The following is a 70,849-nucleotide window of genomic DNA, read 5'->3' as shown; positions in this document are numbered from 1 at the left end:
GCTGCATGGTAAGGCCAAAATAGAATAAAATAAAAGAGTACTAGAATCTGCCAGCCAGAAGGAAGAAGACACAGTCTGGGTAAAGCCCACGAAGGTGGGCTGAGTATCTGAGTGAAAGGGTAAGGGCATCAGAGCTGGAGATGAGGCAGCTCTCCAGAGTCCTGGGCTCTCTCAGTTGTGGGTGAAAAAGGAGGCAGCAAGGGGCTGCCCAGGACTCCCACCCTGGCATTCCCCTAAGCAGCCTGCTGCTGCTTCTCCTTCTTTTTCAGAAAAAAAAAGCTCATCTTGCTATAGTATGCGGCAGCCAGTAAAAGCACGTTAATCTTTAACGTGTTAGCAAAACAGCCTCCAATCTGAATACTGGCTCTTCCTTCCATCTGTGGCAGTTTGCACAGATTTTCTTTTTAGAGCAGCAGAATGCCTCATCTATGCACCAGCCGGTTGCAGGCCCTCTCCACTGCCACAGAGTAACCCCTACCCTGAGGATGAGGACCAGACCTCTTACCCCAGCCCCAGTCCTGTCCACCCTCTCTGCCGAGGGGCTCAGTACCCATCTCAGCTTTGCACATGTGGTCAGATTTGTGGATTCCAGAGACCAGTAAAGCCTTCCCTGGTAGCTCAGCTGGTAAAGAATCCACTTGCAATGCAAGAGACCCGGGTCGATTCCTGGGTTGGGAAGAGCCCCTGGAGAAGGGAACGGCTATGCATTTCAGTATTCTGGCCTGGAGAATTCCATGAACTGTATAGTCCATGTGTTGCAAAGAGCTGGACATGACTGAATGACTTTCACAGACCAGTAAAACTACCCCCCAAACCAACTGAAAAATGCAGGATTTTGCCAAGGAAGGCTACTTGAGAGAGAGAGAAAAGAAAACTATAATCCAAAGTCTCCTTCAATTTATCAAAGAAAGGAAAATTTGACATCAAAAGGAGAGGACAGAATTAAGACTAAAAGGTTTTTGAACAGATTGAGCTTTATGGAGGCCCACCATATTGCCTTTATTTTTCTCCTCTGGGATTATAAATAACCCTGGAGAATCTGCACCAGTGAACCCACTGGGGGTCGGTGAGTCCACACCCTAGGGGTGCCCAGTGGCTTGAACCTGAGCCACTCGGACTGGCCCCTCCCAGTCCACTGTCCCCTCCAGAGAGAGAACCACAATCGCAACTCAGTCCTTGGGAAATGTAAGTTGCTCCAGAGCTTGTCAAGTGGCACAGAATCCAAGAAGGAATAAATAGCAATATTTTATAAGTTTTAAAATGCTATTTTAACACAAATACCAGAGCAATTCTAGCATAAATCAACAGAGACACCCAAAAGTATGTTTGTACAAGAAATGTAATAAGCTGGTATGAAAAACAGTGTCAACTGGTACAGATGGCAGAAAAAGCCAATATTCAAATGTATGCTGTTTTACTAACACATTAAAGATCAACATTTTGCTACCTGCTGCTCACGATAGCAGGATTAAAAAAACACACAACACACACATATACTCATGCGTGATATTCTAACCCAGAGAATGAAATATTCTTAAAGAAATTGTCAAGCATTTTCTATACTTCATCTGGTGGTTTTAAAGCTTCCATGGTTCAGGGAAAAATTTGCATCTGAAAATGCAGCTTTCTGTATATCGGCCTGATGTTTGAGAAAATTAGACAAGGAGGATAAGAAAATATCAGTGCTGCCACTGTCGACGCCCTCCTGGATTAGTAATAGGAACAGCGGGGACAGAACCACCCTAACGGTGCACTGACTCTGCCTTTCTCTCTGTGCACAGCACAGGCTATTTTCAAGGTGTTTTCTCAGGCACTGTAGCTCTGGGAGCTCCCAAAGGATTCTGTGAAGTGGGCAGGGTTGGGGACATCAGCCCCTCACTGTAACTCGGCAAACTAAGGCTCAGAGATGGTGAATCGATGGACAAGGGATCACAGAGCCTAAAGGAAGCAGATTAGGGATGCAGGCAGAGAACGTCATCCAGCAAGGATGCTGCCAAGGAATTCTCAGCTGTCTTGTGGTGTTTTGCTCTTACACTGAAGGGTCTGAGAATCAGGCAGCCTGAGTTCAAAGCGCAGCTCCACCTGACCCGCCCTTGGCCAGGTGACCTCACCTTTGAGCATCCATTGCTTACCCTGAGGAATGAAAATAACAAAATTGTCCCAGTTAGGGGTGGTGTCAGTTCAGCAGGGGCTGGATAGGTGTGAGCAGGGCCTGGCTCTACCTAGAAGAGAAAGAGCAAAGAGCAGGTCCACAGACGGTTTGTTTGGTGTTTTTAAAAATTTTGAAACATGTAAAAAAAAAATCTAGGGTTTTCACTTAAAGATCTTGACAAATCCCCACCTGGCGACTAGCAGCCTGTACTGAGGGAGGTGGCTGACCTCGACAGGAAGCTCTGAGGGTAAGGGCTGGGCCAGGGCTCTCAACCCCACTGCCGGGCACAGGCAGGGCGGGATGTGCACCACGGTGGGCTTCGCAGACCCAGGAGGCACCGCTCCCCCAGGGGACAGCAAGCCTGTGACCACAACCTTGTTTGTTAAAGGGTCTTTGCAGATGTAATTAAGTGAAGGCTCCCCAGATGAGGAGATAGATTTACTCCCCAGAGATTAAGCTGACGGGTCCTATATCCAATGAATGGTGTCCTCATAAGAGACAGGAGAGGGGATAACATGGGGAGAAGACGACGTGAAGACAGAGGCAGGGACTGGAAGGATTCTGCCCACCCCCTGGCACCGTCAGAGGGAATGCAGCCCTGCTGACACCTGGCTTTCTGACTTCCAGCCTCCAGAACTGAGAAAGGACGTTTCTGTGATTTTGAGCTACCAAATGTGTGATAATCTGTTAAACAGCCCCAGGAAACTCACATGGGCGTGGCCAGCAGCTCAGATGCTGGGTGGTGGGTGGCCCTCACATGTGCTCCTCTGGCTTCACGAGAGCCTGACCCCCTTGGCTCAGACTCTTAAGAGGCTCCCGTGGCCCCCAGCACAGTCTGCAAATCTCTCGCTGCTCACATCAGCCTGTGCTTCCTGCCCTAATCGCGGGTCGCATCACTTCCAGGGCACCAGGCTCCACCGCCTCCCAGCCCTGGCCTGCGACACCCTCCTCTCCACACCCCCACCTCAGGGAAGTGGATCCTGACCTCTTTGCTGGCCCCTCTCGGGCAAGAACTGCTTCTGCTTTTCAGCTGTCAGAGCCCCAGTACCCAGGAGAGAGCCTAAAATGTATGAGGAAGAAACTACTGTGGGAGTCCTAGCTGAGCAGAAAGGGAGAGGGGAATGAGGTGATACAATGTTTTACCCATTAAATTGAAGGAAATGTAAAGTATGATAGTATCAAGTCTTGCAAAGGATATGGGAAAACACTCAGGTATCAATGTGGGAGTATAAATTGGTATCTCTGAGGCAGCTTGTGGCATCTTTAAAGACACATGCTCAAGAACCCAGCAGTTTCACTCTTCATAGCTACCCTAGAGAAATTCTAAACAGAGAGCGGGGCAATGACCTCACTGCAGCCCATCGTGAAAGTGAAGGATTAGAAGGTGCCTAGATGTTGATAGAGGGCCCTGCTAAACAGCCAGGGTGAGGTCCCTGTGAGCGAACAGGATGCAGCTGTGAAGAAGTACAACTTACGATCTTCCCTGGTGGTCCAGGGGTTAAGAATCCATCTGCCAGTGCAGGGGACACAGGTTCGATCCCTGGTCTGGGAAGATCCCACATCCCACCGGGCAGTTAAGCCCGTGCACCACGGCTACGGAAGCCTGCTCGCCCTAGAGCTGGTGCTTTGCAACAAGGGAAGCCATGGCGATGAGTAGCTAGCGTACTTCAACTAGAGAGTAGCCCCTGCTCGCCACAACTAGAGAAAGCTGGTACACTGGTGAAGACCCAGGGCAGCCCCTTCGCCGCCTCCCACCCCCACCAAGAAAATAGAAGAAGCATGAGGTACACCTGTCTGTGCTGATACACCACTGGGCTGGAAACAGTTGAAGAATTGCATGCATAAGACTGTATGTTTGTTTTTATTAACTTTTTAAAAATAAAACCAACCCCACAAAGTAATTCTACCAATCCTCTGGGCACTGATTCTATGACACTATGATTTGTAATAAGAAATAAATATTTGATTTTTCCCCTTGTTTGACACTTCGGGCTTCCCTGGTGGCTCAGATGGTAAAGAATCCACCTGCAACGCGGGAGACCTGAGTTCAATCCCTGGGTTGGGAAGGTCCCCTGGAGGAGGTCATGGCAACCCACTCCAGTATTCTTGCCTGGACAGTCTCCATGGACAGAGGAGCCTGGCAGGCTACAGTCCATGGGGTCACAAAGAGTCAGACATGACTAAGTGGCTAAGCACACTTGTCTGACACAGAACTCCTAAAATTTCCTAAGTGTGGAGAGCTATAAAGCTGTCTTTTGCTGTGTTAATGAATGACTTTTGGAAGGCCCCTAGGTCACCTGAGGGTGGGAGCTGATGGCCAAGGGAACCAGCCAAGTGATTAGAGGGTGAGAACTTTAGGTCCCACTCTCTGACCTCCAGGAAGGGGAGAGGGGCTAGAGGTTGAATCAGTCACCAATGGTCAATGATTTAATCAATCTTACCTTTATAAATAAAACCTCCAAAAAAACCCTGATAGGATGGGTTCCGGTTCAGAGAGCTTCCAGGTTGGTGAACACATGGAGACACAGGGCGAGTGGCACCCTCAGAGAGCGTGGGAATTCCGTGCCCTTTCCCCAGACCTTGCTCTGCCATCTTTTCCATCTGGCTGTTTCTGAGTTATATTGTTTTATAATAAACTGGTCATCTAGAAAGCAAAATGTTTCTCTGAGTTCTGTGAGCCGCTCGAGCAAATTAATCAAACCTGAGGAGGAGGTCGTGGGAACCTCATTCTATAGCCAATCAGTCAGAAGCACAGGTTACAGCCTGGACTTGGCGCCCTAAGTGGTGGGGGCAGGGGGCAGGGGGAGGAGGGAGGGGAGGGTTGTGGGAGTGAACCCTTAACCTGTGGGCCCTGACGCTGTCTCAGAGTAATCGTGTTCAATTGGAGGGCGCCAGCTGGTGTCAGGGTGTTGCTCGTGTCCCCTGCCCCCCACTTTTACAGAGGTTGGAAACCGCACAAAGAACCTTTTAGGTTCACAGTGGGGAGGGACTTTGCCCCCGAGGGCACATATGCCAGTGTCTGAAGGTAGTTTGGGTTGTCACACTAGGCAGGAACTGTTACTGTTACTGGCACCAAACTAGTGGAGGCCAGGGTTGCTACTGAACATCCTACGAGGCACAAGATGCCCCTCCAAACACAGAATCATTGGCCCCAAAGGCCAATCGTGCCAGGTTGAGAAAGCTGGCTCTAAATGTAGGGAAGTCTCTGCAAAGGCACAAAGCGAGCTGATGACAGAGGCAGCCCGGGGAGTTTGGGTGCCGATCAAAGACAACTGCAATTCCTCTGGGTAATATTTTCACTTTATTTCCTCAGTTCAGTTCAGTCGCTCAGTCATCTCCCACTCTTTGTAACTCCATGGACTGCAGCACGCTGGGCTTCCCCGTCCATCACCAACTCCCAGAGCTTGCTCACACTCATGTCTATCGACTCGGTGGCGCCATCTAACCATCTCATCCTCTGTTGTCCCCTTCTCCTCCCACCTTCAATCTTTCCCAGCATCAGGGTCTTTTCAAATGAGTCAGTTCTTCGCATCATGTGGCCAAAGTATTGGAGTTTCAGCTTCAGCCTCAGTCTTTCCAATGAACACCCAGGACTGATCTCCTTTAGGATGGACTGGTTGGATCTCCTTGCAGTCCAAGGGACTCTCAAGAGTCCTCTCCAATACCACAGTTCAAAAGCATCAATTCTTCAGCACTCAACTTTCTTTATAGTCCAACTCTTACATTTATACATGACTACTGGAAGAGAACTCATTGGAAAAGACTCTGACGCTGGGAGGGATTGGGGGCAGGAGGAGAAGGGGATGACAGAGGATGAGATGGCTGGATGGCATCACTGACTCGATGGACGTGAGTCTGAGTGGACTCCAGGAATTGGTGATGGACAGGGAGGCCTGGTGCGCTGCAATTCATGGAGTTGCAAATAGTCAGACATGACTGAGCGACTGAACTGAACTGAACTGGAAAAACCATAGTTTTGACTAGACGGACTTTTGTTGGCAAAGTAATGTCTCTGCTTTTTAATATGCTGTCTAGGTTTGTCATAGCTTTTCTTCCAAGGAGCAAGCGTCTTTTAATTTCATGGCTGCAATCAACATCTGCAGTGACTTTGGAGCCCCCCAAAATAAAGTCTGTCACTGTTTCCATTGTTTCCGTTCTATTTGCCATGAAGTGATGGGACAGGATGCCATGATCTTAGTTTTCTGAATGTTGAGTTTTAAGCTAACTTTTTCACTCTCCTCTTTCACTTTCATCAAGGGGCTCTTTAGTTCTTCTTCGCTTTCTGCCATAAGGGTGGTATCATCTGCATATCTGAGGTTATTGATATTTCTCCCGGCAATCTTGATTCCAGCTTGTGCTTCTTCCAGCCCAGTGTTTCGCATGATGAACTCTGCATATAACTTAAATAAGCGGGATGACAATATACAGCCTTGACGTACTCCTTTCCCTATTTGGAACCAGTCTGTTGTTCCATGTCCAGTTCGAACTGTTTCTTCCTAGAAGAATACATTCATGTACTGTCATGTAAATGAAAAGACAGACAGAGAGGAAGAACGGAAGGTCAGTGGTTCTGGGCCTGTCCTGTCTCCCCTTGCCCCTCCATGTTTTCAGGGCAGCAGTGAGGTCGTGGGTGGGAAGAGTGCCAGGGGCTTATTTTTGCCCCCAGCGTCTCACACTCCTGTCCACAGGGCCTTGGGCTGGGCAGGCTGGAAGCACCCACCTGCCCCATGCAGTCATCCCAGGGAGCGCCAGCACTGCAGTAACACCAGCCACATATTAGGTTCTCACTTTCCCATAATGAATGTGACTTTCAGCAACTTTGCTGATATTTTTAAAAACAGCCTCTTTCACCAAAGCATCATTACCAGCAAATTTCTAACAGCTTCCAAACAAACTTCATAAAACCACCTACAGCTCCTGGTAACAAAGCTCCTCCACCTTCACAGGCAGCTACAGAATTCTCCTGAAAATTAGCTGAGAAGGAGTAACATTTGTGGTGCCATTTTAATGCTCAGCACAGACTTCTGATTCCAGCAGCTACTAAGACCTGGGACTGGGGAAGCCCATGGTATTTTATTATATTATTGTAAAGCCCCTGGTTGATACTTGAAATTGTCAGTAAAGCTAAGATCCCTTCAGCCTCATTGTACTTCAGACCTTTCTGTTATTACCCAGTTTGGGGTGTCACTACCAGATCTTTATCCTATGCATCTACATAGATGATAGGTGGATAGATGGGTAGGTAGATAGATGAATGGATGAATGGATAAGTAGATAGATTTCCAGACACAGAAATTGTTTTCTGCAGCTTTTTTCCAGCACCATGGCACCATATTGTTCCTCAATTTGCCTTTACCCTCTTTTGTGCCTTGAAGGTCCTTCTTTGGCTATCATGTATTATTATCACATTGTGTCTTGAAGCAAGGGGTGAGTGGGAGCTGGAATCAGTCTTGCTCACTGGCCAGACCTGCTGTGTCAGTCCAGAGGCAGGGATTCGCCTTTATAGGCTCACACAGGTACCACAGGGGTTGGCTGGCCTCTGAATGCTGTTCAATGCCCTACAACATGCAGAGATCGCACTTTGAGCAGCTGAATATTTAAGGAGTTTCCATCTGTTGGTCGTGCATGAATCTACCACGTGCATCCTTGTTTTTGCCTCCCTGGGCATATGTGTCTCCAGGCAGACACTCTGAGCTTGCCAGAGCTGCCACAGAGTGGGTCTTTTTTGAGTCTCCACCATCCTGTGAGGAAGGCAGCTTGGGGAATTGTAACTCATGGGCAACAAAGAGGACCCTGGGACTTTTCTGAAGTCAGCTGGTGAGTGAGCAACAGGACTGGGGCCAAGCCCGAGGCACTAAGCTCAGGGCTGGCTCCTCTGCTTTAGAAAAGCAGCCCCAGGCTGGAGCACAGCTTCTGAGATACGGTCCCTGTTATTCATCACAGTCCCAAGCCTGGGGACTCATGCCTGCTGTGGCCATTCTCTCAACCTAGCTCATCCCACAACCTTATCCATCTGTCTGACTCTCCCTCTCTCTCTGCCATGTACTCATTCATATTCTATGAAACCATTGGTCCATCTACCCATCCATCCATCCACCCACCTGTCATTCATCCATTTATCCATTTTGAATAATTCACTGAACAAACAATTATCGAGTACCTACAATGTACAAGGTATTATATGAGGCACTGGAGACAGAGCAGGGAACAGACCCCTGAATTCATGGAGTCGGCCTTCTGGGGGTAGGGAGGCCACGGTAAACGAGATGCTTCTGTAAAACACGAAGTCCTATGAAAATGACACAAGTGATGTAACTGTTCCGGAGGAGAGAGAGGTTAGGAAAGGACTTGCTGGGAGTGACACCTCCCAAATGTGGAGAAAGGGCCGGTTGTGTAACAGTCTGGAGGGAGGGTGTTCCAGGCAGGGGAACTGGGCTTGGAAGATGCTCAGCATAGGCTGGGAATGGCATGAAGGCCCAGTGGCTGAGGCGGGGTGTGGAGAGAGGACACAGAGAGGCCAGTGGGTCTGCTGGCTCAGGAGGAGCCATGCCTGGAGCTAAACTGGGTGCCAGTGACCTCAGACATCAGCTCTTCAGGGCCATCCTGCAGCGCCCCTACTCTGGAGTCCTAGATCTGTGATCGTGCTTTACCCCCGCCCCCAAGTCGTGCAGCAGATGGGCGAGTATAATGTGTCCCAGGCCCCGGGGGCTCCACTTGGCCCAGAAAAGGCAGAACCTACCCTTCACCCCAACAACCCTCTTTCCCATCCACTGGGACCTCTCCCCACACCACACCTCAGCCACCGGGCCTTCATGCCTGCTCCCAGTGGACAGCAGGAGGTCTGTGATCAGGGCCCCAAAGGCCTCCTTGTCTTTACCATTTGCACATCGATTCCTAATGAAGCAGGGGACTGTGCGGGTGCCAGGTAACGCTGAGTCCCAGCCCTGCCATCCACTCCTGGTGTGTCCTTGAGCCAGACACCTCGCTCTCCAGCCTTAACTTCCTCCTGGGTATGGGGAGGGGAAAGTTCCTTAAGGTGAGGCCTGGGTCTCAACCCCATATTCATAAAACCTTTCTGAAGTAGGGTGGAGCCTTCCGCCCCAACCAAAAGTCCCCTTGAGTTCCGAGGCCCTGGACTTGAATTCTTCCCTCAGTGAGAAAAACTGGGTCAAGCCTTCATCTGCTTGGTGCATGTTTGTTTGTTTTAAAAGAATTTGAAATAGTTGGCAATGTTTAAAAATTGGGAGAAATTACATTAAAAAATAAAGATTCCCTGCTTATCAGAAACAAAAAGATGTGGTGACGCTGGGCTGTGCCAGCTCCACAGCCACCTCTGGACATGCACGCGTGTACCCCCTGCAGTCTGCCGCAGTCCCCACCACTCCCTACTGCCCCCCACGTAGGGAGCCGCCCTGCAAAACCACTTAATCCCCTGGTCCACATGCACAAAGGCGGGTGAGTGAACTTGGGGTGCTCAGGTTCCAGATCCATGGACCTCAGTGAGACGGGGGTGTGCTGGGCCTCTGCCCTGATGCTCTGAGCCCGCAAAAAGGCCCATGCCCAAGAGAGTGGCCAGGAGGAGGCATCTCAGCATAACTAGAGGGGACCCTCGAATGTTCGTGTAAGACACCAGACACTTTGCATGATACTGGAGCATGGGGAGCCCCCAAGGATAGAAAATTTCTCACAGGCAGGTGGGCTGGGTACCCAGAATCATACACACAAAATTAAATTAAACTCAAAAAAAATAAAGCTGGGACATCCCAGATGGGACAAAAGGGTCCTCTCTGTGATAATCAAGGCCTTTGCCTTTAGAGCAGCTACTGTGCCTCGAGGTGGCAGGGGTGGAGTGTGGGGCTGGAGGAGTGAAGCCCACACTCTGGCCCCACACATCCAGCCAACACTCTGTTAGCTGAACGGTCCCCTTAGAATTCAGGTCGGAGCCCTCACCCCGGTACTTCAGAATGCGACTGTATTTGGAGATAGGGCCTTAAATAAAGATGTGATTCAGTCAAATTAAGGTGTGTATGGGGGCAGGGGTTGCTGATCCAGACTGACGGGTCTCCTCATAAAAAGAGGTCAGGACACCAAGAGACACCAGGGGCGCATGTGCACGGAGAAGGTGGCATCTTTAAGACTGAGGCCTCAGGAGAAGCCCTGTCAAAGCCTTGACCTTCCACCTCCAGCCTCTAGAACTGTGAGGAATCAATGGGTGTTGTTTAAGCCCTGTAGTCTGTGGCATTTTGTCATGGCAGCCTAGCAGACTATTACAACTACCATATATGTACACGCACCCACCCCCCAAAAAACTGGCCCCATGTACATACCCGCACATACATCCCCAGGCTCTCACCAGCCCTTTCACACCAATAGATGTACTGGAGCACACATGATCTCCGCTGTTGGTTATTTTATATGCAGCTGTGTGTATATATTAATCCCATACAATACTCTTGATTCTTATTGTAGTTCGATCTAATTGACTCCTCATGACCCAGTACTGGAGTGGGTTGCCACGCCCTCCTCCAGGGGATCTTCCTAACCCAGGGATCGAAACCTACTCTCTTGTATCTCTTGCATTGGCAGGCGGGTTCTTTACCACTAGGGCTTCCCCCTTAGCCCAGTTGGTAAAAAATCTGCCTGCAATGCGGGAGACCCCAGTTTGCTTCCTGGGTTGGGAAGATGCCCTGGAGAAGGGAAAGGCTACCCACTCCAGTTTTCTGGCCTGGAGAATTCCATGGACTGTATAGTCCATGGGTTCACAAAGAGTCAGACAGGACTGAGCGACTTTCACTTCTTTACCACTAGTGCCACCTGGGAAGCCCACAGCCCTAATCAATGTATGTTTCCATTTGTCAAAGAGGAACCTAAGGCCCCTTCCAGGAACCAGCCATGATCACACTCTTGGAGAACAGGCAACACCAGGAGTGCCCTTCTCTTCCCAGCTTGCTGCCCACGTCTGCCTGAACAGCCAGGGGCTCTGAGGCACAGCACAGCCACTGGATTACATGCCCACTTTCAAAAACACTAATCCTGTAAGTAATAGATTCCTGAATGTATGTGGAACTCTTCAGATGTTTTGTCAATTACAGAAGATGCACCACAAACCTGCAGATTCCTGGGGTCACAAGGCTATTGACGTGGTACTGTGGACATGCACACGTGCTGGTGAATTTTGAGGCGTGGAGTGTCAGAGAAGCTGCCTTTTCCTGCACTTTATAAACTAGACGGAACTACCTACTAGCTGGGGGATGAATACCTCTGGAGGTGAGGTATTCTTGATTCCAATATCAATACCAGGAGGACTTCTCTGGTGGTCCAGTGGTTAAGAATCCATCTGCCAATCCATCTGCCAGAGTTCGATCCCTGGTCCAGGAAGATTCCACATCCCATGGGGTAACTCAGCCCATGCGCCACGCTACTGAGCCCATGCACCCTAGAAGCCTGTGCTCCTCTACAAGAGAAGGCACTGCGATGAGAAGCCCATGGACCACGACCAGAGAGTAGCCCCCACTCGCTGCAGCTACAAAGACCCACAACAAAGATGCAGCACAACAAAAAATAAGTAAATGTGCTTAAAAAATCTTTAAATATCAATATCATACCTTCCAGGCTGGCCATCCCCACAGATGACAACCAGAATATTCTGGAGCAGCAGACTGTAAGGCTATTAACCAGACTGTGAGCACTCAGAAGCCAAGAGGGGTGTGGGCCCCCTTCTCACAGTAGATCTTGCACTTCCTGCCCCTCCAGTGGCCTCTGCTCAGGGCCAGCAAGACAAGACCTGCAAGATCAAGTTCAGCCTTGTTGAGAAAAATGGAGACTGACCCCTAGGGCACATTGCATGTGCCATGGCTGCCTGGGCCTGCCCCCCACCCCCTTTCAAACCCCTCCTTCATGCATCTGGGGCCCAAGACCCCATGGAGGGGTGATCTGGACCTCACAGCTGTTTCTGGAGCCCTTGGATAAGAGAAGGGAGAGCCTGAACTGCCGTCGCTGTGGCTAGTGGAGATTATGGTTTTCAAAATTATTTTTAAAGACATTCTTCAGGTAGATCAATAAAGATACCATAGGTGAGGCTAAGGGCCCTGCTCTCCCTTCCCCTCGCTCTAATGCTGGTGTCTCTGGGGCTGAGCGTCCCAGCACTGCTCCCATGTACATAGGTACACGTGTCTAGGGAGGCAGAATCCCGCTTGCACTCAGTCCCAGGCCAGGAGGGGAGAGCCCGCTCCTTATTCCCCAGCAAGGGCTGTGTGTCCACCTGCCCTGCTTCTGCTGCCCATGTGTGCGGGCCTGCCACATGAGCACCCTTGGCACCTCCTGGCACGCGTGGGAGGGTTCCCCTCCCTCGGACACTGACAGGTGAAAATGCTGCCTCACTGGTACACTCTTTTTCAGTTTTAGTGGATTCTGCTGAATTAGGTTTCAATAGTAAACAAAAAAAAAAGAAAAAGCTTCACTTAATAAATATTGAGACTGACCCCACCTCCTTCTCAGACCACATGGAAGATTTCTGGATGGGGAATGTGGTGGGACTTGGGGGAACCCCCAGAAGCCAGTGGGACGCAAGAAAGGATCCTCTTCCAGAGCCTTCAGGGGGAGCATGGCCTTGTTGACACCTTGACTTTGGACTGATAGCCTCCAGAAGGGTGATGGAATAAGTGTCTGCTGTTCTATAGCGGTCTGTTAAGGCAGCTCTAGGAGACTCATACAGGGGATGTGTCCGAAGTCAACCGCACCTCTCACTCCACTGCTGGAGCAAGGCTGAAGCCTTTCTTCTCTTTCCCCAGATGAAATACTTTTGCAGCCAGAGGGCCTTGCAGTCCTTAGCACCAGGATTACAGCCAGCGATGGTTTGGGTACGGGGGTCACATGACCCTGGTTAAGTAACTTGTTCTGTGTCCCACACAAGGGGGAGCCTCTCTGCTCAGGCTTCCAGAGGAGCCCCACAGAGATAACTCTCTGTGCAGACCCTCTGGTTGTGTGTTCCCCTGCGCCATCTGCCCACCTACTGGCTCTCCTCCTTGGGGCAGATCAGGCTTCCCCCCAGGCCAATACAATCTCAGCTCCACTCTTCTCTTTCATTTCCTCTCCCCATCCTCCTCTTCTAGTTTAGAAAAATTTTAAATTCACCTACACATACATTTCAGCCCTGTGATTTCCCCTGGGATACTGAGGCCTGAGTAAGGATGCTGCAGTGAGTTTAGGAAACTACAGCCCTGGGAGTGGGTGGTGGGGTGAAGTGGTGGAGTGTGTCATGCCTTCTATGGAAGGAGGAAGTGCTGTCTCAGCTCTGCCAAGGGCCCCTCCTCCTGGACCCCTCGTGGGGAACCCAGCTCTCCATGATTCTGGTGACCTTAAGAGGAGAGGTGGCTGAGAGCAGAAAAGATGGGGCAGGTCAAAGAAGATAGGAGAAGGAAACTTTTGGTCCATTTCCTGAACAACTGGGCTCCCAGAACAACACTCAGGGCCATAGCAGTCTTGGTTCATCTCCTTGAAGGCTGAAGCTCAGAGGAGTCTTCACTTAGCAGCCATGGACAGAGAGCAGCCAGAAAGACAAATCGTGTCCTCCACCCAACAAAATCCTCACACACTTTAAACCTTTAGGGGCTTCCCAGAGAACTTTCATGAGTATACAAGGCTCTGTGGGATCTAGATCACCCACCTCTGTCTTTCTTTGTTTCCATCTCCATGTTCCACACCCCAGGCATACCAGTCTTTATGTGTTCATACTGGCCACAGGGCCTTTGCACATGCTGCTCTCTTTGTTGTCTGGAATCCTCCTCACTCCCTCTTCTGGGTAATTCCTGAACATTCTTCAAGCCTCGGCTCAAACCTCACTCCACAGGAAGGCTTCCCTGACATGTCCCCTTTTCCCCAGAGCAGCTCAGATTTCCCCTGAAGGGAAATCACACCCTACCTTTCTCCATAGCAACACTTATCAGGACTGTGATTACACACAGTGCTAATAAAAGCTCTTGCTGGTCTTCGTTTGCATCACATGACCATCGCAGTACAGGTTCATCTTGAAACTGGGGAGGGTGATGGGGACAGCCCCAGCTGAATCGCTTGGTTTGGAAGAAGTATATTTCTCAGATGGGAATTACCCCAGGAAGAGGCCACTGCTACCAGCAGGGGAAGAACAACTTCCACCCCTAGTGAAGGCAGCCTGTCTGTGCACCCACCTCTCTTCAGGCCTGTCCAGTTGGCAGAAGAGGCGGGGAGAGCTCAGTTGTTGCTTAGGTTGGAGCAGCTAGATAATCATGGGCTCCATCAGGAGACAGTGAGCAAGTAGAAAGAAGGAAGGAAACAACGGAAGCTCCAGGCTGCCCCCAAAGAGGTGCCAGAGCCGCATCCCGGCCTAGGGGTGGGGGCAGCATGCACGCAGTTCTCTCCATGCAGTGGACAATCGCTGGCCTGGGGGTCTGAGGATGCACCCACCTCCGCTGTCACAGAGGCCATGTCTGGCTGCAAGGTGCAATGGCCAGGACCCAAATAAAGCTTGGAGAGCAAGTAGAAAAAAGTGATCTTATGAGAGTAAAGCAGAGTGAGTAACAGAGTGCCTTGGGGATGGGGTAGGAAGGGCTCTTATGAGGAGACAGTCAGGCATGTCAATATCTGGAGGATGAGCTCTTCCGATAGGAAACAGCAAATGCAGAGGGCCTTTGGTAGAAATGAATGTGGCATGTTCTAGAAGACAGAAGGTTCTTGTGTATGGGGCATGGGAGTCTGAGCGATCAGAGGGAGGGGGCCACAGGGGCCCTGAAAAGGAGCTGCCTATTACCCCAAGAGCTGTGAGAAGCTATAGGAAGACATTCCGTGTGAGAGAAAGCCCTTAAGGCTCTGAGATTCCAGGACTCGGTGGTGGGAGGGGGGGTGTCTTCCGGGAAGCCCCCCGGAGTCTGCAGCCTTTATGAACACACACTGCTCCCCCCAGGCTCCTGCCGCCATAGAGCAGAGTTCTGACACTACTTCTGTGTGAGGCAAAGGAGACATCTGCTGCATTGTAGACACAATTGGACACTTTTCAACATATTGCTCAGCCTGTAATTTCCAACAGCTCCATCCAACTCAGCCCGCACCAGGCAGGGCAGGCGGCCCCAGGGCAGCTTCTGTGGCAGAAGCAGGCACGCGGGAGGTGCTGCCAGACCTCCTGGGGCTCCCAGGTCGGGGAGAGCTGTCAGGGGGAGGCTTTTCCCCAAGGGGCTGTCTGGCCGGTGACTTAGGCCTCTTTGGCTTGGGGCATTTCAAGGGTAACGTGGAGGGCTCATCAGGATGTGAACTGGTGAAAGTTTTAAGCCAAGAACTTGCTTCCTGAAGGAAGGGACAGGTGCATGTGAGAGGCTGGCATTTCCCCACATCCTGATGAAACCCTGCCCCTGCTGCCGTGCTGGGGACCTTGAGGCTGGAGAGGGAAGGGCTTGCATGAGCTCACACTGAGCTGTAAGTGGCAGAGTCATCACTTGAGACTGTGTTGGCTGGGCATAGAGGGTCTGACCCCTCAGCACCCCACGCTTTGAGATCGTTCCCTGGGCACCTACTGCAAGGACATCACCAATGTTCACAGGACCTTGCTCCTGCCATTCCCTCTCCAGAAACGGATCGGAGGACAGGGAAGCTGAGGCCCCACGGCCCCAAATGTCCCTGTGTCACAGCCCCCACACCCACTGTGGGCAAACCTCACAGTCCAGCTGGCCCTGCCCACACGCCGTACTCCAGCCTGACACCTGAATGGGTGGCCTGAGAATTTTCAAAGAGATTCCGTGGGCTCTTTCCAGTGGTTGGTTTTGGCCCATGCCCATATGAAGGGGCAGGAGGGGAAGCTGAGGGCTGCAGTGGGCAGACAAGGGGCTGTGTTTTGAGGCCACCCTCTTCTATGTCTTTTGACCCACTTTTCCTCTAGACCCTCTCAGGATCCTGGGCTGCTCACAGTCCTCAGGTAAGTACAACCCTCTGAACCATGAGAGGGCATTGCTTAGCCCCTTCCACGTCAGGGCCCAGCCCGAGGGACAAGGACTGCCTCGTCTTTCCATTTCCATAAGTTTCTGAGGCCAGCCTTCTCAGCAAGGGAAGGAAGCAAGGCCCCTGCCATCCCTCATATCCTTCTCTCTCACAAAAGGACCAAATCCCTTGTTCCAGCTGCAGTTTCAAGACAGCTCAGGGAATAGCTCTGAGTGACCTGGCTTGGGTGGTGTGGCCACCTGGGACCAGTCAACTGCTGCAGGGGAGGGGTGGGAGCAGGGATGATGACTGCGGGGCTGGAGAGAGGAAGGAGCAATTCCCCCCAAAACAGCATGCATGTGTGTGTGTTGTGGTGCGGGGATACTGTTTCCAGAAGGAAGGAAGGGCCAACGGGCAAAGCACAACAGGAAGAGCTTAGAGGAAATGGTGGCATCTGCATGGGCTTCGAAGGGTGGGGACAGCTTGGATGCACAGGGAGAGGACAGGAGAGCCACAGCTGGAAAAATGGTATAGACAGGCCAAGGGGTATGTCTGGGGCATGGGATCTTGGGTGAGTATGCCACGTGGAGTCTACAGTCAGGGGAAAGGGAAAGTCATTCAGTCATGTCTGACTCTTTGTGACCCCATGGACTATACATTCCATGGAATTCTTCAGGCCAGAATACTGGAGTGGGTAGCCTATCTCTTCTCCAGGGGATCTTCCCGACCCAGGAATCAAACCTGGGTCTCCTGTATTGCAGGCAGATTTTTTAACAGCTGAGCTCTCAGGGAAGTCAAGGGACCAGACACCAGAACCAGGTCTCTGCTAGCTAGCTCAGTGCTGTTGGGAAAAGGTGCCCTCCTGGGCTGGTACAGTCCAGGGGCAGATGATGTGGTGAATGAATGCAGAACAAGTTCTGGCCAGGTGGTGGTGTGTACAACATGCACAGCTGTGTGTGACAGCCCTGCCCAGGATGTCAGGTCTGGACTGGGCTGACCCTTGGGGGTCGGTTCGCTTGGGGGCCCTTCTCTCTGGAGTTCTCTGTCCCACCGTGCCTGACCAGGACGCAGCCTCTTGCAGCAACACCATCAATACGGGAACAAGGATGGCAGCCCCCCAGCTGATGGGTGAGAAGCTGAGAGCCTGGTAGGCAGCTCTATGCATCTGCTGCACACTCCTTGAAGCGGCCTGGGGCGGAACACAGGAAGCAATTCATCAGCCACGTGGGCCTGCGTGGACGCCCACCCTTTTCCAGGGCTTTAGGTCTTCTGCTGCCCAGCAGACAGGCCTCTGATCCCTCCCAGCCCACCAAGAGGCTGGGGGAAGCAACACACACCAATTACAGGAGCCAATTAATTCACACTTAACAGGGATATTTTCTTTTACTGCACAAAACCGAGGGGCATAAAATCCTGATTCCTCTTCTGCGGCTCCATCCTGCTCTCCGTGTGCTCATAGCATTTAATAACTCCTGCCACAGACCGAGGGCCAAATCTGTGTGGGGCGCGGGGAAGCCGAGAGGGCAATTCCCCATCAACAATCTGGTGAGGAGGCCACTGCCGTCTGCGCTGTTTATACTTCCGTTTCCCCTCCGCAGCTCCCAGAAGTTTCCATAAAAACAGATGTAAGTAATCAAAGACTTCCCAGCCCCCGAACAGCTCTGCTCCTGAAAGTTTCCACGGAGCCTGCTCCCGCTGCTGGGGTTTGTGGCTCCAAAAGACTCTTAAACCAGCCCTCGAATCTCTCCCAGGAAGGAGGAGGAGTCCTCGCCTGCAGATCTAATATCATTTGTCGAGTATTTTATGGTCAATAATAACAGTAATAGCACTTCGGCTGGGCTGGTGTCTTTTCCAATCACACTCAGAGCATGCTGTGTGGGACCTCCATGGCATCACTGTGGCCTGTAAGCAAGGTGTCTCACTCCCACTTTGGGGGTGGAAAGAAGGAGGGACACTGAAGGGGCGAGCCTCAGCGCCATCCCCCCTAGAGTCTCAGTGCTCCAGGACGAAGGTGGGAGTAGTCCTCTTCCTTGGAAGGCCTGTTGCTGGCCTTTTCCCACATTCCTTGTGCAGCGTAGCTTACCAAGTGCCGGGAGCCTGGAGCTCAGCAGTGGGGGGCATGGAGCCAGGACACCGAGTGTGATGCTGATTAAACATCACGACTTCAGGCGATCTTACTGCTCTAAAGGTCTGGCCCAATCCACACATTTTACAGGGGGAACTCTCAGGGCCAACGCCTGGACACCCAGCCAGGATCCAAGCCCCAGGCTTCTCCACCCATGCTCCCTGCATTTCACCACATCAGTGCCAGCATGAGCTGAGTGGTGAGTGAAAAAGTGACTTTTAAATCAAACAGCTCAGACTGCACCTGTGTGGGGCTGGTTCTCTGAGACCCAGAGGGCAGGGGCCTTGAGCTTGACTCACAGACCACATGCCTGTTCCTAGGGCTGTGAGTCTTGAGTTAAAGATACAACGAGGAAGGAAATGTCCACCTGGGAAGTCAAATTTCCCTTTTAGGTTTGAGATGGCTGGAATCAGTTCCTGCAATCAAAGCCCAGACCACCATGGCCCCGTGATCAGTCGTACCTGATGGCGATCATAGCTAATGCGTGTGGAGCACCTGCTGTGTGCCAGGTGTCGTTACTTTAGCTCGTCTTCACAGGGCCCTAGTAATACTATCCCCACTTCACTAATGAGGATCCTGAGGCTCAGAGAGGTTAAGTAACCTATTCAAAGTCACACAGCTAACAACTCAGGCCATCTGTGCCCAGATTCTGCACTCTTGACGAGCACACAGGTCTGACTTGACAAACCACAGTGGTTTCTTGGCATCTTAGTGGCAGAAATAGGCTGCAGGCTCTGGGTGTATGCTTTGACGAGGAGTGGATGAAGTGAACTTCCCCATAATAAACCTCCTCTACTATGTGAGTGTGAGGGCCCTGGTGGGGTAGGAGCATGCCAAGTTTCCAGGTCATCCCCCGCCCCGGTGGGCTGTGTGCGGAATGTCCAGAGGCTGCTCTGGCCCAGGTCCCCACCTCGGGTGAGGGGCCTCAGGAGGATCTTCAGGTCATCAGCAGAGGGAGCCAGAACAGACAGGTGGAATGCCCGGGGAGACGCGGACTGCAGGTGTGGTCTCCGGAGCCTGGAGTCCAAGGCGACGAGGACAAGGAGCAGAAGGGGCGCCTCCGACTCCAGCCAAAGCAGCGCTTCTTGTTCTCCTTCACTTCCTGGACTCCCAAAAGGAATCTCATTTGAAGAAAGGCCTCTCCTCAGCCGACAGGAGGTTAAGTCCGGAGCTGTCAACAGCTCTTCTCCCACCACTTGGGGACCACTTGCCCGAGAATAATGCCAACGCAGAGAAAGGCAGCGACGAAGAGAGTCCTGTCAGCAGAATTCAAGCCCCTGGAGCCAGCCACACCTGAAGTCTGTAGATGTTCTGACAGCAAGAGCCAATAATTTGTTGGTGTTACTTCAGTTTTCACTTGAGCCTGTTGACTCAGGGTTCTGTCACTTTTACCTGAATGAATCCTGACGAGTATGGGTCTATCTACACTAGAATAAGCACCAAGCTTTCCCCTGCCTTGAAGACTTTTCCTGCCATCACAACAAAGAGAGAAACTCTAATACCCTGGAAGGACTGTCTTTCCTTGAGTTCCATCAAGAGAGAGGAGCAGCTAGCATGAAGCCACTCACACCCTCACTCTCCTCCCGAGGGTGCCTTGGAGGCTAAGAACCAGAGGTCTGGTGAGGGGCCTGTGGCTCTCCTGGCCAGAGGGACCCTCACCCACCACAACACCCTCTACTGTCCATTTCCCACCCAGCAGTCTGATGGAGCTTGTAACAGAAACGGGCCCTGTCTCTCCTCTGCTCAAAACCATCCAGTTCTCCTTGCACCTAGTTTCCAACCAGCCTGGTGCTGTGCTTCAGCCTGGTCTCTCCACTCCTCCCCTCCCTGGGCTCCAGCCCCTCTGGCCTGTTCTCTCATCTAGAATCAGACCGCCTGTTCCGCCTCCAGGCCTCACTCCCACGGTGGGAAAGCAGCTCACCCCACAAGGCTGTCACCTCCCCGGGTGTCTTCCCTGACCAGCCCCTTCCAGTCTCCCTGTGATTGCCTTTCTCTCCCACCACCCCTTGTGAATCTGCTGCCCCCCAGAAGATAATTAGCACTACGGTGACCACAGGGCCTGCATGAGAGCCCTTACACATTGGGCGCGCAATAAACACTTGTGGGAGAAGAAGGAATGGAAGGAGGGAAGGAAGAGAAGGAGGGAGGGAGGGAAAGAGAGAGGGAAGGAAGGAAGGAAGAAAGACCATAGGGTGAACCCAGCCTCGAAGCCTTGCCAACAACACTCACGGCTCCTGCTCACCCACCCTCATCTTTCATCTTCACTTGCACATCAGAGCAACCCACCCTCATTCTCCACCTTTCTTCCAGAGAAGGTTCAGCACCCGTGATGAGGGGTCTTTCTTCTATCCCCAAAGTCCTCTCACCAACCCATGGCTGCCCCTCCAACGAACCTGGGAATAAATGCCTCCTGAGATGCTGCTGGCCACAGCTGCTCCAGGGGACCCCCCGTCAGCCCTCTGGGACTGCCCAGATGGGCTGGAGGCGGGGGCTCCAGCAGGCCCTGTTCCAGGGAGCAGTGGCCCAGGATAGTGGTGGGTTTTTTTTTTTTTTCCATATGAGGAAAAAATTAGCTTTCCTTACCAGACAAGAATGACAATTTACAGAAAATTATGCTCTGAATTCATAATCTGGAGTGAGCGGAAATGGTATTCTATAGTAATCCATCCCAACTGACTCGCTATTGTATACGCACCTGCTAACATTTTTTAAGCCGGGACTTTATGGAAAGGACATTTTGATCGCTTCTGAAGTTTGCTGAGCAATTCCCCGCTCTCTCAGGCATACGGTCTTTGTGCTGGAAATTTCCCTCGTGGCTTCCTGCAAGCACCGGCAGACGGGCACGTGGGCTTGCAGGCGGGCAGGCGTACATACAGCCGCAGCCCCCTCTCGTTGGCATGGCTCTAATGGGGGGCTTTGCAGGTGCCGAGCTGTGGAAGTGGAAGCTGGGAGAGTGAAATAACAGTTGGCACCTGTGCCGAGCTTGCCCGAGGAGCTGCAAACTGTGGTGCCCACCGGAATTAGAGCTGCTTTCCAGCTTGGGCCGAAAGGAGAGCGGAGGACAGGGGAGGGCTGGAGGGCTCGGACTGGGCTGCCCCTGGGCCATCCAGGGTCAGGGGTGTGAGAGTGGGGCCTCAGGCTGCGGAGACGCTGGGAAGGAGGGGGCCGGGTGACCATCAAGCCGTGGAGCACCCAGCCTCTGTGGTCCCAGAGAAATCACTCACTCCAGGCCCACTGGTCCTTGCCTCAGCCTCCAGCCCAGCACTGACCCAAGGCATAGTGGACTGGGAGCCCCATGTGCACAATGAGGCTGCAACATGCCTCGGTGCCCTGCCTGGGCTTGGCACATAACAGGTACTAGAAAAGTACCTCCAAACCTTAGTCAAGACCTGGTCAGAGGACCAATCCTCTGGAGATGGACCCTTCACACTGATGTTCAGACCCTGCAGCTCCTGGATCTCCAAGTCCTGTTCTTTCGGGGGCTCACTGACACCAAAGCTCAGAGAACAGGTGGGTTGTGGGCGGGGACAGCAGGGAGGGGCCTTGTTTCCATTGGGATCATCAGGAGATTGATAGTCACGCCAACCTATGACCCAGGCATGAAGCTCACTGAAGCTCTCTCCGCAAGAGCTAGTATTTAGGAACCTTCTGAACTGACAGCAGGAGGGGAGCAACAGACAAGCCGTGGAAATGGGCTACAGCAGCAGCGGGCGAGAATCTGAGATGCACCCTCCTGCAGCGGAAACTGCTGGAGATGCCGTTCCTGACAAAGAAAGTACGTTTAAGACAAAGTAAGATGCAAACAACATGCAATGTGATTTCATTTTATTTTTGTCCTTTTTACTTTTTTTTCCCATTTTTTAAAAAAGTCTTACAAAATGATGCCATACACTGTGATCAGGTGTGTGCATGCATACACACACCCACATACACAAATATGTCAAATGTGTAGAGAGCAGGGAAGGAGGTCACCAGCTATCGACCATATCTCCCTCTGGGGTGAAGGAGTTTCTGGAGTTGGTGAGAAAGGGGTGCTTGGGCCTTATCTGTAGTGTCTAGATCATTCTTACTATGGGAATATATTCATGCCTGTCTCTGTAATTAAAAGTTAGTGATTATTTTAAAAGAATCGTCTGAAACAGGACAGTCCCACCAACCCGAACCATTATGAAGCCCTCCTTATTTATTCCTTTGTTTCATTCATACATATATTAGTTCACTCATTCAATAGGTACCCTTCTCCTGTCATTTGCTTATTTAAGAAGCATTAAGTGTTACTCTAGGTTCTAAGCTGCATCATTGAACAAACACACAAGGTCCCTGCCCCAAAACTACATATTTGAGTGTGTGTGTGTGTGTGTGTGTGTAAACGCACACTCATGCATGTGCGTCTCCTCCACAGCCCCACTGGGTGCCTGGAGAGGGAGAGGAACAACAGACAGCTGTTTTCCTTCATCCTCTGAGTTGATGGAGGTGGACAGGGACAGTAAAATGGCTTGCCTTGAGCACATGAAAATAACACATTGGCCAGGAAATGAGCTGACAGGAGGCCACTGTCTCTTCCCGCAAAGCCCCTGTCGTGGGCTTGTGGCCTCTGCTCACCCTTCAGGCCCAATTCAAATGCCCCCTTTTATTGAAAGTCCTGCTGAGTGTCCCCACTCCTCCCCAAACCACGTGGGCTCTGCCTTGCAGCAGAGCATCTCGCCAGTAGCTCCCGGTCAGAGTCACAGACTGGCAGCCAGCTGACGATTAGAAAGCTGAGGGGTATTTTGTGACGTCAGCCCAGTGGGCTGAGAGGCTCCATACCTGTGCGGGCAGCGGGCCCGCCTGTCCTGCATCTAGCCTACTCCATGTCCTGTGGCGCCGGAGTTTGTAATCCTCTCTTCACAGAACATCTGGGTGTACGTTTGTCTTGTTCCTCCACCTACCACCCGACCTGATGCATCACATTAATCCCAGGCCAGGCCAGTCCATGCCCAGTGGAGTGCTGGATGGTTAGACAGATGGCTGGATGGGTAGACAAGTGGATAAACAGAAAAATGAAACAGAAGGGGCAGACTGACACCTAGGTGTCAAGCTACTCTGCATAAGGAATCTTGGAGACAAGGAAGATGTTGGGGAAGGATGGAGGGGCATCTCCTTCTCTTTTCCAATAAAAGGAAAATGTTGTCAATGAAATCAGCCAGCAGATAGCTGCTGCACTACCCTGTACCACTTGCTGCTTGGTAGGTGGGGAGAAGTAAGAAAAAAAGAAGGAGAAAAGAGAGAAGACAGAGAGAGCTAGGCAGGGAAGCGGGGATGGGGTGGAGAGAAAGAGAAATTGGGCTCAAGGCTGTATAGACAGGATGGTGAGGTTGGGGGAGCCTGTGTGCAGCCTAGGTCAGCTAGAGGGAGGGCAGAGCCCTGGAAAGCTCAGCCCTTCCCCCTGCCACCTGCAGGTGCTTCTGCTCTGGTGTTATAGGTGGTTTTGCTGAGAATTAGGTCCTGAGATGCCCAACCTGGAACGAGCCAGTTCTTGTCTCTGCCACCTAAAGGCTTGGGCTCTGGAGTAGACAGGGGGTCCCAGATTGAGGGTTGGGGGTAGGGATCACCAACCTTATTGGAACTTCCCTCAGTTTGGTTTCAGCTCTCTGAACCTGAAAATCATGACAATTTCCCCCAAAGGTATGTCTAATGCCCCACTTGGAGTCACCACCCACAGTTTGTTCATTTAATGAATATTTATTGGGGCCCTTTGGTGTGGGAGGCTGTGCAAGTATTGCATAGGACAGGTACTGAAATCTGCTCTCATGGAAGCTGGCAAAATCTTGGACGTGGGGGTTTGGGAGAGAGATAATAAGAAAACAGGGAAAACAACAGCTGGGTTGAATGCTAGGGAGAAAAGAAAACCAGCGCTATGATAAGGTGACTGAAGGGCAACAGGTCAGAGGGTGGGCAGGGAAGGCCATGTGGAGGAGTTGGCATCTAAGCTGAGAGCTGACAGGGCTGAGGAAGGAAGCTTGTAAGTCTGTTTTCCCAAGGTAGGCAAGGCAAACCCAGGTTCCTCATTCTCTTCAGTTCTCAGATCTGTCAACAGACACTGCCCAGGTGCCATCACTGGGCCTGGCACCAGGCTAGGCACTGGGGAGGTGGCCGAGAAGAAGCACCTTCAGGGCGTGCAGGGGCCAAAGAGTGTGCCACCAGAGTCAGCCTAGTTCAGAGGGGTGAATGGCTTTGGGAACCCAACAGAGGGTGCTCTTAACTGCTCAGTAAAGTCCTGGAGGCCTTCCTGGAGGAGATGATGGCTGAGCTAGGTATTGAAGAAGAATTTGCCAGTCAGACAAGCTGGGAAAGGGCATCCCAAGCAGTGGCTTGGGGCAACTTGAGGTTTGAAGAGCCTATTGCGCAAGTCTCAGAGGGAGGAAAGAGCAAAGAGAGATGGGGCTGGAGGGGCACAGGATCAGATTACCAAGAGCTGGACATGCTTTTTAAAGAATAGTGGGCTTCATCCAGGGGACAATGAGGAGCCATCTAGGGTTTTAAGCAGGATACGATCTTCTTATGTCTTAGAAAAACCTAAATTTTCTAAAACTTATGTTTTAGAAAAACCACTTGGCTGTCCCTTTAAGGAGAAGGAACAATTGTAGACCAGGGAAGGGATGGGAAAGGGACACGTTCTTGGTGAGAATAAGACACAAGGGTAAGAAATAGCCTGGAGGGAAGTAAATAAGACTTGCCCGCCCCGAATGGGTCCCTGAGAGGAAAGAAGTCAGGAAAGATTACCTCCAGGGTGCTCCTGTTGTTTTGCCTGCCAGTAGCTAGGATTTCCCTTGGGAAGCACCCCTCCTCTCACTCTTGGTCCATGGCAACACCCCCAGGCCCAAAATGAGCACATAATGTGAGCCAGACCAGTGGACATCAAGTCGGAGGGCGTCTGCTTGGATAGCTAAGCTAGCCATTTTGCCACCACCCACGGAGAGCCTCCACACATCAGGATGGAGAAGTGGACACAACCCTGATGAGTGGGGCCCTGAACCCAGCTATACCTGAAGTACCATACTTAAAGTAACATGAATCGGAAAATCCTTTTCCTAAGGCAAATTTGCACTAAGATTCTGCTGCTGCTGCTGCTGCTGCTGCTGCTGCTAAGTCACATCAGTCATGTCCGACTCTGTGTGACCCCATAGATGGCAGCCCACCAGGCTCCCCTGTGATACTGGCAATCAAAACAATTCTGACCAAATCAATACAGAAGGCAGAGGTAAGTGGGACCAGGTTCCTGTCCTTAAGGAGAGCCATGGTATCTGATGGGACCGGAAGTTACAGGCCACCTAGATTTCACTTTTCACTTTGATGCACTGGAGAAAGAAATGGCAACCCACTCCAGTGTTCTTGCCTGGAGAATCCCAGGGATGGGGGAGCCTGGTGGGCTGCCGTCTATGGAGTCGTACAGAGTCGGACACGACTGAAGCGACTTAGCAGCAGCAGCAGCAGAGCACAGAGTGCTAGGCAACAAAATGAGGTGCAAACATACGCCTCCACAGGACATTCAGGGAGAGCAAAGACAGGATAGCTCCCTGGAGGAGGTGGCATTTGACCGGGCCTTAAATCATGTTGACAGCTGAAGATGGACAGATGCACAGATCAGGAAAGAAAGCAGTGAAGGAAAAGAAGAGGTTAGACTCTCAGATGCATCTGGCTCCCAAGTGGCAGAGCTGGTGCAGGGGTGCACTGGGAGATTGGGCACTAGGAGGGTCTGACCCTGCCAGGGCAAACATATGCCCGTTGTAGCCTCCCCCGTTAGGGGAGCAAACCTCTGAACACTACGTACCACGAGGAAAAGCCACCTCAAGTAGGCAGCCTAGTCTGACGCAGTGCCATCTTGAGGAGAGGGGCCAGACTGCAATCTGGACAAGACATCAGAGGCTGCCATCCACATGTGGACCCAGCTTCCTTGCCAGCTGAGCCCTCGGCCTTCGAGACCAGGCTCATGGGCTGCATCATCCTGGCCTGGCCACTTCCAGAGAGGCCAGGCCCTCGCAGCACGAGCAACCTCCTTGGTGAGCAGCAGTGGGAACATCAGTAGGCATTCTGTGGAAGGAGCTCCAGGGCGCTGTTTGGAAGGTGGGCTCATTTCTATGGGTCATCTGCTCTCAGCAGACTCCTCTTTCCTGCCACCTTCCCAGTGCCACCCACTATAGCTCGCAGAGCGACAGCCTCAGCACCCAGTGGGCAGGCCCAGAGCCCTAGCCTGCTCTCCTGCACTGGATCCCGTGGGCAACCTTCACCTGAGGCCTCAGTTCCCCCAACGGAAGAACTTCTGCCCTGGCTGCTTCCTGGGGATCTTCTGGGGGCATGGAATGAAGCTGTGGTAGGGAAGTGCAGCATCTGGCAAAGTACACAAGTAAGACAGCAATGCCATCCAGTCCAGTGCACCAATTACATCCTCCATGGTCTGGGGTGAGGTGAGGCTACGGGAGGGGATGGTCAGATGGGCCTACAGAAAATCCTCCATTGTGGAACACTGAACATAACTACATCCAAAAGTCAGATAATAACAAGTGTTGGTCAGGATACAGAGAAATCATAACCCTCACATACTGCTGATGGGAGTATAAAATAGAGCAACTGCTTTGGGAAACGCCTGGTAGGTCCTTATGTGATTAAGCATGGAGTTACCATGCATGCATGTCCTCAGTCATGTCTGACTCCTTGAGACCCCATGAGCTGTAGCCTGCCAGGCTGTCCATAGGATTTTCTAGGCAAGAATGTTGGAGTGGGTTGCCATTTCCTACTCCAGGGGAGTAGGGGATCTTCCTGACCCAGAAACCGAACCTACGTCTCTTGTGTTTCCTGCCTTGGCAGGTGGATTCTTTACCACTGCACCACCTGTGAAGCTCATATAGAGTTACCATATGGCCCAGCAATTCTACTCCTGGGTATATACCAAAGAGAAATGAATACAAAATCATGTACCCAGATGTTTATAGTAGGATTATTCTTATTAGCCAAATACAAACAATCCAAAACAAAATGTGGCATTTCCACACAATGGAATATTCAGTGAGTCAGTTCAGTGGCTCAGTCGTATCGATTCTTTGTGACCCCATGAGCTGCAGCACGCCAGGCCTCCCTGACCATCACCAAACCCATGTCCATTGAGTCAGTGATGCCATCTAACCATCTTATCTTCTGTCGTCCCCTTCTCCTCCTGCCCTCAATCTTTCCCAGCACCAGGGTCTTTTCAAATGAGTCAGCTCTTTGCATCAAGTGGCCAAAGTATTGGAGTTTCAGCTTCATCATCAGTCCTTCCAGTGAACACCCAGGACTGATCTCCTTTAGAATGGACTGGTTCAATCTCCTTGCAGTCCAAGGGACTCTCAAGAGTCTTCTCCAACACCACAGTTCAAAAGCATCAATTCTTCGATGCTCAGCTTTCTTTATAGTCCAACTCTCACATCCATACATGACCAATGGAAAAACCATGGCCTTGACTAGATGGACCTTTGTTGACAAAGTAATGCCTCTGTTGTCTAGGTTGGTTATAACTTTCCTTCCAAGGAGTAAGTGTCTTTTAATTTCATGGCTACAGTCACCATCTGCAGTGATTTTGGAGCCCAGAAAAATAAAGTCAGCCACTGTTTCCACTCTTTCCCCATCTATTTGCCATGAAGTGATGGGACCAGATGCCATGATCTTAGTTTTCTGAATGTTGAGTTTTAAGCCAACTTTTTCACTCTCCTCTTTCACTTTCATCAAGAGGCTCTTTAGTTCTTCTTCATTTTCTGCCACAAGGGTGGTGTCATCTGCATATCTGAGGTTATTGATATTTCTCCTGACAATCTTGATTCCAGCTTGTGCTTCCTCCAGCCCAGCGTTTCTCATGATGTACTCTGCATAGAAGTTAAATAGGCAGGGTGACAATATACAGCCTTGTTGTACTCCTTTTCCCATTTGGAATCAGTCTGTTGTTCCATGTCCAGTTCTAACTGTTGCTTCTTGACCTGCATATAGGTTTCTCAAGAGGCAGGTCAGGTGGTCTGGTATTCCCATCTCTTTCAGAATTTTCCACAGTTTATTGTGATCCACACAGTCAAAGGCTTTGGCATAGTCAATAAAGCAGAAATAGATGTTTTTCTGGAACTCTCTTGCTTTTTCAATGATCCAGCGGATGTTGACAATTTGATCTCTGGTTCCTCTGCCTTTTCTAAAACCAGCTTGAACATCTGGAAGTTCACGGTTCACGTATTGCTAAAGCCTGGCTTGGAGAATTTTAAGTATCACTTTACTAGCATGTGAGATGAGTGCAATTGTGCGGTAGTTTGAGCATTCTTTGGCATTGCCTTTCTTTGGGATTGGAATGAACACTGACGTTTTCCAGGCCTGTGGCCACTGCTGAGTTTTCCAAACTTGCTGGCATATTGAGTGCAGCACTTTCACAGCATCATCTTTCAGGATTTGAAATAGCTCAACTGGGATTCCATCACCTCCACTAGCTTTGTTCGTAGTGATGCTTCCTAAGGCCCACTTGACTTCACATTCCAGGATGTCTGGCTCTAGGTGAGTGATCACACCATCGTGATTATCTGAGTCGTGGAGATGTATTTTGTACAGTTTCTCTGTGTATTCTTGCCACCTCTTCTTAATATCTTCTGCTTCTGTTAAGTCCCTACCATTTCTGTCCTTTATTGAGCCCATCTTTGCATGAATTGTTCCCTTGATATCTCTAATTTTCTTGAAGAGATCTCTAGTCTTTCCCATTCATTGTTTTCCTCTATTTCTTTGCATTGATCAGTGAGAAAGGCTTTCTTATCTCTTCTTGCTATTCTTTGGAACTCTGCATTCAAATGGGTATATCTTTCCTTTTATCCTTTGCTTTTTGCTTCCCTTCTTTTCACAGCTATTTGTAAGGCCTCCTCAGATAGCCATTTTGCTTTTTTGCATTTCTTTTTCTATTTCAATGGAATATTATTTGGTCATAAAAAGGAACATGGATGAACTTTGAAAACATTATGCTAAGTGAAAGAAGGCAGACACAAATACCATATACTATTAATATGATGATTCCAGTCTATTAAAAGCCAGGTTAGGAGAAATCTAGAGACAGGAAATAAATTAGTGGTTGTTTAGGGCTGAGGAGAGGGCCTTAGAAGGGTAACTGGTAATGAGTTTCTTTTTGAGGTGATATAAATTTATAAAATTGACTGTGGTGATGGTTTCATATATCTGTGAATAAACTAAAGCCATTTAATTGTCCACTTTAAATGGGTGAACTATGTGCTATGTGAATTATATCACAGTAAAGCTCTTTTAAAAAAGAGAAAGCAAAAAATTGCAACTATCAGACAAATTCAGAATGGACAATGTCCTATAAGACAGCTGGCCCAGACTTGTCAAAGAGCCGAAGTCATGGGAAGAAAGGGGGTGGGCACGGGGTAGGGGCTACTCTGCATTGAACGAGAACAAAGAGCAGATCCAACAACCAAAAGCAGTGTAGGGACTTTGACTGGATCTTGGCTAAAAGCAAAACCTGGGGACAACTGGGGCTTTTCGACATGGATTAGGTATCAAGTGGTATCATGAGATAATTGTTAGTGTTCTTATATTTGAAAGTGCTATGGGTTTTATTGAGGAGAATGTCCTTATTCTTAGAGGGTACAAATATTTAGGGGTGAAGTGTCAGGATGTCTACAATTGTATAGCAGAAAAGGTGTATGTGTGTGTGTGTGTGTGTGTGTGTGTGTGTGTGTGTGTGTGTGTGTGTAGAAAGAATGAGAACAAGCAAATATAGCAAAATATTAACAACTGGGAAGTCTAAGTGGGAGTTAGGTATTCATTACACTATTCCTTCAATGTTGTAATATATTTAATATGAAAAAGTCAGAGGGAAAAATGTCATTTTTGCCTTTGTGTTACTTCCCAGGACTTTGAATCCTGGGTTCTCCACCCCAGTGAAGGGTGTCATTAGAGGCCAGCTCTGCAGGCCAGAAACTCTGCATCTCTGGACTCCTGCTCCCCACCACAGATCAACCCAAGCCGAGTTGATCTTACTCCAAACAGCACTGAATCCACCCTCTTCCTGCCTGGCCCTGCCATACCCAGGCTCCAACAGCCACCATCTCTCTGATGGTCACTGTAGTCTCCAGCATCTAGCTCCCCCAGAAGCCTGTTCTCCACAGGGCAGCCCAAGGAGTCTTTCCAGGACACGTCTCTGATTTCCTCCTATGGCTGATTTCCTCTCAGTATGAAGAAGGGAGAATTCACCATGGCCTGAACCCCAGCTTGAGCTCCCAGGGCCCCTGCCACCTTCCAGCTCCTGGTTTCGCCTGTGCCAGGGCCTTTTCCATGCCCTCGCCTTCACTAGGAGTGCCTCCTTTCTCTGTCAATTCCTTCCAATCCTGTACTTCTCAGCTGAAGCATCAACTAATTTCAACTCCTTAAAGAAGCCATCCTGGACCTCTACCTTCCTCCTGCCTCCACAGTCCAGGTGGTGATGGTAGTTTAGTTGCTAAGTTGTGTCCAACTCTTGTGACCCCATGGACTGTAGCCCACCAGGCTCCTCTGTCCATGGGATTCTCCAGACAAGAATACTGGAGGGGGTTGCCATTTCCTTCTCCAGGGGATCTTCCCGACCCAGGAATTGAACCCGGCTCTCCTGCAGTGCAGGCAGATTCTTTACCATCTGAACTATAAGATCGGGTTCCAGATAACTCCATTCCTGCTTTCAGTACAGGTACCTGTGCTGGGAAAGACTGAAGGCAAAAGGAGAAGAGGGTGGCAGAGGATGAGACGGTTGGATGGCATCACCCGTTCAATGGACGTGAATTTGGGAGAACTGCAGGAAATGGTGAGGGACAGGGAGGCCTGGTGTACAAAGAGTCAGACATGACGTAGCGACTGAACAACCAGTACCTGTGCTCTGCTGTCTCCTAGCCGGTGACCTTGAGGGCTGCTGTGACCTCATCTGTAGAGAGGCTGACGCTAACACCAGCATCAGGTCGTTGAAGGTGCTGGTGTCATGTCTTGTACTTACTGAGACAATGCAGCTAGTGCACTGGAGCAGCAATGTTTGCTCTTATCAGGCTTCATGATGTGGTCCTTGGTGTGGTCATCTGATTGATGTCTCCCTGCCTCATGAGCCTGTGGACCCCGTGAGGGCAGGACAGCCCTGAGCATACCGGGAACACACACAGTGCATGGTTCTAAAGAACTGAATTATTAATAGATTGACCGGGGCTGTCTAATAGGGCTTGGCTCAATGCCTCCATTGAAGGGGCGTTTGTCTTTGCTCCTCTAGCTGCTGGCATGTATTATAAATGGGGCTCCCACTGAGTCTGCTGCTCATGGCCTTGGACCTTTGGCTGGTCCTGCTTAAGGAAAAGGAAGATGACCCTTGAGCACTGCTGGTTTACAAATCAGTCACGTCTGAGTTAGTGAAGTGTGATGAACACACAGCACGCCGCCCAAGACCCCTCTGAAGAAGGTCCAGTTGTCCTTGCTGTTAGCAGTGCTGCGGGCCCTCACCTCTGGCCGCCAGTCCGGTCACGGATGGAGCAGAGATAGCAAGGTCCAGCAGCTTTGGCCCAGCGCCACACAGCTCCAAAGCTCAGAGACCCCTGCCTACTTCTGCTTGTCCTCCTTCCTTCACTAGGTGTTGGTCCCTGGGGCACTCCCTGACACACCTCTGGACGTGTGCTTCCACAGAACCCAGACTGCCTCTGTTACGTGGTGCACGCTTAGTCGCTTCAGTTGCGTCTGATTCTTCATCATTCTGTGGAGCGTCGCCTGAAAGGCTCCTCTGTCCAGAAGATTCTCCAGGCAAGAATACTTGCCATTCTCTTCTCCAGGGGATCTTTCCAACCCAGGGATCGAACCTGGGTGTCCTGCATTCAGATTCTTTTACTGCTGAGTCACCAGGGAAGCCTTTGCCTCCCTTCTAGGATAAGGCAAAGGGGCACTCACATGACTAAGACTCAGAAGCCTGCGGCTGTGGCTGTACAGGAACACGAGGCCTTGCTGGTGTGAAAGGGCCAGGCTTTCTTCACCAGCTGGTGTACAGTACAGACAGGTGGCCCTGGGAAGGGCAGTCTGATAGCCGGGCTAGCTGCAGTCTCTGGAGAAGGCCCTGTCACTGTGTAGTTTCACGCAGTCACCTCTCCTCTTTCCAGAAGAATCACAGTGGCCTGTCACTATGCTTATGACCACAGAGGTGAGGAGACAGGAAAGAAAGCCAGGTTTTCCACAAAGAATGACACAGATGGGGTACCTTGCTGCAGAGATTTATGTTTTCACAGCTAACCTGTCTGGCTCTTATCAGCCTCTCGGGACCCAAGGCCATAGGTCCCCATTCTCAGCCAGCCCTCAATCTATCTGCAAACATATCTGATCCCCCTGTCCACTCCATCTTGCCCAGACTCTGGCCAAGCTGCCATCTTGCCTGGGTTGCACCTCTGGTCCCTAGGTTCCAGATACGCCCGTTTTCCATGTCCACAGTCCCCTCAGCAGCAGAGCGACCTTTCAACATGTAAAGCAGATGAACCACTCTCCTACTTAAAACCCTTCAAGGGTTTCTAATAGCTTTAGAGTAGAACCCAAATTCCCACCTACGTGCAGCTGATGACACCTCGGCTCCTCTCCCTCTACTCCCCCACACCCCTCACTCTACTCCAGCCTTCTTGCTGCTCCACTACAACACTGAATTTGTGCCCACTTCTAGGCCTTTGTACACACTGTTCCCTCTGCCGGGGACACTGTTCCCACAGCTCTACTTGCTGCATTGTACTTATGCCCCAGGTCCTAGCTCATATGTCTCCTCTTGAGAAAGACCTTCCTGAAGCCACATGGCTGAAGCGATTTGCCTCTGCTCAGCTCACTCAACCACTTCTTCAAGAGCTCTTATAACAGCTGGGAAACATCTTATCTTTTTCACATGTTGGTTTACTTGCTTACGTCCTGATCTTCTCTCCCCTCTGATCTCTGCTGTCATGGTTCTTCCATTGCTAGTAAAGGAGCAGTACTTGGCATATGATGGGATTGCAGTGAAGCTTTGATACACGGATGGATGGTGGGTGGATGGATAGATGGATGCAGGCTGACCGGCCTCAGAGAGGACAGGCAGGGCACTTGCTGAGAGAGCTCTTCAGACGAAGGCCGGGTGGCGTGCTTCTGTTGTCTTCCTTTTCAAGTTTTCACCATATGGCTTGCTGCATACTTGGCTGAATTGCAGATGCTCTAACTTGGATCTTTCTTGCTTTTGTGTGTTAATAACATAAAGATGGAACACAGCTTACCACACATTTTGTGTTTGCTATCTATATGTACATAAAACAGACTTCAGTGTTACTAGCCAACCCACTTGTGAAGTGGAAGGAAAACAGCAATTAGAGAGAAGAGCAAGGCAAGTGCTTATGTAGAGCACAGCCGAATCACCATACTGGGTGCACTCCCCGAGAAGCAGGCTCCATCCAGGAGGCCGTGAGGCAGGTGTTGGGGGGTGGCCACAGAGATTCTAGGGCCCCATGTCCCCAGGATAGAGTCCAACTTGGGTGCTCCTCTGGCTCCTGTCCCTGGGCCCCCCTTAGCCTCAGCAATTCCCCTTTCCCACCTCGCCCTTGGCCCCAGACACACTCAACACCTGTCCTCCCAGAATGTGTTGTGCTGTCTTTATCCTCTGGGTCTTCTCCCCAAACACTTGCCTCTGCCACCCCACCTCTAACACTGCCAGCTCACCCCTCCCAGCCTTCATCTATGAATCTTTCACTCAAATGTGTGAAGATCGAGTGCCTCCCACAAGCTTTCATGCAGATTCCTCCTGAAGGATGAAGGGCCCCGAACAAGTAAACAAATGCACAATTATGAAATATCTCAAGTGCTATGAAGAATGAAAATATGGGGCCTAATTAAAAGGAGAGAATTCAGAATTCAGCATTTATTTTACCATATGAGCTGTATTTCAGGGCAACCAAGAGGCCATAATTGATAGGGAAAATTTTTTTTACAGAAGACTCCAGTGAATAAATTCTGAACAGCAGTTATGTCATGGGGCACTGGGCAGGTGCACTCTGCCCCTGCCAGGAGCAGTGGTCCATCACTGATGTTGTTTAGGATGTAAGGCCATGGTGATGATAAAATAACAACTAAAATTATTTGTTAAGTTCTTTATAGAAAATGCACCCCCAATTGCCTGCCTCGGGGGGACTGCTCCCACATACCATCCCCTCCTCTAGTTTGGAAGAAATGAAGGAAATAGGAAAATCACCATTTGGCAAACCCTCATCAAATAACTGATTCAGGAAACACTTATCAATGGATGAAAACAACAGGAGACGGACTGATAGGAAGCTGTAAGATGGGAGAAAGAGGCTGTCACCACCTGACCCCAATGGTCAATCTCAGCGTCACGAGAAGGGATCGCAGGGCACTATGGGCCTCCAGGGTGATGGCACAGGAAGCCCATGGCATCACCTACAGATGTGAATTTCAGCGGGTTACTTCCACCCTCAGGAAGCACAGGGAAGAGAGGAACATGAAAGATGGCTCCGTGGAGAAGCAAACAGACAAAACCAGAACATGGAATGATCCTGCAGGAGGCTGACCTGGCTTCTGAGGCAAACGTGGAAAAGGAGGAGCTAGCTGCTCTGGAGTAAAGAGAGCAAAGGGCACCGCAACCAGACTCGGTGTGCGGATCCTGTTTAGGTTGCGATCGACACCAATGGTTCAAAGACATATTTGAGATAACTGGGAAACTTGATTTTAGACTGAGTACTGAATGACACCAAGAATCATTCATTTTGCTATGTCTGAAACTGGCATTTTGGTTATGTAAGAAAATATCCATATTTTTTAAAGATGCATACTCCAGCATGTAAAACAGAAATGACATAATGTTTCAAATATGCCTTAAAAGACTTGAGAAAAAAAAAAAGAATAAAAGCTGCAGGCTTAAAGAAGCAAATATGACAAAGTCTTTTTTTTTTTTGGTGGGGGCTGTGTTGGCTCTTCTCGGCAGCACGCAGGCTTCTCTTGTTTGGCAGTGCCCTGGCTCTCGAGCACGTGAGCTCAGCAGCTGCAGTGTGTAGCTTCCGTGGTTGTGGCACTTGGGCTCTGGAGTTGTGGTACACAGGCTTAGCTGGTCTGTGGCTTGTAGGATATTAGTTCCCTGACCAGGGATCAAACCTGAATCGCCTGCACTGGAAGGTGGATTCTTAACCATTGGACCACCAGGGAAGTCCCAACAAAATCTTGTTAAATCTATAGACCAAGCTTATGAGAGTTCATTGTACTATTATCTCTCTACTTGTGTGTACGTGTGAAATTTTTGTAATTAAAAAAAAAACAAAAAAAGGTGCTGAGAGGAAACTGGAGACATTGAGAAAGAAAATACGTGTACTAGGAATTTCCTGACAGTCTAGTGGTTAGGACTGGGCACTTTCACTGCAGGGGCCAGGGATCAATCCCTGGTTGGGGAACTAAGATCCCACAAGCCACAGAGCATGGCCAAAGGTTTTTTTTAATTAAAAAAATTGAAAATATCTGTCCTGCAATGAAGACAACTGAATTTCGGTGGTGTTAACTAAGCAAGGCCTCCTTGATGAGGGGATATTGAAGGAGAAGGAGATTGCCACTGACAGACAGTGGGGAGTGGGTGGAGAACAGGGGCAAACACGCCAAAGGAATTGAGCTCTTGGCATAGCAGAGAAAGAGGCTGTGAGCCGGCCAGGCTGGGGCAGAGGCAGAGCTGGGAAGAGGGCCCAGGGTCCCAGGACGAGAGGGCAGAGGCAGGAGGTGAGTCAGGCAGGTCCCCGTGCTGCTGCAATCAGTGGGAAGCTGACAAATGGTTTTCAAAAGAGTCATGTTTGATCAAGTTTATGGAAGTGAATTTGAGAAGACTAGCCATTCTATGCAAGAGGCAGTGATGATGGGAACGTAGTTCAGGAGACATTGCACCTGCCCAGTAAGCAGACAGCGGCCTCCCTCCAGCATGGGGTAGAGAAGTAGATGAATTGGAGATATTTGGGGGGCAGAGAGCTATTGGGCTTGGCTGATGCATGCATTACAGAGGATGAGAGAAAAGGAAAAAATCGAGGATGAATACCAGGTCTGTGGCTTAAGCAACTGAATGAATGGTGGCACCAGTGGAGGGCCTTTGAGGCAGGAAGGAGATAAGCAGAGTTCACTTCTGGGCACCTTACACTGAGAGGCTGGGAGACTGACGCGTGCAGTGGTCCAGGGGGCTGGGCAGAGGAGTGAGCTGGATGTGTTAAGACAGCCCAGGGAGAGAGGGCAACCACATCGCCTGAGAAAAGGAGGAGCAAAGGCCGTGAGGAAGAGCACCAGGGAAAGGGGAGGGACACCAGGAGGGGGCAGTGGAGTTCTCAGGGGAGGGCAGTGAGCTATCACAGCGACACTCACAAGAGGGCTGAGCAACGGAGCCTGGAAAGTGCCCTCTGGAGTTGGCAAGAGGGAGGGTGTTGGAGACCTTGACAAAGCCGGTTTTGGTGACTCCACTTTGTGCCCCCTCCCCTCCCTGAGCTGGAGCAGGCCCCCCCTGCTGCCAGATGTGTCCCTCCCTGCATTTTTCTTACTGCTCTGTGGTGGCGGGTGGGCTGCTTTTCTGCTCCACTGGGCGTGAGCATCTTGAGAACAGGACGCTTGTTCAACCTTCATGCTCCTAGGACAGAATTCATCCCTGAAATCAGTCAGTGGACACTTAAAGAGACAATGGCAAGATCACGGATTCCTCCATTGGCCAGCATCATGAAGGACGTGAAAGCAGGGAGTTTGATCAACTAACTGTCCCAGACACTGGAACCAAGTTCATAGATCTCCCCACCAAAACTGACCAGAGAGAACCCAATGGGGCTCCTTGTGGAAGCCAGGGGACAGAGCCTGCGGAATGCTCACCCACATAGCGCCCCACTACTACCTCATGTCCACCCTTTCTTCTCCTCTTGGCCAGAGGAGGAAGTTGAGGCAGCAGGAAGTGAAGTGCTTTCCCAAGATCATGCTGAGCTAGGAACCCTGCAGCTGGGTGGGACCCATGTCTCCTCAGCACAGGTTCACAACAGCCCGCAGCAGCTCAGGGCCTCATGGAAGGACACACGGACATCCACACTACAGAGAGGCTGCCCTCTGCACACCTTCTTAAACTTCTGGCTTATCCCTTTTCTTCCTCTGACCACAGTTTTGCATATTGATTTGAAATAATGCCACGTCACAGGGTGAGTGAGTCACTCTCTTTTCAATTCTTCACATGTTCTGATCAGTCAAGGAGAAAGTCCCAGTTTGAAAGAGATGGCTTTGACACCTCTCTAATGTCTACTCAACTCCTCTAAAAGATGTGGTAAAATACACATAACAACCGCCATAACCATTTTTAAATGTCTAATTTGGTGGCATTAATTACATTCACAATATTGTGTAACCATCACCATAAGTCATCCTCACAACTTTTGAATCTTGCAGAACTGAAACTCTGTACCCATTAAATAATAACTCCCATTCCCACTCCCCAGCCCTGGCAAACGCCCTCTTCGTTTCTGTCTCTGTGAATCTGCCTACCCTACTACCTGGTATAAATGGAATCATACCGTCATCTCCTGTTTTAAACAGAAAGAGACCAGGCCTCAGGCTCGTGGCCTGTCTCACATTGTTCTGTCTGTGGTTATCAACTCTTTGAAGCTTCCCTTCTCTTTGTGGCTGGTGATGTTGGTTTTTCATTTAGGATAGGGACAGTAGATTTCCCTTTTTAAATAAACAGATTTAAGTGGGGAAAATAATTCACAGTGAAATGTTGAAGGTAGAGAGGCTCTCAGACAGAGAAGAGAGGGTGGGAGCGTTGGAGGTGGGGAAGCCCCAGCCTTGACTGTGGAGTCTACTTGTGCCTAGCCCTCTATGACCCTGATACAAGCCCCATGTAGGCTTCAGCAAAGGTATGTGGCCCCCATTCCACACACCGGGGCTCTTCAGCTCCCTATCACCATCTGGAAAAGGCTCTCTGTACCTCTCACCTTTGCCCCCTATACATTCATCCATGCACTTATTTGGTCAGCAAACCTGGCTGTCCAGACTCTGTGCTGGTCTCTGGGGAACGCTTAGGTCTAGGTTCCTCCCAGTCTACCCCCTCCTCAATGCCTGCATCCTTCTCTCCTTCTTGTTTATTTAATCCTGACCTCTCTCATCCAAGACCCTGCTTTGTAAGCTCTGGTTCAGCTCTGAATTCCCAGCAGGGTCTCAAGGTCAGACAAGTAGGAAGCCAAGGTTGACAGCGAAAGGAGTAGAGACATAGGATGAAGCTGCCCCACCCAAAGAGGTTAGCAGACTGCTGTTGCCCTGCACAGACATAGGCCCAACTTTGCCAAATCATCCTGTTGCCCAACAAGTCGGAAATCCTCATGTGTACAAGGATTCAAGCTTTTGCTAATGCTCTGTAGACCAGGAGCATCAGCTTGTACCCTCTATCTGATCATGTTAGGAGTGAGTCTTGCTCAGGTAGAGTTCACTCGCCTCCAGAAAGTGTAAGGTGCTCTTGGGAGCTCCTGGAGGCCAGAGTCAAGCCAGTCCACCCCAAACCAACCTGCACTTAGGGGTTCTGAGGTTGCCAGGCTGATTAATAAGCAGAGTTCTATGTGACGGGTGGCAGCAAGTAATGAAGGAGGTTGCCATGGAAGTCAGGATTCTGGGGGAATTGAGACCATACCCAGCCCTGGCACCACCAGCGCCACATGCCAGCCAGCCAGCCATGCCACTGTAGATGTACGGACATTATAGAGAAGGGCCTGAATGAGTCCAGGAGACCACCAGAGGCTCTTTGATGGGCACAAATGATACCCGTAACTCTCTCGGCAGCAAGTTATGAGAAATCCAAACCCTACTGTCTAAATAAACATGAAAATAATTGGCTCCAGCATCCGGAAAATTCCTAGTAATCTGGTCTTGGGCTTGATTAGATCCAGCAGCTCAACAAATCACAAGGCTGCCTCCCCTCACCTCTGGCTCTGCTTCCCTGCAAACCTCCCCCCTCCCCCCCCAAGGACCTCCCTCAAAGGAAGGTCGCCTTGAGTGGCAAGATGGCCTCCTAGTTCCAGACCTCTTCCCATCAGCTTAGCAACTCCGGAGGATTTTCATTGGCCCAGATTGGGTCACGTGCCTACTCCTGACCCAATCACATAGTCAAGAATGCGGGGCTCTGATTGGCCAAGTCCCCCTCCCCCATTAATTTCAAGAGCCTGGTGCTGCGAGGAAAATGTGAGTCCCTGACCAAAAGAGAGATTCCAGGGCTTCCTCTCTCCAAGCCCCTGCTCTGTATCTTGCAGCTGTGACTGCTTTCAGAAAACCCAAGATGAGACGATTTAACTGAAAGCTGGGAATATGGTGGTCAGACACAGAACAAAGCTCTCTTGTGTCTTAGCCCATACTAAGGGGGTTGCTTGTTGCTGCATAACCGCCCCTCCTCCCCACAAAACCTGGTCACACACTCCCACTCCATGAAATGTCTTCAAATTAGTCTCTGTTCCTTGCAACTCTGAGCTTAGGACAGAATCCATAAATGTCAGCTGCCATCATTGTTTTATTGTACACTGAGTTTAAAGGTAAATTTTAGTTTTCACTGGAGTTTTTTAATTAACCAGAACTTCTGTCTAAAGGGTTGACTGGATTTGCTTTCCAGTGTAAGAGAGGGTTAGGCCAGGGCTGGGCCACCCATTGGTTTGCTAGTCTCCCCCCTTGAAATCCACCACAGTGTGAGCCTGGTCTGAACAATAAGCAAGTCTTGGGGAGCATAACTGGGCCCGGGGCTCCGACTGACCTGGCAGGCCTGTGCAGATAGGTCCCCAGGGCTACAAGAGGACAGGAGCCAAGCCTCTGAGGCCTTCCCACACTCAGTTCCCTGGCACTGAATCCTGCTCATCCTGCCTGCCCCCCACCCCACAGCCCACACCACTGGTGCAGCCAGTCTGACCCTCTTTCCTCTGGTTTTCCTGTGTATAGGACCCTCCTCTGCCCCATCCACCACCACCACCACCCCCCCACCCCACCCCACCCCAAACACACACCTTTGGCTCAGCCAGGCAGCCACAGTTGTCCAGCTCTGCCTGAAAGCAAAGCCTGGGCCAGCTCTACTCCTAGTCACAGCCCACGCCTTCCTCAATCTACCCTCTACAGCACTCTTTAACTTTTGTGTGTACCTTTAAGGAGCTGGTAAAAGTTATGCGCCAGCTGCCCAGGAAAGTAGACTTGATGGGCTGGCACTGTCAGTAGGCAGTTTCCTGGTATCCTGAAGGCTGTCTGCGGGCCCTGGATTAAGGAATCCTATCTGGGAAGAACTTGGCCCTTGCAACCTCCGCGGGCTTACTTCTTAATGCTTGTATACTGGTTTCTTAACCTCTACCATCATCAGGGCCTAAACCACATATGAAGCTAAGCCAATGCCCCAAATATCTTTATGAATAATAATGATAGTTGTTACATAATGAACATTTACTATATGTTAGATACTATGGCAAATCCATTATACATATTAATACATTTATTCATCACAGGTTGGGATAATTAAAATCACACCCATTTTACAGATGAGGAAATTGAGGCAGCAAGAGGTTAAGGAAGTTTCCCACAGTCTCATGGCAGAAGGAAGTTGCTGTTCTCCCTACACAGCAGCTGTTTTGTCACCTCTAGTGTAATCCTTAGTCTCCCTCAAGGCTGTCAGTGTTTAGACACAAAATTAAACGGACTCAAAGAGCCAAAGGTGAACTGCTCCAGACAAGTGACCGTTGGTGACTTCTGAAGACTCCAAGTCTTTGTGCAGGCAGTTTCTGCTGCCTTAGACATATCTTTTATATTGTTCCCACTGAATTCATTCATCTTTCTGGCCTTGATGCTGCTTCCTCCAAGCAGCTGTGTCCAAGAGTAGATTGAATGCCCTTGCTCCCAACTCGACATGAAATCATAGCCCCCTGAATTTTCCCATCCAAGTTCTCATCACTCTACTGCAACTGCCAATCTACATGACTGCCTCCTTTTCAAACTGGAAGCTCCCAGTGGGCAAAGATTATTAAAGTCTTACTTTCTTGTTTTTTCAATTATTAAAAAAAATTAACCATTTTATTTTTTAATGAAGTATTGCATACACTCAGTAAAGTGCACAAATAACAAATATATAGCTCATTGAACTTTTATTTAGGAACATAGCCATGTAACCACTGCTTAGATCAAGATATAAAACATGTATACAGTAGTACCTAGGACCCCCACCCCAGAGGGGTCTGATTGCTGCCACCAGTTTTTGTCTTTTCTTTTATTTTTTAATAAAATTTTAAAATTTATTTATTTTTGGCTGTGGTAGGTCTTTATTGGTGCTTGTAGGCTTTCTCTAGTTATGGTGCACAGGCTTAGTTGCTCCACAGCTTGTGGGATCTTAGTTTCCCGACCAGGGGCTAAACCCATGTCCCCTGCATTGGCAGGCAGATTATTAACTACTGGGCCACCAGGGAAGTCCTGGTGGTATTCTTTGCTGATAGGAGTATAAATTACTACAACCACTAAGGAAAACTGTCTTGTCTATCATTGTTAACAACCGTCATTTATTGGGTATTTACTATGTGCCAGGCACTGTACTCAGCAATTCATCTGCATTATTTCACTTAATCCTTTCAGTGACCCTAAGAAGTAGATAGTGCCAAATGTGAAATAAGACAATCATGGTATCAATGTCATAGGATTATTGAGAAGTTTAGTTAACACTTTGAAGTATTGAAGACAAAGCTGTGATTTTTGAAATGTTTGTGATATCCGTTATTGTTACTACCTTTGGGCTTCACTGGTGGCTCACACAGTAAAGCCTCTGCCTGCAATGCGGGAGACCTGGGTTTGATTCCTGGGTCGGGAAGATCCCCTGGAGAAGGCAATGGCAACCCACTCCAGCACTCTTGCCTGGAAAATCTCATCGACGGAGAAGCCTGATAGGCTACAGTCCATGGGGTCGCAAAGAGTTGGACACGACTGAGAGACTTCACTTAAGGGCACAAGGCTGGGAATTTAGGAGCCTGGGTTCTATGCCTACCTAAGCCAATCTGAGCAAGACATTTCAGCAGCCTTGACCTCAGAGCCCCTGGAAGGTCAAGAATCTGCTAGCAGGGACCTCTGAGGATGACACAAACCATGTCCTCCAGTAAGATCCAGGCTCTAACTTCAAAAAGATAGTCATGGAGGGAGGAGGCTCAAGACTGAGACTGTAAATCAGGAAGGGACTTGAGAATGTTTGGAGCCCTGTGCTACATGTCTTTTCTAGAAGTTTAGTACAGTAGGTACTTTCAAGTGATGATAGTTCAATACTTGTCTCCTTAGCCTGTAAAATCCACAAGGGCTTGGTCACCATGTGTTCCAAGCATTCCTTCACAAGTAAGATTGAAGTGCCTCCCTTCCTCCAGGCACTATGCCAAGAGCTGGGGGATACAGCAGTGAACGAGACAGACAAGGCAGGGAGAAGAGAACCAAACACGGACAAGAGACTTATGGCAGCAAGTGCTGTGCAGGAGCCACAGCAGGGCAACGCGGTGGAGAGGAACTCCTGGGGAAGACCTGGAAATTCTCAGGAAAGATGTAGCTGGAAGGGGCCGGAGCTAGGGACAACAAAATCCAAGGTCCCGAGATACGAAAGGACAGAGGATGGCCAGAGGAGCTCTGATGAGAGGCAGTTGAAGGAAAGGTCTGAGAGGGTGTGAGGGTAGGTCCACGTGGAGTCCTGTAGGGCATGGAGTGTGGATTTGATGCTTAAGGTAGAGGGCCTCATGGAATCCCAGCATCAAAAAGGTCTTCCGATGCTCAGGGGAAAATCTGTGGCGAAAGGCACACATGGAAGGTAAGGTGCTAGATTATTAGCTGAATGAACACACGCACTCATGGACAGATGGACGCACGTCCAGGAGTAACAGCTGTTCCACAGGCGGCCCCCGATCTGGCGGCCTGAGGCCCTGGTTCTAGGCTCTGTGACCATGCGCTGTGACCTTGGGCACATCCCACCCTGACTCAGGGCCCGGAAACCTGCGTCTCGGGGGCGGGGGAGACGTGCAAGGAGAGACAGTGCGCGCGCGCTGCAGGCCTACGGACGTCAGGTCTAGTGGCCCGACCCCTCAGTCGGGTACCGAAGCCTCGCCGCCCGCCGTGTTTACATTCCACCAGCGCCGGCCACGCGGCTTTTTGCCGCTCCAGCGCCGCTCGGCTCCGCCCCCAGAGCCCCGCGACCCGCCCCTCCGCCGCACTCGCGCCAGACCTCCCCCGCGTCCCGGCCTGCGCAGCCCCGCCCCACCGCGCGCGCCGGCCGGCCCCCGCGTCCCGCCCCGCGCGGGCTCCGCAGCTTGGGCGGCGCAGGCCCCGCCACGGCCCCAGGGCCCCTCCCCTCCGGCGCGCAGGCCCTGTCACTTAGCCCCGCCCCGCGCAGGCCCCGCCCCGGGCGGGCCGGAGCGCCTGGGCGGGCCTGCGCCGCGCAGGGCGGTCCTGAGGGCGGTGGCTGGGCGGGGCCGAGCCCTCTGGCTGCCGCTGAGGGGCTCCGAGCCGGCCGGGGCGGAGCGGAGGGTGGCGGGAGGGCGCGAGGGCGGTCCGGGGGCCGGTTCCGCGCGCTGGGATTTTTAAATGTCCCGCTCTTAGCCGGGCGCAGGAGCAGCCGGCTCGGCCGCCAGCGCGGTGTAGGGGGCAGGCGCGGATCCCGCCACCGCCGCGCGCTCGGCCCGCCGCCGTCTCCCGCCTCCCGGTTTCCCGCTCGCCTCTGCCTCCTGCCTCCAGCCTCGGCTCGTGCCGCCTGCCTGCCTGCCTGCCTGCCGCGGAGACGGCTTCGGGTGAGGACCCTGCCTCGGGCTGCCGGACTGCGCGGCGGGCGAGAACTCCTGGAGCGCCCGGGTCGGGTCGGGCCGGGCCCGGGTGGGGGTGGGGCGAGGCCGGGTCGCCGGGTCCCCGGAGGCGTCAGCGCGGGGTGCCCCGGTAGGGCGACTCAGAAGCGGGCTCCGGGGAGGTGTTGAGGGGAAGACTGAGGCAGCTGGGGGTCCCGAGGGAGGCAATGGGCCGGCGAGAGTTTCAGGGGGCGTTGAGGCCCCCCCCCCACCCTGGGTTCCGACCCGGCGTCGCGGGCCGCTGGTGGCGCCGCGGGTGACAGGCCACCCCGGGCCCATCGGCCATTTTCCCGACCGGCCCGGGAGGCTCCCGCCGCCGCCGCCCGCGCGGGAGGGGGAGGGGTGCTCGGGACGGGCCGGCGGGCCCTGGACCCCTCTGCTGCCGTCCTCACCCCACTGCCGTTTCGTGTCCCCAGGCTTGAGGTCTGATCCTGCGCCCAGCGCCATGCCGAGGGAAAAGGAGAGGTGAGTGGCCTGGCTGCTGCGGGAAAGGGGAAGGTGTGCGGTGGTGGGGGAGGGGTGGGCCGAGATTTGGGTAGAACTCTTACCTATGTGCCATCCTGGTTTTGCAGGGATGCGAAGGAACCGGATACCATGAAAGAGGAAAGTGGCACCGATGTCTCTGTTCGCTCCAGGAAAAGAAAGGCAAATGTAGCCGTTGTGAGTACAAAGGAGACAGGTGGGGGAGGATGCCCCCCCCTCCTCAATCTTACCTGGGTACCAAAATGGGTTCTGCCCATGTATTTGTTGATAAGGGATCAAGAGAGGGGAGCATTTGGCAGAAATGGTGATCATAACCTTACTAGCTTTCTTTTTCTTCTCTGTGTCTGTGTTTTTGTCTTTGGGCTGTTTGGTGTTTCCTTGGGGTATGGGGGTTGTTTTATGTTAGTTTTTGCAGGATCCAGATGAAGAAATTGCCAAAATTGACAGGACTGTGAGAAGCCAGTGTGGCAGTCAGGTAGGTACATTTTCTGATTGGGTCGAAGTTGAGGCTCCCCTTGTTTGGGGTCAAATTGAGTCTCATACTTGCTTGCCTCCTACGGAAGGCTTTTTCTCTAACTATGGCCACAGTTCATATGACTGAGCACTGTGCCTGTCAGTGGGCACTGACCTCTGCCAGTCTTGGGATTCCAGGAAGGACTGTGTTCCTGACTGACATCCCTGAGATTACAAATATGCGCTGATGTCTGGAAGAACCAGAATGAACCTCACATAACTCAGTCCTCTCCTTTTGCCCTTGAGGAAACTGAGATTCAGTTAGAGGAGGAAAGTAACCCAGAGTCCTGTGCAAGCCAGGGGCGGAGTCTGTCCTATAGCCTAGGCTGTAGGCTAGTGAACTGTGGGAGGGCTCCTGACACACAGCTCTTTGGGTAACTGTGATGATGGGGGGTTTGTGTGTGTTCATAAGCAACTTCTCCCCATCCACACTTGTGTTTATTTCCTCATGGTGCTTAAGGACTTCCCTTTCCTGCTCCCACCCCCTTTAGGTCATGTTTCAAACTTTTTCCCCCTTTTTGATGGTTCTTCTAGCCTCTTCAGCAATTACTTACAGTGATAACTGCTGCCTAGAGTTTGATCTGACCTCCACCAGAGTATTAGTAAGACATTCTGTGTAATGATATGTGCATCTCAACACATTTTAAAAATTGACTAGTCAGTCCATTTCTCTTGCCCCTCCTTCGTGGAGTTCCCGCCATATTTCTTGCATGTTCACGGTACCATCATAATATCAGAAGTCCCTAGCCCAAAAAGCTTGTATTATCTCTCTGCCTCCAGAAATGGCTGGAGACTGTAGTTATGGCCCCAGTAGGGGAAGCAGTCTATCTCCAAACTAACTGATTAGGCTTTCTGACACTATAACAGATAAAAACTGAGCAGGAATAGTATTTGAGCCAAGGAAAGTGGTTCTGATGAGGTTAGCAATGGCAGCATATCACTTTGTAGGACAGTGAGCAACGGCCATAGCAGCTGGGTCTGGAAGAGTGAAGGTCTTCAAAGCTGTGGGACACATGGTAAAGCTGTTGTTATTGTACACAAGACCCTATTAATTACCATTTCTGGGGAGATTCTACTTAATATTGAACAACAGCTTGATGGTTTACTTGCTGTATTAGGAGAAGAGATACTTAGTTTTAGGAAAAGAAATAAGACAGTGCATTTCAAGTTCTTTCCTTTTTTCTCTTTTTTTTTCTCCCTGTAAAGACTTCAAACCAAGCAAGTTAATTTTTGTGGGTCTCTACTAAAATGAATCTCAACTTTGTGAAATTCAAGATTGGTTGTCTTCCTAGCTATGTTTTGAATTGGAATTTTTAACTGAGGCTGAAGCAAAGCTGTCTGTGTTGACTTCTTGGGGTTTTAGAGTAGTTTCAGTTCCAGAGATAACTGGAGTGGAGCCTAGGGTGCCTAAGACAGGGCTTTGGCCCTGTCCCTGGACTGCAGAGAGCTGATAGATATGATATGTGAATAGCCATATTATTTCCCACTAGAAGGCATTTTCATGGTTCAGAGATTAATGACAACAGGTTTCTACACATTGTCTAAAGTAGATAGCTTGAAATTACCCATCATTTGTGAAGCAGTCAGTGTCATATGTTATTTCTCTGTAGATTCATGAAGCTAGAATTGTGGGGTAACAACCTTTTTGCCAATTAATTACACAGAATTTTTCTGTGGAGTTATCATAGTTCAGCCCTGTTCAATAGCCCTGAGCTACTTGTAGCCATCATGCTGAACTCTGTTATACTGCTACATCAAGACCACATGGAACCTTTGATTCTTACCTTGGGTTTTTCCCAATGAAAATAATGCTCTTTTGTCTAAAGTCTATTTAACATATCCATTTTGTTCAATGTTTTGCATGAGACCCAACTTGTTTATTGAAATGGAGTCCTGGAATTTCTATTAGTTACTTCTCAGAACATGATTTTGCATAAGGTAGTTTCATTCTTCATTAAAAGAGGCACAAAGAGTCAGAGGTGGTTAGAAATAATCAAAATTGGTCTCTTGCTGTTATCCCCTTCCTTCCTAAAGTCAGATTGATCTCACTTTCTTTGAGACATGGTATACATGCAAGTTAAAGAATATAGACTTCATTATTCTGCTTCATACACTGATCAGAGGCCAACTTTGGGGACCATTTGTCTGCTTGTGGTTCACCTGATTTGTCTGTGTACTGCAAGTTGGGAACTGTTAACATTTTATCTCCAAAAGTCTTCTCTCAACTATTTCAGCCATCTGGCTGTAGAGGGTGACACCCAGCTTCTGCTTTCAAAACCAGAATTCATTCTTGAATGAATACTACTTAAAGCAGTTGTAACATGATCCTTTTGAGTCAAGGAAATGACACCAGCACATGATACTAGAACTGGAAGAGGATGTTGCCCTTCTCCAACAGCTGTTGGCAAGATCTGTCATGGTTAATTTGCATGCCCAATTCTTTGCACATTGGATGGAGGAGAGCTTTATCCTACTTTGCTCTTCTCAGTACCTTGAAAGTGCTCTGGCTTCCTCTGAAAGTGGCCAGTGTGCCAGATAGCCACCCTGTCCCATATCTTCCAAGCAGCACTCGGAGAGCCCAAGTTTCCATGTTCATTTACAGTCCTCTCGATTGTCTCTTTTCCAGTCAACATTAATGATCTCTCTGCTTTAAAAAAAATTGCTGAGTCTCAGACCTTTAACAGAGCGTCCATGCTGGCAGGATTGTTAACATGCCATATCTTCAATAAGTTCATTATAATTTTAAAAAACAATCATAGTTGTTTCGAGTAAGATAAACAGTAGCTTTACAAAGAAAAAGCTTTAAATGGCAAAGTGACATTTTCCAAATATTAAAAATTGAATTAAATATCTGGACTTTTTAAAAGAAGCATTGTTTGGGTTTTTAATGATGGTTTAGCATTTATTACTATATAAGCCTTTGGGGGTGGGTTTCAGAGGTCTTCAGGAATATCTAGGCTTTATCTCTATAGACTTAGTAAATCCTGTGACTGTTGCTTGATGTGGTTTTAAGTAGGCAGATACTCCTTTTTTTTTTTCCATTTGAATTAAGGAAAATGAAAGGTCCTCATTATGTAATATATTTGGCCTGACCTGCAACCAAAGGAAGATGTCACATTTGGTGGGTTTTTATTAAATGAGGAAACTAAATATAGATGGCAGTCAGTTTTATACTTGTAGTTGTGGAGTGCTTATGTAAATACTTTTATTGGAAATTCTTTCACGTTTAAGACATTTTATTAGATTAGATGTACTTGTTAAAAAACCCAAGTCTTTGAATTGTGACCAAATCTCCCAATACCCTTTTGGAGCCATGCTTAGTGTCTTACTGAACCACTAGTAGATTTTCTTTTTCAGTAACCTAAGAGCTGTTTGCCTTTTGTCTTACCCTTCCTGGGCCCTCACGCACCTCATATGAGGATGATGATATGGAGAATAAAATGCTACTGACTAGTTTTCTTAGGTACTTACTGCATAGACTCCTGAGAAAATGAAAGCTTGGAGTCATTACTGTGTCTTCCATGCTATCTCCATCTTAATTTAGGCCGGAATATTGATTTAGGCCTAGAGATTGCTCTAGGTGCGTGAAGACATTTTTTTTTGTTTGTTTTACTGGCTGTTCTACAAATCAATGAATGTAAAAACAGCTGGTTTACATCAAATGTTTTTTTAACATGTCTTTATTTTACAGCCTTGGGACAGTAATACAGCCTGTGAAAACCCCTGCTCCCTGATTCCCACACCTGACAAAGAAGAGGATGAACTTCTGTACCCACACGCTGCGTACAAGCCTCAGAGGTGCACGCCATCGTCATCCAGAGCGTCACCACTGCCTATACTGAAGTAAGCTGACCACCGAGTGCCTCCTGGGTCTCTTACTCCCTGTGTGCACTTCCACTTCGCTAGCTGGATGCATACTGACGCCTGTCTTTTGTGTTTTGCTTGGTTTTGTTTTTTTGTAGCTGGGCAAATAGAGAGGAAGTATGGAAAATCATGTTAAACAAGGAAAAGACATACTTGAGGGACAAGCACCTTATGCAACGGCACCCTCTTCTGCAGCCTAAAATGCGAGCAATTCTTCTGGATTGGTTAATGGAGGTAGGTTGAGCCTTCTGGTTAACTAGAAGCATTGACCATTTCTAGATTCTTTTGTGATGTTGTAATCTCTTCATGTGTTTGATTCCATTGACACATTGTGTGTCTCTGAACTGTGGTATATACACTACAGTGGTTTAACTTTTTTGCTTATGTACTTCCTTAAAAGAATTTCTGAAGTCTATTTATCCCTTAGATGTTTTTAAGTTGGCATCTGAATTTTTTTCTCAAAGTTTAAATAGTTGGTAAGGTTGTATTTTCCATTAATTATAAATATTGGTATTTGATCTTTGTTAATTAAATTGCTTTTTAAGTGTACACAATAGAATGTGTAACAGCTATTTGATACCTTACTACCAAATGTTTTAAAAATACATGAACAAATTTATCTTTAACAGTCAGAAATTTTATATTGTTTCATTTTAACTCCTTGGGACCCATTTCTCTTTCCCCACAGTTTATCCTAACAAAATATATTGTTCAAGTCTTCTATTGATCACACTATCATACTTCACATTATCATACAAAAATTTATCAAATAACAATATTATAAGTTATAGTAAATAATTGTTAAATACAAGAAGTTATGATGTATAGGCAGTGCACCTCTTTCTAGGAGGAAGTGTGGGTGTCTCAATAGTGGCTTGATTAAGGGACATTTCTTGGATACCGCTTCCCTTGTGGCTCAGATGGTAGAGAATCCTTCTGCATTGCAGGAGATCCAGGTTTGATCCTTGGGTCAGGAAGATCCCCTGGAAAAGGGAATGGGAATCCACTCCAGTGTTCTTGCCTAGACAATCCCATGGACAGAGGAGCCTAGTGGGCTACAGTCCCTGGGGTTGCAGAGTCAGACACAATTGAGTGACTAACAAACATACCTTGGGTGGGTGCAAAATGAGCTTTCTTCTGTGAGTGGCAGTGTATCTTAGGCAGATCCATTTTATGAAAGTATATATGGAAGCTGAGTGGCTATGTATTCCCTAAAAACAAACTGCCGTGTACCCTTCAGAAAGTTTGTATTGACAGGGGTATTTGTTCCCTAGTTGTGCTTATCCTAGAGTCAAATCTGCTGCCACCTAACATCTTTGTGTCTCAGTCAGGCAAGTCACTTAACTTGATTTTCTCATTGTAATGTTTTCTATTAGTATTTTCCTTACATAGTTTGTGTGGATTAGAAATAGTGTGTATGAAGTACAGCTTACGTGTGTGTGTGTGTGCTAAGTCATGTCCAACTCTTTGCGACCCCCTTGACTAGTCTGCCAAGTTCCACTGTCCATGGGATTCCAGGCAAGAATACTGGAATGGTTTGCCATTTCTTCCTCCAGAGGATCTTCCTGATCCAGGGATTGAACCCAAGTCTCCTTTACTGGCAGGCAGATTCTTTACCACTGAGCCACCTGGGAAGCCTCTTGGTAGGGAAGATCCCCTGGAGAAGAAAATGGCAACCTACTCCAGTATACTTGCATGGGAAATCCCATGTATAGAAGAGCCTGGTGGCCTACAGATCTCCTTTTTGGTGTCGCAAAGGAGTCAGACTTAGTGACCAAATGATAGCTTACATAGTAGGCCATGTAAGAGTTACATAAAAACATCTTTTTATCATTCTTAATCTCCTTTTCTTTATTGGTCCCTGAAAATGTCAACATAGAAAATGTACAAATGTACAAATTCTTTGGCAGGCTTGCTTAAAACTATAGGCCTTAAGTCATGTAATACTATTGAAAGGATAGAAAAGAATGATAACTTTTATGTCTAAAGTGGGTCAAAACGTGAGTCCACAGTTCACAGGCAGTCTTATCTGCAGTGATGTTAAATTTCCCAGCCCCCAGCCCAGCCAAGAAGTATGTAGCAAAAAAAGAAGTGCTTACACAGTGTGCCTGATGGTGAGCTGGGTAAAATAGGTCTGAAAATTTGTTCCATAGAGAACAGAAGCTCTGGTTTCACTTCTAATCCAATTGTAGTTGAGTTACTTAATAAAGACTGACTCTAAACGTGGTTCCACATGGACTTAGAAACCCTTTGGTGATTGATGGAGGTCTCTAGTAATGTTCTGTTTGTTGTTTCCGCTGGTGCCTTTCCTACTTATTATAACCCTGTGAAGTGTACTTATTTGGGATATACTACTTAGGAATAGCAGTTTTAAATGCATAATCAAACATTTGATGATAGTAATGAATTGAGGTCTAATATTTCTTTGGTCCTTTTCAACTCCATCATGTATACTATGTTTCCATATCTCACAGCAGTCCTGTGAGGTTAACAAAGCAGGACTAATTTATAATGTCTCAATTGTATAATCGGTTTTTCTAAAGGGGAGCCTAGGATAGAACCTAGGTCTCTGAGTCTTTCATTTAATACTTTCTAATAAAGCTTTTGCCTCTTGTGATTAGATTAACAGTGTTTTAGTGTTGTGGTCTTTAAATAAACCTATGTTCCAGCTTTCAAACTTTCATACTGATGATGTTCATTGTGAAGAAATATTGTAGTTCTTTCCTCACATCTTAATGAAACTTACAAAGGGGGACATATTTCTTTGAGAAAATTTTGTTTTTCCTTGAAACGCTGCTTTTACTGTACTGTGAATGTACCTTCTTTCTGCAGCTGTGAGCTTTTGCTCTTATATTAGATCACAGAACACTTCATCCTTATCCTGAGTTCCAGTTTTTCATTGTGCATGTGCTTAGGGATAAACAAGGTAACCATCCTTTACGAAAAGCCAGTTTCTGTCTCTTTGGTTTTATCCTTCACCAAAATCATGGCAAGTTTTTTTGTCTTTCTTTTTTTCCTCAAGTAACTATTCTAAAACTTACTATTTTTTCAGGTATGTGAAGTCTATAAACTTCACAGAGAGACATTTTACTTGGCACAGGATTTCTTTGATCGGTATATGGCAACACAACAAAATGTTGTAAAAACACTTTTACAGCTTATTGGGATTTCATCTTTATTTATTGCTGCCAAACTTGAGGTAAATAATTTTCAAAATTTTTTATGTAGTACATGCTTTTCTTGAGATCCACTGGAATTAGGGGAAGGGATCAACTATTTGTCTGTATTTGTATTTTTCTAATTTGAAGCCTTCTAAAGTTTAGCCACGCATAAAAAAAGGCTAGAAATTAACCAAGAAAAGTATGAGTATTTAAAATGCTTAGGTTAATTTAATTCCTTTAATCAAAAACATTGAACTTCTATAAGAGATGGGCATTTTGCTAGTAGTATCTTCTTTTATTCCCTTTTAGGAAATCTATCCTCCAAAGTTGCACCAGTTTGCTTATGTTACAGATGGGGCTTGTTCAGGAGATGAAATTCTCACCATGGAATTAATCATTATGAAGGTATGTTACAAGTTAATTTTTCAGTCCTTTTCAAAAACACATACATAATATCTTTTCTGCATTCAACATGAGTGCATCTGGCTAGGTGTTCTCCAGCTGGACACATTGTGGCGGGGGAAATGGCTGCATTCTGAAACGCCTTTAGAGGGGCTTTTCTGGTGGCGCAGACAGTAAAGAATCTGCCTGCAGTGCAGGAGACCAGGGTTCAGTCCCTGGGTCGGGAAGTTCCCCTGGACAAGGGGATCAAAACCTACTCCAGTATTCCTGGCTGAAGAATCCCATGGACAGAGACGATTCTGGTGGGGTACAGTCTGTGGGGACACAGAGTCAGACACGACTGAGCAACTAACACTATAGAGGACAAAGGGAATAGAAATGTCTTTTTCTTTATTCACCCGTGGTCTGTTTTCTGTTTTCCCATAGGCCCTTAAGTGGCATTTAAGTCCCCTGACCATTGTGTCCTGGTTGAATGTATACATGCAGGTTGCATATCTAAATGATTTTTATGAAGTGCTCCTGCCTCAGTATCCTCAGCAAATCTTCATACAGATTGCAGAGGTAAGTGTCTCTACTACCTCTGTGGGGCACCCTAACCCACCACTAGACTGAGTAACTCTAGAAGGGCTGTGTGTTGGCTTGTCCCTTAGTGTTCTGTTCTTCCCCATAGCTTTTAGATCTCTGTGTCCTGGATGTCGGCTGCTTAGAATTCTCTTATGGTGTACTTGCTGCTTCCGCCTTGTATCATTTCTCTTCATCCGAACTGATGCAAAAGGTTTCAGGTATGTTGGCTTTCCAGTCCATTAACAAGATATATGAAACTTACAAACTAATTGTTCATCTCAAATCGACCGTAACGTGTATTTTCATTGCAGGGTATCAGTGGTGTGATATAGAGAAGTGTGTCAAGTGGATGGTTCCATTTGCCATAGTTATAAGGGAGACAGGAAGTTCAAAACTTAAGCACTTCAGGGGAGTTCCTGCTGAAGATGCACACAACATCCAGACCCATATAAACAGCTTGGATTTGCTGGTCAGTACTGTTCCTTGTTTCCCAGACAAAGTCTTAAAACTGCCTGGGCAGCCTCTTCACTTTGCTTCATACAGGCTCCAGATGATCCTAAAAAGACTCCAGTTCTTTTTAATTGGAAAAGAAAAATTGGGATCAACAGATCCTATCTCTTAAATATCATATAGACCACAGGCTTTTAGATTGTTCTTTGCTGTTTCTTTTTCCTTCACTCACCTACATAGGAAAAAGCACAGAGTAAGTGAAGTCCAGAGGATATATTCTTCCATTGTAACATTTCTATTTCTTGCTTTTATTCTTATCAATAGGACAAAGCCCAAGCAAAGAAAGCCATATTATCTGAAGAAAACAGGATTTCTCCTCTCCCCACTGGAGTCCTCACCCCCCCACAGAGCAGTAAGAAGCAGAGCAGTGGGCAGGGATCAGCATGACCACTCCAGCATCCTCACCAAAGACAGCTGTGCAGAAGTGCCCGCTCCAGGTTCTCTCCTGTCGACTGCAGCAGAGACATGCATTAGCTTTTACAGATATTTAAATGGAAGAGCATGTCTCTTCCGTGACAGAAGGTTTCTGTGGATGGCATTGGACAGGGAGAAGTGTTTTTTACTGAATGCTTAGATTTTTTTAATAAGTGGGTCAAGTACACCAGCCACCTCCAGAACACCAATGAGTGCTCCAGATGCTGCTAAGGAGGGTGATACTTGACTTGATTGATTATTCACACAAATAACAAAGGCTTGAAGTTGAGGAGTGCCAAGTTGCTGTTGGTCTCCCATGGCTGTTCTGGGCTGAGTCGTATTAAGTGGACAGGTGGTTGTGAGTGTTGTGATGTACAGCCCACCACCAGCTGTGCTGGGGGCCTCCCCTTTCCATACTATCAGTTGACAGTGTACAATGCCTTTTATGAACTATTGTTTTTTGCAAATGCTGCTATGTTTATCCATTTTTTAATAAAGATAAAACACTGTCTTTGAGACAGCTGATTTTATGAGCTATGTCTGGTAATTTAAGTTAGGAGTCAACTTTGAATGTGGCTGTATCAAGTTCTCTTTGTTAATTAACTTCATGCTTCTCAAAACTCAAGCCTTTCAAACAAATATATTAAAAGAAAACTTTTGAAGTGAGCTTCAGGTGCCAGCCTCACAGGCCTCCCAAGGGCCCCTGAGCTAGAATGAGGCTCTGATTGGCATCTTCCAACAATGCCCTGTGCAGTGGTGATTCCGGGTGGGCTCACTGGCCGGTTATGGTGATAATAGTGAAGTCACATCTGCATCCAAGAGGACTCTTAAGTGTGATTTCTTCCCGAGCACAGGACAAAGGTCATAAAGTATCTGTGATTAGTGTTATTTAATACTCTGCGTCCTTATCCAAAGCTTAACCTAAAGAGTCTTTATTTGGAGAACTTGTTAATGTCATAGCCTAAACTGCTTTGAAGAAGAAAATGCAACGTAAAGTTACATGTAACTCAAGGCCGTGATGTTCGTAAAGTCTGTTCCCTGATCACTGATGGAATCACCAAGTGCCTTGCTAACAGAAGAGGTCACTGTCCACTTTCAGGCCTGATGTGCACAGTGCACATCACATTTTGTGGGACATTCTCGAAGTGGTGGCCTTGTCAAGTCTTATGTCTCGTTTTCTCACAGTGTTTTGGTCTATGTATGAGTTCATTACGGGAGGGTGAATGAGCAAATAAATATCATTTATTTCAACTTGGTGTTTGTTATTTCACAAAAATCTATCTGAAGTAGAAAAATAGCCACTTTTAATCTACCACATTTATATGAAATTTGAGAGAGCTCCTACTTTTTCACATTGTGATGCTATAGTTCTGTCATTTTAATACAGTTTTCTTAATAAATGCATTATAAATATACATGTAATGGCATTTAGCAAATTATACTCTTAGTTAATTATTCATCTCAGAGATACTCTTGCCTTTAAAGTAGTGACTTTTTAATGGTGATCATTTGTGACTTGAACATTCCTAAAAGGGGTTAATTTACATATGATATTTTCTGTGCAAAAATATGGCACTAAATACATTTCTGTTTTATAAGTTTGAGAGCTTGGCAGATGTGAGGAAACACTGGCTCAAAAGCATGTTTGAGGTAAATACTTCATGGACTGGCGAGCCGTCGTACTGCAAAGAGCGTTAGTTACTGAGTATGCTGAGATGAGGCTGCCTCACTTGTAAATTGTCAGAGTGCTGTATTTCTGGAGATCGGTATTCTTTTAAATAGCAGTGTTGCCACAGGCAGCTCTTGATAATCTGTGCTAATAAAGGATAAATCCCAGATGGGTAACTGAAATCCATAGTATCCAATATTTTCTGTGACTCTGCCAGAAACTCTCTAAGCCACTAGTGAGAAATCAAATTTCCCCTCTTGAAGGAGCTTGGAAGTTCCAGTACAAACTTTGACCTCTCATTGGTTGGCTCTATACCCATTTGCCAGATCAGATTTATTCTGCAATTTATCTGAAACCAACTGAGGCAGCATGAAATCAAACATAGCAGGGGTGGAAGTGGCAGCTCTAGTCAACCCTGGTGAACAAATGCTATGAGGCAAAGATGTGTCAGCAGGAAGGACCCAGAGAAGGGAGGGGTAATTTGCCAACCAATCATGAAGACTGATTCGATTGTGGTAGAGCACACCACATCCTCATGTCGCACCCCAGCTCACAGAATTTACACAGCAGCCCTCATCACAGCTGCTGTCAGGCCTATGGCCCCCGTGCCCAAGAAAGGACACAGTTCTTCAAGTGGTGGGTGTTGAAGGTTTTCCAAAGCCATCTCCCGTGTGTGGAACCTGGACAGCCTGTTTTGCAGAGGTCATTTTATACCAGTGGGAGAATAAGAGATGCTGAGCTTCACCTTGACTCGTTCTTGAGACCAAGAACCAGTAAGCAGAGCTGTGAGTCCATTAAGACTTGGAGCTTAGTGTGTAGATGCACTTCTATTCTCCAACTCAGGCACAAGAGAGATTGAAGTTTATTTGGGCAAAATTAGGCTCTACCTCAGAGCAGGGATGGAAAGAGAAATCAAATCTGATAATGTCTAGTCATATTTATCCAACCGTGCATTTTCCTACCACATGTTTAGCATTTTGAAATTCAAATCACATTTATACCTTGGACATTGTTAGAAGACTATTTTTATCCCTGCTGTAATCATCTAATTTGCTGATTACAGGTCTCAAATTGCCACAGAGAACTCAATTTTTGAAAGAATTGTCCTGTTTGATCAAATATGTTATTCAAGCAATGCAGTCATTTGTTCCACAAGGTTACCTGCCAGGCAGAGCTAACCAGAAGTAATAGCATTAGAAGCCTATACTTAAAATCAAGCATTAGCTAATCTGCCTGTGACAATAGAGTCTTAAATATAATTTGTGGCAGATACTGTAGTTCCTGCAATGACAGACAATTGCATTTTGTATTCAGTGAGCATAGATTTTTCCTACCTCATCCCAATTTCAAATTTAACTTCAGAAGACTCTAATGTGCTCAGTTTCACAAGCTAACAGGTACTATTTCCCAAGAGCCTCAGACAAGAGGGCAGTGCTGTCCTTTATTCAATAAACACTCTCTCTGCCCCCTCAAATAATTATCCTGATCAATGCCAATTCCAAAAATTTGTGTGGCATCTGAGTGTCTAATGCTGGCTTCCCTGGCATGATACAGTGAGCCGGTCTCCCATGGGAGCCCCTCCTGTGTGCTAGGCTGTACTAGCTCTGGAGAGGAAAGCAATGGGAAGAGTCCAAGAGCTCAGGAGAGCCTGGGAGACGAAAGAACAGCTGGAATCCGGAGGGCAGCTGTATGAAACGCAAGCATGGAGTGGAAGCTGCGCTTGTGCTCGGGAGGGAGGCTGTTGAGTCCTTCCAAGCAGCCCTGGAAAAGTGGGGTGGAAGGAGACAAAGGCAGATGAGGTGACAGAGGCTACATCACAAAGGGCTTTTGCACATTAAGCTTGAGACGGGGCTGATACCCCTGGCAGAAGAGCTCGTGTGAGAGAAGGGGAGTGAGGGCTCAGAGCAATGTGTGGACACAGGTTGAGGAAACAAGCCGTCATGCTTCTCTACCACAGGAAAGTAACTGTGCAGGAAGGCGATGGGGCATCAAGGAAAGGAGCTTCCAGCTGGCCCTGCGTGGGGACTGCCCTGCAGCACTCCCAGAAAACAGTGATTTTGGCCTGTGCACCTCTGCAAACTCAGCCAGCTGAAACCTCATCTCCTGCAGTAAGAAGGACCTTTTCTGAACCCACACTGATGTCACTTCTTCATTGCGCTCTGAAGGCAGTTACCTGGAGCTGGGACCTTTCTCTGCCATTTCACAATGTGGTTTTGGGGACCATGCTTAAGTTCTCCAAGCCTAGTAATCCTCAGATGTGAAATGGGGATGATAATAAGTCTTTGTGCCATAAGGGATGTTAAATTGGAGAATGCATAAAAAATCTTAGCCTAGCATCTAGCACATTAAAAAGAAACAGTAATAGATGGTTGCTCTTGCTATTATTGCTGCTGGTGGTGGTGGTAATACAAAGGTAGGCAGTCAGACTGAGGCCTGAGCCAGGAGTAGCCCTGAAGTGGGGACTCCAAGAACACGTGGCACTTGCTCTGAGGTGCTCTTAGCATCCATAGGCTCCTCCCTGCAAGCCTGCTCTCTGGTCCTCCCCAGGCTTCAGCTCCATCTCACTCCTGCCCGTCCTGGGAAGCCTCCTGGAAAGTATCATGTACACCTGCTGTCCCTCCTCCTTCAAGCTTCTCCAGTGGGGCTTCTGCCCCACTCGCCACACACTACCCTGCCAAGGCCACCTAAGATGGCCACGTGGCAAAGTTAATGGCCATGTGGTACCCTTTAGCCTTCATCTCATGGGGCATCTTTGCCACACTTAGCATGGTTGACCCCACCTTCCTTCCAGAAAGCTTTTGCCTTCCTTTCAGTTCTCGCACAGCTGGCCCCCTGGTAATACCCTCCCTAATCCCACAGTGTTTCTTTCCTCCACAAAGGAAACCACCACCCTGAAGTCCAGGTGGATGATTTCCACACATATATTTAGAATTCTATCATTTATATCTGGATTCATAAGCAATAGATTTACAGAAACACTGCTTTGGTTGTTTTTAAAATTCACCTAAGTGTAATAGAACTTCACACATCAGGACTTTCCTGCTGGTCAGTGGTTAAGAATCTGCCTTCCAACACAAGGGATGTGGGTTCGATCCATGGTCTGGGAAGATTCCATCTGCCTGGGAGCAACTAACCCTTTGGGCCACAACTACTGAGCCCATGCTCTAGAGTCTATGAGCCACAACTAGAGATAGACCCCGCATACCACAATGAAGAGCTTTGTGCAGCCAAAACAAAAAACAAACAAAAAACCCCTTACACGTCATAATACCACTTGCTATCTTTTTCAACATTATTTTCAACATTTATCCACGTTGATACCTGTAGGATAGGGTTTACTCATTTTCAACTGTGATAAGAGTTTTCTCTTCAGTGAGTATGCCACAATGTATACCTTCTACATGTATACGTGTAGGTTTCCAATTTTTTTCACCATCACAGACAGTGCTGCCGTCCACATCTTGTGCACACGTGTGCCATGTATATTAATTCCCTAGGGCACATTCCTAGATGGGGAATTGCCATGTCAAAGGGCATGTGCTGTTGCAACTTGCTATATGTGATCAGTTACTTCCCCCAAGTTGTGCCAATTTATTCTCCCAGGTGAGGAGTGTGAGAGTTCCTGCCTTCCCATATCTGCTCCAGCTTTTTGGTAATGTCATCTTCTCTTCCCAGTAAAATTGCTATTATTTAACTTTATCGGTTTTCCTATCATTACAAATAGTGCAGCATATTTGTTATACTGTTAGAATACTACAAACACATACAACATCAAAAGTGAAAACTCCCCAGAAATGCCATTCTGTTTTGGGGTTAACAAAGTATACATTGCTCCAGAGTTTTTTCTGTTCATACAACTAACATATGAATAAATGAAAATATTTGCTGTTTCCTTCAACCGTATCATCTCTAAGTAGTTTAAAATGCACATAAAAACTTGCTCTTTTGTTTTTATTTTTCAGTGGTGGCTTGCCACTTTATTTCATTGCTTAGCACATAATTTCATGGTCTGGCACAGTAAATATTTTCTCTATGTGTACATGGATTGATCCTTACATGTATAATCACTTTCATTAAGTTTCTTCTCTTCCATGCTCAGGAGAATATATGCTACCAACGTTAAGACTGAAAAGCTAAACATCAACGGGAAAGAGTCAGGCCTCTGTTACAGTCCTCTAAGCAAAGGAGCCACATAGTTTCTGGGAGGGTTGCAAGAGTGGGATGACAAGCAAGGGCCCAGGTTCCAGTGCATCATCAGACAGACATCATCCATTCTCCAGGACTGTGGTGAAGCAGCCTAGCAGTGCCTTCCTTAATAGGAAAAAAAAAAAAGTGCAAAGTTAACATATCCTAACAGTCACAGCCTAGGTCATCCAGAAGGTTCTCTGTGTCTCCCTTGCTAAGCACCTAACCGAGCTATCTCATGTTAAGAGATGAGCAATGAACATTCGATCTGTGTGAGATAATGACTTGGTCTGAAGTGAGTCCCTTGGAGTTCTGCGTATTCCATCCCAGAGGCTGTCCCTGCAGCGCACAGGACGGGTCTAGAGGTGCCACCTCAGGGCTGTATGTCCTGTGCCAGTGTGCCGGGTTTGTTGTGTCTGGGCTGCAAAAGGGGTTTGAAAACATTTGAGCCAACATTTAAAACTTGAGAGAGTTCACATACAGACATGGCTCCCAGATCTGGGCAGCACCATCAGTCTGCAGAGAACCAGCGTTCCCGCTACACTTCCTGCTGCCTCACAGGACCCGGTGCTTTGATTTTCACTTAGGCGACCCATGACTCTATCAAAAGTGAGAAAACTGTATAGATCAAGAAAGTGGAATGTCTCAAGAAAAGTGGCAGAGAGGGCAAATTTCTCTCTGAAGCACGGAATATTTGAACGTTTAATTTTCAGGACAAAATGTCTTGGTGTCCAAAGGTATGTTCTTTATCTGCCTGGCTCCCACAGAAAAGTTTCAGACTTCTGGATTTTACAGGAGAATCTCAGCTGGCCATCACTCAAAGGCAAATAGGGTTTTAGCTCATCATTTGCCTGCCTTGGGCCTCTGGTTCCTCACCCACCCAGTGGGCAGTGTGGCCACAGCACGTGCCTCTGAGGGGTTGCTTTGCTTTCTGTTTCTCTTCAGACTCTAGTCTTCCAGGTGGTGATAAAAGATGGGTTTAGGGCATTCTCAGGTTCGCAATCACACTTTAGGGAGCCACCCCCTACTTCCTGTCATGCAAAGGAGTTTCGTTTCTCTAGATGTCAGGAAGGCAACAGCATGTGGCAGACCTCAGACTGGCAAGCAGGTGGGGGGAAGCCTCCTGGGGGCTGAGAGCTGCCTCACCTCCTCCTGGGCCTCCAGGTTTCCTGGTGACCCTCAGGGTGACCTTTGACCTTCAGCCCAGCTAGGGCACATCAAGGCCAGAGTTTGGGCAGGTGTGATTCCAGGGCTGCTGCCAGAAAACTGACTTCTACTCAAAGGCTGATGCCTGAAAAGTTCTTGGTCCTGCCAGGTGGCCTGAACATGGTCTTGAGTGGGAGGGACCTTGGGCCTCCCTTAGAAGCCTCGACCTTAGGGTGGGCTTTGTTCTTCCCTGAATGGAATTCTGCCCTGTGCTACTGGAAAACGCTCTAAATCTGCCCCTGTGATGGAGAAAACTGAGGCTTGAGAAGACAAATTACCATGGAAAAAGATGAGTTTCCAGATCTCAGGAGTGATTTTCTGCACTATTCATTTTAGCAGTGTCCAGGGCAGTGGAAAGAGAGGGCTTGTCTGTGGACGAGATAGATGCACAAGCCAATAAAGAATTTATGGGAAGTACAAAAGGCTGTCTGGATGGGTTTTATTAATTATATTTCTTTTATCCTCACAACAATGGCATGTCAGTAATCTACACTGAATGTGCTCAATTGATGCTAATGATTTCATCCTTTTGTTTCTGTTAAAAAAAAACAGAAAAGGTCTGTCTGCCCAGTTAGTCAGGCCCAGCATGAGCCTGGAGCCCAGCAAGGCCCTGGAAGCCCTCCTCTGGGCCCCTCCCCCATCATCTGCGCACCCTGGTTCTCCCTGGCAATGCCAACAGCAGTCCTGCCTGGCGATGGTCCTTTGCTGTGTCCCCAACCAGGCCCTGCCCCCATCCTCCTCCACCCCGCTTCTCCATAACTCCATGTACAGGTATTCTTATATAGGTAATGAATCCTCTGGGTGGAGTGACAGGCAGGGAGGGTGTGTGTGTGTGTATGTGTGCACATGCATAGCAATATTTTGTTGTTCAGTCGCTCAGTTGTGTCTCACTCTTTGCAACCCCAAAGACTGCGACATGTCGGGCTTCCCTGTCCTTCACCATCTCTCAGAGCTTGCTTAAACTCATGTCCCTTGAGTCATTGATGCCATCTAACCATTTTGTCCTCTGTTGTCCCCTTCTCCTTCTGCCTTCAACCTTTCCCAGCATCAGGGTCTTTTCCAATGAGTCAGCTCTTCGCATCAGGTAGCTAAAGTATTGGAGTTTCAGCATCAGCATCAGTCCTTCCAATGAATATTCAGGACTGACTTCCTTAAGAATGGACTGGTTGGATCTCCTTGCAGTCCAAGGGACTCTCAAGAGTCTTCTCCCAACACTACAGTTCAAAAGCATCAATTGTTCGGTGCTCAGCCTTCTTTATGGTCCAACTCTCACATCCATACATGACCACTGGAAAAACCATAGTTTTGACTAGATGGATTTTGTCAACAAAGTAATGTCTCTGCTTTTTAATATGTTGCCTAGGTTGGTCATAGCTTTTCTTCCAAGGAGCAAGTGTCTTTTAATTTTGTGGCTGCAGTCACGATCTGCAGTGATTTTGGAGCCCAGGAAAATAAAGTCTGTCACTGTTTCTCCATCTATTTGCCATGAAGTGATGGGACCAGATACCATGACCTTTGTTTTTTGAATGTTGAGTTTTAAACCAGCTTTTTCACTCTCCTCTTTCACCTTCATCAAGAGGCTCTTTAGCTCCTCTTCACTTTCTGCCATAAGGGTGGTGTCATCTGCATATCTAAGGTTATTGGTATTTCTCCCAGCAATCTTGATTCCAGCTCCTGCTTCATTCAGCCTGGCATTTTGCATGATGTCTTCTGCATATAAATTAAATAAGCAGGGTGACAATATACAGTCTTGACATACTCCTTTTCCAATTTGGAACCAGTCCGTTGTTCCATGTCCAGTTCTTACTGTTGCTTCTTGACCTCTGTACAGATTTCTCAGGAGGTAGGTAAGGTGGTCTGATATTCCCATCTCTTTAAGAATGTTCCACAGTTTGTTATGATCCACACATTCAAAGGCTTTAGCATAGTCAGTAAAGCAGATGTTTTTCTGGAATTCTCTTGCTTTATTTGGTATACCTTAAATCACATCCCTCATCTAAGAGTTCTTTTTGAAGAAAGAAGAAGGGAGGTTGAGTTGCTTTCCTCCCACAGTCCCTATCTCTTATTACTAAATTTTGTTGTTTTAGCATAAGTTAGAAAGGGTATATGTGCCGGGGGCATGGCAGTGATTGAAGTTGTCATGAATCATTTATTTGCCCATGTCTGCTGTCATTCCAAACCCAGGAGGAGTTGTCAGCAATGGCCTCGAAGAGTTTCCAAACTCCAGTGTGATAAACCTCAGTGTCTTTTTCTCCTTCTTCTTCTTATGCTACCCTTTAATGTGCTGCTGCACCTCTGGCCCAGGAGAGAAGCCCAAGGAAAGCGTGTAGGTGATAAGCAACGTTTCCTGTTACAAATGAATGAGGCAAATGTGCACGCCTGACACCTCTGCCATTATCTGAACACCAGCTTCATTAGCCCGGGATGCATCGGGTGGTGTACAAGCTGCAGAGCCCTGTACCAGACCCTCACCTGGAACACCCCTCAGAGGGCTTTCAGGTTTGGATGGCTCTCCTGCACATTTCACATTGGCATGTGCCCTCATCCCCATGCCAGGTAGCCCTGGTTTGTGGGACCCTAGAAGGGATCCCAATGTGGTCATATCCACCTGTAGCTCAGGCAGGGCAGTTGTGGAATTTCTAAGCAGGAGGCTTAAGAGTGCCCTGCAGCTGAAGGTAGGGGCTGTGGTACATCCTGCAACTTAGTGTTTATTGAGGTTGTTTGGGAGGAACTGATGGTGATGATGGAGAGGGTCAGAGCTGCTTTGGCTCCCACTCTCCAGCACTGCCAACCTCCTTCCTGCTGTACCCGCCTTTCTACCCTCCAGGCCCTCTCTTCCCAGGCAGTGGGGGCCAATCTGCATAGCTGGTGACCCAGGCTGGCACCCTTGGTGGAGCCCACGCTGAGAGAAGACCAGTGCTGAGAGGTTGCTGGAGGGCCCCATGTGCTCACTTACCCCAAGCAGCTGCTGGCCTCTGGCACACTCTGCTGCTATAAAAATATCAGCACTCCGCCCCAGCTCCTGGAGAAAGTCTCAGCGTGACAGCCTGCAAAGTAATCCTACATTTGAATTTCATCTACAAATCCTGGTTTCCTCCAGACAAGCTCAAACCTGCACAGATGGCCCCTCACACCAAAAAGTAAAAATAACAAAAGCTTGCAATTCTAGGCCTCCCTTTTTCTCTGGGCAGATGTGCTGCTGCACATTTCAGGAGATGCACAGCCTGCTTATGGGCAGCAAGCCCTCACCTCTTGAACAATTCTACTCACCCCTTCTGGTGTGCTGGTGGGGAGCAGTCATGGCCTATCAGGGTGTTTCTGTGGTGCCTGGGCCTTTGGAGTTGGGCAGGGAGATCCAAGGTGGGGAGGAAGAGTGAAAACTCATTCCTCACTCAGCTATCCAAGACTGGCCACATGGCCATACATGAGATAGTGCAGGGAAATTGTTGAGGGTTTTGAGTGAAAGTCGCTCAGTTGTGTCTGACTCTTTGCAATCCCATGGACTCTTTCAACCCCATGGACTGTATATGGCCATGGAATTTTCCAGGCCAGAATACTGGAGTAGGTAGCCATTCCCTTCTCCAGGGGATCTTCACAACCCAGGGATAGAACTCAGGTCTCCCACATTGCAGGCAGATTCTTTACCAGTTGAGCCACCAGGGAGGGTTTTGAGGTAGTCAGTAAAAGTGGGGGCATGAGGCTGCCATGCATGTCAAGGGCAGGTGTCAGGGTGGGAGAGAGGAAGCCCTGGGGGTTCCTGATTTTCTGAAATCCCTACCTTCAAATCCCAGCAGGCCACAGGAATTACAATTCCCATTAATTCTCTCCACCAGTATTTGCCAAGAGCATCTATGCTGGGCCCTGAAGATACAGTTATAGACAAGACAGACCTAGAGGGCACAAGCCTAGCAAACACAGAGTTGAGGTCACCTGTGGGCTGGGTGGCCGCAGACCCACTGGTCAGGAAGGCCATAGGAGGAGGCCAGAGCAGGGGGTCTAGAGAGAGCCAGAGGACGTAGAAGCCCCTGCTAGAGACACCAGGACAGACACTTCTAGGCTGGGTCCACCTCTGATGAGCCATGTGACCCTGAGTACCCAAGGCTCACATTTCTTTCTCATCTAGAAATGGTGGCTGTGGTCTTGGCTCCAGTGGAGGGTCATATGACAGAAAGACAGTCAGTGGCAAGTGAAACACAATTCAAACAGCCAGGAGAAAAAAAGACATTCTTGGATACAGACCTCTGGATAGCCCAGGGACGTATTTAGCCTCAGGCATGGCATGGCTGGATCTGGGTGTTTGCATGCTGTCCTCTGGAATCTAATGCCCTTGCTCAGCTTAGCTTTGTTCTATGCCGATCTCTTCCATGTGATATCCGCCAGTATCTCCAAGCTGATATTTCTACCAGCAAGCCCTTCCTCAATCTCCAGCCAAAGTCCTGGGGATGATTCTCATGGGTCCAGTGAGTTACATGCCTATCTCTTCTCTAATCACTGTGGCCAGGAGGATGTAGTGCTCTGATTAGCCAGGCAGGAGCCAGCCAGGATGGAATTAGTGCCTTGTGAACTACCTGGTCTCACAGACAGGGTGAAAGGATGCTAGAGTGGAGAAAATGGCAGCAAACGCGGAAACCAATAAAACTCTCCCAAACAATGGTTGCCAGCCAAGACGTGAGCGTGCTCTGAGATAGCCGCAAAAATCCTGCTTCCAACAATGTTCATCTTACTGTAGGTGTGTGGCCACCGTTATTCAACCCTTCAGCACCCTTGACTCCACAGTGCTGGTCTCTGTGCCAGGTCCAAGATGCAGGGAAGGTTCTAGACACCCCTGTGGGAAAGCCTGCCCCACACCTGGTCTCAGGGTAGGAGCAGCCTAACACTGAAGTCTGCTTCACCCTCAAGCCCCGCAATTTTCCTCTCTGGTGTCTGCTAGGTTTCCCTGGTTTTACTTCCATCTTCCTCTTCCCTAGACCAGCACCCAAGATCCCCAATCTGGCCTGGAGGAAAAAAGACAGAGATCATGAGGGTCCTCGCTAGCCAAAGCACCTAGCCTGTGCCTCTCACGTACAAAGCGTTTGTTTGCCACCCAGAAGACCACTCCGCATAGACTTGCCCTCCTTAGTAGAATAAAGGTATGAATCCAACACTCCACTACAGTTCAGGGAGGCACTATCAAAACAGGGGCAGCCAAACATGTGTGGCCCTTGGTCCTAGGATGGGGGTGGGGAAAAGGAAGTAGCATTGTCAGAGACAGACAAGCTGACGCTGGTTAGTAGGTAAGTGAGCTGGGAGGGGGCAAATAGAAGGCTTCAGTTTCTGGGCCACCACACAGGCTTGTGTGACTGCCCTGACATGTCTCAGGGACTGCATCAGGGCAAGGGGCTGTTCACTGGTGCATTCACAGTACCTTCCATAAAAAATATCTTTAGAGAAGAACTGACCTCAAGGGTTGGGTTTCGATTAAGACAGCAAGAAAGTCAAGTTCTTAGTCCTGGCCTGAATGCTCCCAACAGTGTGCACGGCACTGTTGTTAAGGCTCTGGTTTAGTCATTTAATTCTCCCACAACCCCGTTTCAGACAAAAGGGTACAGATAGAGGGAGATTCAGCAACTTGTCCAAGGTCATGGGGTTGGGCAGGGGGCACGACAGACGCTGGTTTCAGGGTCCGTGGCTGCACTTCATGAAAAGCCGGGGCCTGGTTATTCCATTAACCAGTTTACATGAACCCCAAAACCAAACCGAAGGTTGGGGCCCAAGTATTTGCTTTCTGGTACCTTGGGCCCTATGGTGGCTCCTACGGTGCTCCGGCTGCATGGCCCTGGGAATAGCGCTTGTGACCCCCCTGGAGCCGGGCAGCTCAGTTTCTGTGCCCAGGACACTCTCTTTAAAGAAACCTGCGCACTCTGCCCGCCCCTCCCAGGCCACCCCGGCCCCCTGGCGGCCACCGACTCTGGAGCTGTGCTCCAGGTCACGCGGCGCGGACGGAGGAGGAGGAAGAGAGGAGGAAGCGGAGGAGGAAGAGGAGGAGAAAGGAGGGAGGAGGGCCTGAGGGGAAGTCGGCTCTGGGAAGGAGCGCTGACTGCTCCCGAGTGCCCAGCGTGCCGCTGCAGGGGGCGCTGACGACCCCCGGCTCAGGCAAGAGAAGGGTGGGCCAGAAGGAGGGCCAGAGGTCTCCGTCAGCTCCATCCCCTCAACTCCGACACCCTGGCGGAAGCTATCGTGACGATTCGTTGAGCGCCGCCTCTGAGCCTCCTCTGGAGGCGGGCACCACTGCTACCTCAATGTACAAACTGGGAATCTTAGGCTTCACGGAGTGCCCTAGACCAGTCCCAGCCCCAGCCCCAAGGGGCGGCAGCAGGACTCCAGGAGCAGGATCTCGGCCCCTGCACAAAAGAGCCAGGGTGCCTGCATCGGGATCTTGGATGCATCACTTTCTGGCCACATGGCTTTGGAAAAGATTCTTAGCCCCCGAGGGCTCCGCTTTCCTGATCTGGGAAATGGGATAGTGAGGTTAGGCACTATCTAAAGGTTTATTACCGTCCTTTAGACCAGGGCCTGACACTGCTGAGCCGACCTCAGTGCGTGCCATTGCTAGCAGAGGTTTAGCTGAATGGAAGGAACTGAGCCTCAGAGGGGCGCACGCGGGCTTGGGCCTGGCTTCTGCCTCCCAGCCTACCGGCCGCGCGCCGCAGCAGCCTGCCCGACTCCCTTAGCAAGCAGCTAGCTGACACCACCTTCAGGGCTCAGGCTGAGCTCCACGTGCGGCGTGTTTACCCACGTGATGCCGACCCACCCACCGTGCCCGGGCCCCGCCCCCGCTCCCGCCCCCGCTCCCGCCCCTCTGAGGCTACCGGCTCGCGGCTGAAAGCTGTTGGCTACGGCTGCTGCGCGCTGGAGACACCGAGCGCGACCTCACGCCGCCCCGATGCCTGCCCAGGAGACTAAGCAGGCTGCTCACTCTTTAGGCACGCCGGACGCGGGCGCTGCGCTGGATCCGCACCGAAACGGAATGAGCCATGGGTCCAGTCCAGCTCAGAGACTAAGGAGTGCGCCCCAAGGAAGGGGCGGGACCGAAGCTACTGGGGGCGGGCCCATGGGCGAGGGCTCTTCAGAGTGCGCCCTGCGGAAGGGGCGGGTCCGGGGCGGGTCGGGGCAGGCCCGCGGGCGGGGCCCTTCCTGCGCACGCGCTCCTTCAGGTCGGGCCCGGGGGCGTGGCTGTTCCGGGGGGCGTGGCGGGCCTTGTCAGTGCTCGGGGCTCTAGCGCTGGTCGCAGTTGGCTAGATCCTTCCAGGAAAGGTGGAACTCGTTGAAGCTCGGTCATTAGCGGAAGTGTACATTCAGGCCCAGATTCCTCTACAATCTCAGTAGAGCCACTCCCGGCTCCTTGGTTTTGTCCCCTTGACTTCCTCACCCGGCCTTCCTCCTGTCTCCTTGTCCTCTGCCGCTCCACAGTTGATGTTGCACAGGTCTCCGGCCTCAGAACCGCAGGCTTCTAGGCTGACTCTGGGAGACTTGGTCCACTCTCTGGTTTAACTTCCACTTCTGTGCGGGGAGTCCGATAGTTCTACCAGTAGTTAGCACACACGTGCTAGGCACTTTTATAAGTGCTTTGTGACTTATTCACCGATAACCGCTTGGACGCGTTACCTCTAAATCTGTCTCACATCCGAGACCACTGCCTTCAGCTCCATATCCTTCCATCCAGGTGCCCACTCGACCCCTCACTGGATGTTCCACCAGCCTCTCAGAATAAACACATCCGAAGTGGAACCTCAGTTCAGTTCAGTCGCTCAGTAGTGTCTGACTCTTTGCAACCCCATGAACCGCAGCACGCCAGGCCTCCCTGTCCATCACCAACTGCCGGAGTTCACCCAAATCCATGTCCATCGAGTCGGTGATGCCATCCAACCATCTCATCCTCTGTCATCCCCTTCTCCTCCTGCCCTCAATCTTTCCCAGCATCAGGGTCTTTTCAAATGAGTCAGTTCTTCGCATCAGGTTTCTCCCCAGATCTCCTGCTCAGTGAATAACACCGCCATTCCCCTAGTCACTGAACAGGGCTTGCGTTCGGTTTTTCCTTTTTTTTTTAAATTTAGATTTCACATATAAGGGCTCTCCTACAGTATTTGTCATTCTCTGTCTGACTTGTCTCACTTAGTCTAATGTCCTCAAAGTTCATCCATTCTGTCAAATATTACTGTCACACCATCATCACCATAAAAACAAGAGAACCAACAGGCTGCTGCTACTGCTGCTAAGTCACTTCAGTCATGTCCGACTCTGTGCGACCCCATAGACGGCAGCCCACCAGGCTCCCCCATCCCTGGGATTCTCCAGGCATAACACTGGAGTAGGTTGCCATTTCTTTCTCCAATGCATGAAAGTGAAAAGTGAAAGTGAAGTCGCTCAGTCGTGTCCGACTCCCAGCGACCCCATGGACTGCAGCCCACCAGGCTCCTCCATCCATGGGATTTTCCAGGCAAGAGTACTGGAGTGGGGTGCCATTGCCTTCTCTCGGCAATAATAATACATTTCTTGAAACTGTAATAAAAACAACTTGCATGATACTGAACTATTTAGAAATTCACCTAACAAAAAATGCACAAGATCTTTAGGACACTAACTCTAAAATTCAAATATATATATATGTAAAAGAAACTTGAATGCATAGATAACTAATGGGATAGCTTAACGTTGGAAGGATGATCTATATATTCAACACAATTCCAGTAAAAAAAAATTCTAACCTGGTTGTGTTGGAACTTGGGAAACTGATTTTACAATGTATATGGAAGAATAAAGGTCCATGGTAGGCTAAGAGCAAATTTGAAAAAGAAGAACAAAGGGCATTACAGGCATTAAAACAGATTATAAGACCAAGTAATTAAAATATTGTGATATTGGTATAGAAACAAATAGATGAATGGAATAGTTTTAAATGCCCAAAATGAATTTATTTATATAACTTGGTATGTGATAGAGAAAAAAGAATTACAAATGATTAGAGAAGATCTAAATTATTCAGTAAATGGTTCTGAGAATATTGATTTTTTTTCCATAATGCAGAAAAAATAAAATTGGATCCCTACCTCAGACCTTATACATAAACTCTAAATCAATTAAATATCTGATTGTAAAGGTAAGAATATAATGCTAATAAACTAGAACAGAGGATAAAGTCTCTGTGATAGCAAAGGATTTATCATTACCTCAGAAGCTTAATCCATGAGGAGGAAAGTGATGGATTTGATGACACCAAAATGGGAAATGTTGCTATACTATAGACAAAATCAACATATATGTGATGAGATAGGAGAAAATATTCCTCATGTCTTAAACCAACATATTTATATTCCAAGCTATAACGAGAATAATCAAAGAACTCCTAAAAATCAGTCTATAAAAAGGAAACCTAATTTTTAAAAAATGGGTGAAGGATATGAATAAGTCATTCCCAGAATAAATCAGATTGGCTAAGGGGTTCAAGAGGCTTGCCCTCATTGGTGATCAGAGAAAGGCAAAGTAAAGGAAAGAGGTTGCCACATTACCCCAGCCAACTGACACGTCTCAGCAGGTCATATGGCATTAAGAGCTGTCATGAAGGGATGGGAGAAGCATGTGGCAGATGTAGTGTAATTCAATATGCAGGTACCTTTGCAGGGCTCAGACCAGGGTGAGACAAGGAAGGCCCTCACTGTGCCGGCCGACCCTCCACCTGCCTGGCCTTCTTACGCGTGCACTCTGGGTGCCTCACTGCCTCCGTCTGGTCCCAGCCTTGTACCTGTGGGCTCGACAGTTTCAATC

At 48.7% G+C, this 70,849-nt stretch overlaps 1 protein-coding gene and 1 long non-coding RNA gene across 3 annotated transcripts; one reads left to right on the top strand and one right to left on the bottom strand.

Annotated features, from left to right (window-relative positions):
- The first annotated feature begins 43,748 nt into the window (after positions 1-43,748).
- Positions 43,749-55,239, top strand: CCNE1 (cyclin E1). The gene is made up of 12 exons (XM_040254073.1): positions 43,749-44,026; positions 44,494-44,542; positions 44,650-44,737; positions 44,967-45,035; positions 48,765-48,916; positions 49,036-49,171; positions 51,990-52,136; positions 52,408-52,503; positions 52,927-53,061; positions 53,171-53,282; positions 53,376-53,533; positions 53,839-55,239. Exons 2-12 carry the CDS (start codon positions 44,523-44,525, stop codon positions 53,959-53,961), a joined length of 1,236 nt encoding a protein of 411 aa, XP_040110007.1. The 5' UTR covers positions 43,749-44,026; positions 44,494-44,522; the 3' UTR covers positions 53,962-55,239.
- Positions 55,240-59,605: 4,366 nt separating this feature from the next.
- On the bottom strand, positions 59,606-68,106 carry LOC120872652. Of its 2 annotated transcripts, none has more exons than XR_005723302.1 (3): positions 68,004-68,106; positions 64,005-64,095; positions 59,606-59,968 (listed from the first exon to the last, which is right to left on the bottom strand). It is a non-coding gene; the product is annotated as an uncharacterized LOC120872652 (long non-coding RNA). The 2 variants fall into 2 exon arrangements; XR_005723301.1 differs by lacking the exon at positions 59,606-59,968 and adding an exon at positions 61,332-61,417.
- Positions 68,107-70,849: the final 2,743 nt, after the last annotated feature.

The sequence above is a fragment of the Oryx dammah genome, unplaced genomic scaffold (assembly GCF_014754425.2).
Source record: "Oryx dammah isolate SB20612 unplaced genomic scaffold, SCBI_Odam_1.1 HiC_scaffold_13, whole genome shotgun sequence".
NCBI classification, from domain to species: Eukaryota; Metazoa; Chordata; class Mammalia; order Artiodactyla; family Bovidae; genus Oryx; species Oryx dammah.
This window is presented reverse-complemented; position numbering and strand designations above follow the sequence as displayed.

Excerpts from the sequence above, each read along its gene's own strand:
- CCNE1 (XM_040254073.1), top strand. The coding sequence starts at position 44,523 with ATGCCGAGGGAAAAGGAGAG. Across the intron at positions 52,504-52,926 it reads TGGAATTAATCATTATGAAG|GCCCTTAAGTGGCATTTAAG; the intron begins GTATGTTACAAG and ends GTTTTCCCATAG. Across the intron at positions 53,534-53,838 it reads TAAACAGCTTGGATTTGCTG|GACAAAGCCCAAGCAAAGAA; the intron begins GTCAGTACTGTT and ends TCTTATCAATAG.